General features: G+C 38.7%; 4 protein-coding genes and 1 long non-coding RNA gene across 7 annotated transcripts; 3 read left to right on the top strand and 2 right to left on the bottom strand.

Annotated features, from left to right (window-relative positions):
- Positions 1-7,402: 7,402 nt before the first annotated feature.
- On the top strand, positions 7,403-12,194 carry LOC116733248 (protein-glutamine gamma-glutamyltransferase 5-like). The gene is made up of 14 exons (XM_032584029.1): positions 7,403-7,682; positions 7,831-7,949; positions 8,370-8,498; positions 8,566-8,743; positions 8,826-8,961; positions 9,393-9,502; positions 9,580-9,695; positions 10,169-10,301; positions 10,453-10,465; positions 10,636-10,771; positions 10,849-11,023; positions 11,244-11,401; positions 11,699-11,832; positions 11,908-12,194. The coding sequence occupies exons 1-14, from the start codon at positions 7,415-7,417 to the stop codon at positions 12,053-12,055; spliced, it is 1,953 nt and encodes a 650-aa protein (XP_032439920.1). The 5' UTR covers positions 7,403-7,414; the 3' UTR covers positions 12,056-12,194.
- A 927-nt stretch (positions 12,195-13,121) lies between these two features.
- Positions 13,122-21,498, top strand: LOC116732403 (E3 ubiquitin/ISG15 ligase TRIM25-like). 3 transcript variants are annotated; one of them, XR_004341776.1, is made up of 2 exons: positions 13,122-13,276; positions 21,404-21,498. XR_004341776.1 is itself a non-coding variant. In XM_032582538.1 (2 exons), the coding sequence occupies exon 2, from the start codon at positions 15,047-15,049 to the stop codon at positions 16,769-16,771; it is 1,725 nt and encodes a 574-aa protein (XP_032438429.1). In that variant the 5' UTR covers positions 13,137-13,276; positions 15,029-15,046; the 3' UTR covers positions 16,772-16,940. The 3 variants fall into 3 exon arrangements, 2 of the variants coding, with proteins under 2 accessions (XP_032438429.1, XP_032438430.1); XM_032582538.1 differs by lacking the exon at positions 21,404-21,498 and adding an exon at positions 15,029-16,940 and having other exon boundaries at positions 13,137-13,276; XM_032582539.1 differs by lacking the exon at positions 21,404-21,498 and adding an exon at positions 15,029-16,940 and having other exon boundaries at positions 13,137-13,290.
- On the bottom strand, positions 17,312-37,867 carry LOC116732401 (FH2 domain-containing protein 1-like). Its single transcript, XM_032582531.1, has 14 exons — positions 37,553-37,867; positions 29,313-29,713; positions 28,472-28,636; positions 28,336-28,397; positions 27,310-27,412; positions 27,089-27,174; positions 25,633-25,733; positions 24,716-24,786; positions 23,006-23,113; positions 22,728-22,798; positions 22,070-22,187; positions 21,419-21,583; positions 20,802-20,894; positions 17,312-20,360 (listed from the first exon to the last, which is right to left on the bottom strand). The coding sequence occupies exons 2-14, from the start codon at positions 29,601-29,603 to the stop codon at positions 18,321-18,323; spliced, it is 3,474 nt and encodes a 1,157-aa protein (XP_032438422.1). The 5' UTR covers positions 29,604-29,713; positions 37,553-37,867; the 3' UTR covers positions 17,312-18,320.
- Positions 24,793-29,408, top strand: LOC116732418 (uncharacterized). The gene is made up of 3 exons (XR_004341780.1): positions 24,793-24,969; positions 25,645-25,784; positions 29,308-29,408. It is a non-coding gene; the product is annotated as an uncharacterized LOC116732418 (long non-coding RNA).
- Positions 37,868-40,596: 2,729 nt separating the features above from the next.
- LOC116732412 (arfaptin-1-like) lies at positions 40,597-49,948 on the bottom strand. The gene is made up of 8 exons (XM_032582554.1): positions 49,742-49,948; positions 47,719-47,837; positions 46,678-46,774; positions 46,085-46,203; positions 45,792-46,013; positions 44,745-44,902; positions 44,475-44,649; positions 40,597-43,418 (listed from the first exon to the last, which is right to left on the bottom strand). The coding sequence occupies exons 2-8, from the start codon at positions 47,824-47,826 to the stop codon at positions 43,263-43,265; spliced, it is 1,035 nt and encodes a 344-aa protein (XP_032438445.1). The 5' UTR covers positions 47,827-47,837; positions 49,742-49,948; the 3' UTR covers positions 40,597-43,262.
- Positions 49,949-50,538: the final 590 nt, after the last annotated feature.

Genomic DNA, 50,538 nt, shown 5'->3' with positions numbered 1-50,538 from the left:
AAAGAGATGAATAGAAATTAAAATGTGGTTTTTCTTCCTTTTAATGTTGAAAATGACTCCTGACTTCATTTTTAATATTTTAAACGTGAAAACAACTTTTAACCAAATTTAATTTTCTAATCAAGACAAATGAGAGTAGAAAGTGGAGCATTGTGGCTCAAGAGCCATTAACCGGAAGTGGACTATAGCGCAGGGCATTCTGGGTAAATGCAACCAAAACAAACAGCTAGCGCTTGGAAATGACTTGTAGCCTTCCACCAAAGACAAAAGTGAAATCCTTTTTGTTTTCAAAAGTGGATCCTACAACCACGAAAATCTGTCGCGCTTCCATTTTTGTTTACATTTAATAAAGAGGAAAGTTCCGCTCAGTGTCTTCTTCACAGGTTTTGTGTCATTTTCTTCTGTGGTTTTTGGTGCAGCGCCCCCCGAGGCGAGGAGGGGAACAGTTTTTTCAATTAGTTTGGTTGGTTGGTTTTACACATCAGCTGAAAATGTAACAAATGTAGCGGTTTTATTCTGTAATTAAACCGAGTCAGCTGTGAAAATACACACTGCAAAAAACACAAGTGTTATTTTTCTAGTTTCTACAGCAAATTTGAAATAAGACAAAACTAACTTACAATTAACATTTTAACAAGATAAAGGAACTTTTTGTAAGTCAATAATTCCTTAATATTGATGAAAACATTAAGGTATATTAATGTTTTCCCACGTTACTTCATTTATAACATGGTAAAATGTGAGGTTATAAGAAGTAGTAAATTTGATCAATATTGAAGAATTATTGACTGAAAATAATCTCCTATATCTTGATAAAAAGTTTCTTTTAAGTTCATTTCAAGTGTACTAAGATATTTGCAATAGAAACTAGATGAAAATACTTAAGATTTGTGTTGTTGTTTTTTTGCAGTGTTCACACCTGAAAGGCGAGTGGCATAAATACTCGAGAAACTAGAAGGATTCATGACTTACCTCTTTATGCTGATGATATAATTGTGTATTTTTGCGTGGTAAAAACATTATATGCTGATTTATTTCAACATAATCTACCAGGTTCTCTCTTTTAGTTTGTCTACCTCAATGCAACCAAACTCTCAAACCCCTTTGCCAAAATCCTCCCAGCTGACACAAGCGTTGATGTGCATCCGTTTAATGGTGAGGAAACTCCACATCACATCAGCTCAAAACCATTTGTTTGAATTTTGCTGTTGGTGAGTATTTGTTTCTTCACATGCAGGATGCAAGCCAAACCTCCAATGTCCATTTTGGAAAGAGCTGTGACTCTTTAGAAATCACACAGCGGTAGGAAACACACAAACCCCAACAGGTTTATCTCAAGCAGCTGAAATCCACTGAAACCAAGACGTAATTTTCTCCAACGTGTCGCCCAGGACGTTTCCAGAAAACTCACTGATTGTCCGTGAAGCGCTGAGAATGGACCTGCCTCGGCACCTCGTCCTCAGGAGAGTCCAGAAAAGGCTTCAAACCATCGGGTCAAACTACACCGACCTGAAAGATTTGGTCGCGGACCTGTTCGAACAAGATGGCCTCCCGTCGTCGCTGGACCAGGAGATCCCCATGGAGACCAACCAGCTGGAGGAGGCCATGATGATGAACAGCCCCGTGGTGAAGGACGCCCTCAGGCGCGGCATGCCCCCTCACCTCATCAAACCGCTCCTACGGGCCAAAATATTAAGATGTGGCGTCCCCTACTCTGACGTCCGTGAACTGCTCGCAGATATGCAAAAAAATTAGATTAAAACAACCAATTTATCAATAAAAGTGCTCACACTTTTACTGTGTTGTTGGTGTCCAGGTGATACAGTTGATTAACATTTTGAAAATAATGTACTTTTAGTGGTATTTGGAGGAAATCTGAACCTACTTTATTTTTGATTCCATCTTGAGACTGTATCAAACGAACCAAACCCTTTGAGCAACCAATTCCCCTCCTCGCCTGTGGTGGCGCTGCTGAAGGAGACAACATGAAAACCTCCACATACAACTGAAACAAACACGCTAGTTTAGCTCTAACGGGAGAAATGTCTTCTGGTCGGTTATCAAAAACAAAAGAGAAATCATACAACACTAAAATCTATTTCTGTTGACATTTCATGAAGATAGAAGTTGCACTCGGTGTCCTACTGTTGTTTATCAATAGTTCTTGGTGCAGCGCCACCACAGGTGAGGAGGGGAATAAGTTTTTCAAAGGGTTTAGTTTGTTTGACTTGCAGCAGCTGAAAATTCAACAAAAGTTGCATTTTGTTACATGCAGTCTGACCGTCTACCAGATTACTGTTCAATGCTTCAACTATAAACTGAGATTCACCAGCTGCTCCGGGCTCTGAGTAATTTATTTTACATTTACTTGAGTAAAAATACGTTGAAGAAAAGATCTTCTTACTTAAATACAATATTTGGCTAAATAAATAGGCTTCTGAAAGAAAGTGGAAAATCTTCCAATAAAATGTTACAATTATGAAATTGTAATTAATGTTTGGTTTAGTTTCAACTTGAATTATTTTTTAAATTGTTAACGATCTAATCAGTTCAATGGTATCCTAATATGTAACACTGTGTAATTAGACAAGATTATACACATTTTTAAAAAAAGATAAAACATCTAATCTTTTCACAAATAATCAGCCTGACAGGTCAAACTTTGTCATGCAGAAACATTTTGTCAAATCATCACCAAGTCACGTCTCCTGAGACTGAACAGCATCAGATTATCTGTGGGTTTAATCTGAAAACTGTCATGTTGTGTTTTGCTCACATTGTCAGTGAAATCTGGTAATCTGTCGCTCGTCATCCGAACACAAGATTCAGTCGATTTTGGAGGCTAAAACATTTCAGAGCGTCTCTAATGTCTCCAGTCTGGACTGGGACCAAATAACGGCTCCAGTATTTTTACCCACCTTGATTATTCATATAACATGTGAAGGTAAGCGACGTACCAGAGAATATCTCTGCAAGTTGTGTTGCTTCAGAAGTTAACATAAAGCCCAGCAGCCTATAAGGAAGAAAGTAATCATGTTGAAAATTGATACGACTTTGACTTTTTGAAAATATTACATGATAGCAACAGCTGCAAACTGTAACTTCATCGCTAAACGACACAGAGTCTACTTTTATTTTATTATTTGAAAACATAATGCTATAAAAACAATTCTTACACATTTGTTCACAAAACTGTAGCTTTTTGCAGTTGAACTTGTGGTGACAAACATATCAGTGCCTTTAAGATGCTGATTATGTTTTTTCTCACAGTTTTTCTGCTCTTCTCTTCCTGCGTTATTGTAGTTTGTTCATTTCCACTCACTTCTGAACTACAGGGAACAAAGAGACTCGTTTAAAGACTAGCAAACTACCAATTATATTGTAACATAAAATAAACGTAACAGTTTTGGGAGAAAGTTAAGAGTTAATTTGCCTTTAGAGATCAGATTGTTATCAGCTAATGACAGATCAGTGAAAGTCAGAATACTCTGATATCTTCATGTATTGTAAATATATCTGAACAGCAAATACTGCACATAATTCCCAGTTAGTGATCCATGTACCTGATGGCGCCTGCAGAGGAAGAAAACGTCTGATAAAACGTATACAGTCAACGTAAAGCAACAATCCATCAGTAATTTATCAAGTTCACTGAACCTGCAGCAGCTTCACCTGCTGTTTGAAATAGTTTTATATTGTTTTGGCTGCAGTTGGACCAGAGATGTTATCTCATGAGAAAGTGATCAGATTGTCTCTAAAGACGCAGGAGACGTAGACATGACAGGTTATAAGTTTAAAGATAAAAATAAAATAGATTTTTACATATGTGAAGCTTATGGTGAGAGAAAAGTATGAAATAAGCATCAGAATGAGCCGTTTTAGGGCCTCCGTCACTTTAAATCCAAATGAGCTGCTGCTGGCGACGCCCCCGACTCCGTGTTTACAGTCACAGGTGAAAATGGCTGCAAACAGATGAACAGTTGTACAGAGAACAGAAACACGGACAACCAAAACAAAATGTTCAAAACACCGACAGCTAAAACAAAAATCATAATTCAAACACCAAACCCACAACCAAACCTCAAATCAAGCAGTAAAATAACAGATTTATTCAGTTAATTTGTATTTATAATGTCAATCCACAGCAATGTTGTCAAGGCATTTTACAGAAAGTCACTGAGTTCAGTCACAGGTTCCAGTTGATCCTAGTTATCAATAAATCAGTTTATTATTGAAGCAGTTTAAAATGTTTCATTACAGAATTCACTCCTGCGACAGCAAATCGCTGACTTTACAGCAATCCCTCATAACGAGCATGCATGTAGCGACTGTGGAGAGGAAGAGCTCCCCTGTAACAGGAAGAAACCTGCAGCAGAACCAGAACCGGGTTTAGAACCAGCAGCCACGAGAGGACATGGAGCAGAGACACAACAGGTCAGCTGACCCAGGAGAACTTTCTATGCTCATGGAAGTGAAAAGCTTCAGAGGGAGAACGGTTAGGTGATGGCAGCATCATGCCAGCCAAGGCCCAAACCCACAGCAGGCCGCTGATGGACGACCTCAGTGACCCCTACCACCAGCCTCTGCAGGAAACCCTGGAAATGTTCCTGGGTGACGCTTCCTGACCCAAACCTCCATTTGGACTTGAAACTTTCTCAGCAGTCCTCCTTAAAAATACTGCAGGTATCTTTCTGTGATATTTACAAGTGTGAGTTTTTGAAACGTGACGATTTCACTCTGAGTTTTTAAAGGATTTGACCTGAAACCTGCTATTAAAACATTTATTTACTGAAAATAATGTTGCTGAAAACTTACTTCTAAGTTACTTTTGTCGTACTTCAAGTGTACGAAGATATTTGCTCTGGAAGCTACACAAAAATACTTGGTAAGATTTTGTTTTTGCAGTGCAGCTTTGCATTTTATTGTTACGTGAAATAAAGGTAAATCAGACTGAAGAGATCAAATTACTATCAACCAGCGACAGAACTTTGTCTGTTGTCATGAAAATATTTCAGAACCTGTCAGGTAAATTCTGCAGGTAATCCTCAATGGTTGCTCCACCTGCTGGTTCCTCCATCTGATTAAACCTGAATAGCAGCAGCTACGGTCTAGCAGCACATTTATCAGGTTCACTGAACTATGACCTGCAGCAGTTTTACCACATGTTTCAAATAGTTTTATATTTTTCTAGCTGCGATGAGCTGTTGGACCAGAGATGTTATCTAATGGAGGAAGTGATAAGAGCGCCTTTAAAGCTCAGACGGCTGCAGAACGTCTTCACTCTTCGCTTTCAGAGCCTGAAGAACCAACAGACAAGATGTGCAGCGTTGCTAATGGTGAGCTAAAACTACACAGAGAAATGTTCATTTTATTATTCTTAAAGTAAAACGTAACTCTGGTAGCTTGGTACTTGGTAGCTTATTTTTCTCTGTTGTGGTTTAACTCTTAAATATTTCAGATTTTAGTCAATTATTTACGTTGAATACAAAATTACGGAAGCCGAATAATGTCAAAATGGTCTTAAATAAAAGCAAGTGAAACATTTAAACAAAAATAACTAACTCTCTTAAAATTAACCTTTTTAAAAATATTTTTTTGTTTTCAGATCTATTCAAACTTTAAACATATTGTGATGTACATTTTTGTACATCACAATAGCCTCTAATCAAACTTTTTATTTCTCGACATACATTTTAAATGCAGGTTACTTTCCTGTCCCAGTTTAAAACTATTATTTAAAATAAATCTTTCTACTGTGCAGACTGTAAGATAAGTAAGTTTCTCCCTGACATAAAAACAGTTTTTTTTCTGCTGTTTTAACAAATTAAAAATGTGCATATCCTTTAATTCATCATTGAACTTTAATTTGGAGTGTTTTTTCTTGTGTTAAAGTCTTGTGGAATTAATCTATATAATGATCTCCACTTAATGAATAGATGGGATTTTTAAAATAATATTCTGATTTATTGAATGGGTCAGTTTTTCTTTTGAATATCACTACATCTCTTCCTTTTGTCAATTTAAAAGGATTTATTTTAATCTCAGATTTGAAACTGAAGGAGCGACTCTGTTTGCTTTCAACAAGATAAACCTGCTTTCTACGGAAGACAATTAGGGCCAAAATTAATTCTTACATTAATCTCAGAATTTATCCAGAATTTATATTATTCATCCATCAAGCACACTTTATCTGAATTAATTATAAAATCACCGGAGTTATTCTCCAGTCGCCCTTTTTTGTTTGCATCTGTTTAGTTTTGGTGCTGAAGTTTCATATTAAACATAAAACCACTAATTTATCCTTTCTGCTGAGTTTCTCCAGCAGTCAAGAGAGTGGACCTCCATTGCCACGCCAACAATGTTGCCCATAATACCCATGAAATCTCTACCAGCCAACTAATTGTGAGACGGGGGCAGCCTTTCAGCATCACACTGGAGCTGGACTTCGCTTTCAGCACATCGGACTCAGTCAAGCTCACTGTGGAAACAGGTGCCACACTTTTCACCTGGCCTTGAATCCGTTTCTGAAAAACATCCTAAAGGTGGAGAACTTGAAGGACTAGTAAACAGCATTTGCATCATCATTTCTGTCCTTCCTTATTGGCCCTTTGCATGTGACGTCACGCTATCTGGAACTCCAACCACTCCGCCATGACGGACGTCAAAACAACCAATGAGTTCTTTTAAAGCTAGTCTAAAAACAGACACCTTTAACCTAATATATTGCTTCTATTTAGTTGATTTCGCTTTAAAAATGGTCATAGGAAGCTGCGCGATCAGCTGCACAAACAGACAAGGATGCAAACCAAACTTGTCATTTTATTTTATAACTTTTAATAAGGAAAGAAGCGAGATGGATAGCAGCCGTCAAGCTAACGACTTTCAGTTCTCTGTGTAACCGCGGATTTACAGCGAACACGGTTTATAAGATAAGATTAATATTCATATCCTTTAGAAGTAAGTATGATTAGAAAAATATCAAATATCACATTACTAGAAGGTAGCGTCTAACCGTTGGTAACCATGGGAACACTGGCACACCGTCATGTAGCCTAGGATGTATAAAAAAAAACTGGTTTTCAGTGCTGCTCCGGTGTGAAGGAAACGCTGCTTATGACATATTAATATAAATCATGTGGTGTGAATTCAGGCAAAGTCGGTAATTTGATCAACACGTCAAGAGGAAGGAGATACGAGTCGGTTTCTAAGTTAACTATTTCCAACTTTTGTTAATACCACCGTCTATAAACCCCAACCAGGTCAGTTTCCTTCACAGACAAATCGACTCCGACAAGTAAAAGCCATTAATAAACTGGAAAAAACAACTTTGGAAAATAATTGTGACGTAGCTGCAAAGGGTCAATACAAATCAGGAATCTAATAAAATAGAAATCAATGTCACTTGTGTACTGAAATGATTCTCTCCAAAGGTCGTTTTCCATCACCAAGCAGAGGGACCAAGTGTACTTTTGGTACCAGAGTACTGATGTGTGGTGAGGGCACTAAAGCTCCCTGGACCTGCAGCATCGACGCCAAGTCCTCCCTGAAGTCGGGCTGTGTGACCCTTTCTGTGACCCCTCCAGCTGACGCTCCAGTGGGGAAATACTCTCTGTCCATAGAGCTGGGGAGGCCGTCGGCCGTGAAGGAAAGCCTGGTGGTGCTTTTCAACCCCTGGTGTCAGAGTGAGTACTGACCCAAGAGAAACTTTCCAAACAAACCCGCCAAAGACGGAGAGATGGGAGGAAACTGCCCGACAACATTCCCCAACGGGAAAAACCTTAAAGACCATGTTGGTTGATTCACTGACCAGATCTTTGTCTTGGTCTGCAGATGACTGGGTCCACCTGCCTGACGAAAAGGAGCGTAAAGAATATGTGATGAATGAACAGGGACACATCTACAGAGGGACGGCCTGCGACTTCAGTCCAATGTTCTGGGACTTTGGACAGGTGAGGTTTTACAAGAATCCATCCAACATGTTTATTGTACATTCAGTAGTAAGCAACAAACACATTTATTGGCCGTAGCTATACTTGCGAGTGGAGTTCCTCAAAGGTCTATCCTGGAGTCCATCTTGATTTAGGTACAGTTACAAAATCCATGTTTACCAAATTTCTGTATTTTTTTCACTACTTTTCTCTCTCTCTATTTTTTTCATTTATAAAATGAATTAAATCACTGCAAAGATTGCAGTTGTTGAACTGCTTAGAAAGCACCAAAGCTTGGTTGTTTTGGTTTATGTGGACGAGTTGAGTCAGATACATTAACTATAAAAGTCTAAGGTGCCAAAGCAGTGACCATCCAGCAATCTGGATTTTGATCTTTGGTCAATAAAGATGCTCATACATCCAGCATTCTGTTTCTTGCAGTTTGAGGAAGAAATGGTGGATATTTGCCTCAAATTGTTGGATGTCAACCCAAAACACAAGAGAGACCCTGAAGATGATGTTTCAGCTCGCTGCAACCCCATCTATGTTGGCCGGGTCATCAGTGCCATGGTGAGGAGAAACTTTCTCAAAAGGTTTGACTTAATTTAATAAGGATTAACATTTCTCCATCTGACAGATCAACTGCAATGATGACATGGGTGTTTTAGAAGGATGTTGGGATGGCGACTACCAGGATGGCGTTTGTCCAACCAGATGGACCAGCAGTGTCAGCATCCTGCAGCGCTGGTTTCAGAGCGGCTGCAAGGCGGTGAAGTACGGACAGTGCTGGGTGTTTGCTGGCGTGATGTGCACAGGTGACGAATCTTTATTTCATTTTCTACTCGTGTTGCCGTTGCGTGAAGCCAATTTAAATGCCTTCTGTTGTTCTGATTGCAGTGATGCGGTTCTTCGGCATACCGTGCCGCGTTGTGACAAATTTTGTGTCTGGTCATGACACAAACAACAGCCTCACGATTGACGAGTATTTTGATGAGTACGGATTAAAACAAATGGGAAATGCAGACAGTATCTGGTAAGACCAATACTCAACGTTGGATACCAAGCTTCCAAACGAACAATAAACTCAATTTTTAAACAACTATGACACAGTCCTTGGTTCCCTTACTCCTTTTTGTCAAACTACTGTTGGAAATCTTGGTCTTGCTTTTGTTTGAAATTGGACAATCAAGCGAGTTCAGCTGTGAAATCAAGTTTCTTTCATTTGTGTCTTTTAGCAAAGGTAAAGGTGCTTTTACACCTTTTTACCATTTTAAAATGCTTCTTAAAACCCATTTCCATTTGACATTCAGTTTTAGTCCTCTTATGGGACAAAATTATCAATATACCAGAGTTTTGGAGTTTTAGTCTTGAAGGAACAAATCCTATAAATCAGATCTACTCCAATAAATCACCATTAATCCTTATTAATTGTTAGGAGCTTTGACATTTCTTAATGCCGTGCAGGAACTTCCATGTGTGGGTGGAGGGTTGGATGAAGCGCCCAGACCTGGACCAAGGTGGCCGCTACGACGGCTGGCAGGTTTTTGATCCAACTCCTCAGGAAAGGAGTGAAGGTAAACGGTTTTTGTTCTTCCCCTCTAATGATGTTTGCTTTTCTGAAGGTTGCTAAAGTTGGATCTGTTTGCCTCAGGCATGTTCTGCTGCGGTCCAGCTCCGGTGAGCGCCATCCACGACGGCCACACCAACCTGAAATATGACATACCGTTTGTCTTCAGCGAGGTCAATGCTGACATCGTCAAGTGGAAGGTCAGAACGACTTCCTAATGTTTTAATATAAAGCCCAAAATCAATCAAGGTCAGAACTTATGGAGCTGAATTGGGGCCATAAAGTTTGATCAAAAGAAAATAAAAATTCCACTGATATTTGTGAGGTGTGTGTTTGTGGGTATTTTTTTCAGTTTTAAATATTTTTCAGTTTCAGAAGGCTTTTTTTCGGTTTCAGTATTTTTTTTTTGTTTCACTTTTTTAACAACTTTATGGCTCCAACTTAGCTCCATACATTTCTCACTTCCTCAGAGTTTTAAGTTTCAAATCTTTTTTTTCAGTTTCAATTCTTTTTTTAGTGTTTCAAATCTCTTTTTGTCCATTTCAAATTAGGCTCTTTTGTTAATTTTTTTTTTCAGTTTCAGATCTTTAATTTTTTAGTTTAAAAACATTTTTTTTCAGTTTCAAATCTCTTACTGTACCATCCGTAACATTTCGGATGTGTTTGATCTCAGATTAAAGCCGACGGCTCAAAGATAAAAATGAAATACCTCACTGACACGGCGAAGGTGGGCCAGAAAATCTCCACCAAGGCTGTTGGCAGCACAGCAATCAATGATCTGACAGACACCTACAAATTTAAAGAAGGTAAAGATGCTAACGCTAACTCCTCTTAAAAGCTGGGATTGATTTGATCAGTTTTAGTTATTTCATTTACTGATATTTGTTAGACTAAGCTAAACATGCACTACCTGCAGCATCTGGAGTCATTATGAGATGATTTCTCTGCCCTGTCAAGTGACTTGGAGACAGTATGAAAATTTGTTGATTAGAAAACATGTTTGAAAAATTATCTAGAGTTCTCGAGTCAAAATCACTTCAGTGGATCCCCACCTATTCACGGATGTTAGCTTAGGTTGATGGTAATGTTGGTCCCAAACTGACACAAAAACTGTTTGTTCAGCTGAAAACAATTCAAAAGTTTATCCTCACCAGGCTGCATAATGGAGAGAGTCGTGTTTGACGATGCTGTCAGACGGCTGAACGCACCAGGCCACGATGTTGGGCACGGCAGCTGTAAAGTCCTTGTGGTAAGAGAGGTGGAACTGTCATTGGAGGTAAGTTTGACTTGAAACACTTTTGTGTGAAAGTATATCACAGTGAAACGATCAGATATATTTTGTCTTATCGACAGAAAACCTGTTTAAGGAATTCACATGACATCAAACTGAACCTGAAGCTGAGCAACAGAGGTCGCGGTGTGAAATCGATGTCCATCTTTGTGAATGCCCAAGTCACAAACTACACTGCAACCAAAGTGACGAACGTCCTGCATGATTCCTATGTCCAAAAACTGATGGCTGGACAAGGTCTGTCCACGAATAGCCCAACTGATGGATATGATCTGAAATCTTAATATTTCAATCAGTTTCACCCAATTACTCTGAAAACTAACAGGAAATCTCATGTAGCATTTATAATTTTACGTAAAAACATTTTTAGCCTTCTGGAACAATCATCAGTGCCAATAACTGACATGTGTAGAAGAAGCATTATAACCTAAATGTCTACCTTTTGCCTTTCATGTAGCTGTGAATATTCCCATCCTGATCCCATACTCGGCCTACTGTAAATACGCCGTTACCCACGACAGCATGAAGGTGTCGGTCGACGCCACAGACGAAAACGGTGACATCTATGCGACCGACACTGACATCACCCTGGAAGATCCGCCCATCTCCATTAAGGTCGGCAAATTCCCTATCAGGAAAAAACATAGAGACAAAATAACACTTAGGTCAGGGGTGTCCAAAGTGGAGCCCGGGGGCCATTTGTGGCCCTCGAACTGATTCTTGTGTGGGCCCAAAAGTGCATTTTAAAAATGATACATATCAAGCAGACCGGGATGCGGGCCCTTGAGGACTGACTTTTCAGCCTCTGCTTTAAATGAAAGTGAACTGTACTGATCTGTAGTATGAATATACTGCAGTAAATCATAATTATAAAATAATAGTAATGAAAACGGCATGTGACGTTTGCTCCAGGTTCTGGGTGAAGCTCGTCTGCACCACCCGGTGACGGTTCAGGTGGAGTTTAAGAACCCGCTGAATGAGACGCTGAGGTTCTGCTCTTTGACCATCAACGGCTCCGGACTCTTCAGATCCGAGCTCTTCGAGAGGTAAACCAATTACTCCGGAGCTCATTTTATGTTTATGAAACGTTCTAACAGGATTTCTCTGTGTGTCTCCTGTAGCATCGGAGACCTGCCAGCCAACACGACTCTGACGCACCAAATCCAAACGACCCCCTACAGAGCTGGACTGAAGACGGTGGTGGCCGACTTTGACTGCAGCACCTTCAGAGACGTGAAGGACAGCTGCACCGTCTACGTCAAGCCTTGAGTCATTGCCTTGGAGTCTCTGATTCTGCAATCTGCGACATTAAAACTGGGCTTCAGGGCTTTTTGGGGACATTTAACCAAAAATATTTACTCATTTAATTATGGTTTTTTGGTTAATTAAATCTTAAATAATTTCCCTGCTGGGATGAATAAAGTAATTCTATTCTATTCTATTAATTATGCAAATTGCTTCATTTATTTTATTGGGTTAAACATTAGGTTGTGTTTGGATGGTGTTGCAAAAATGATGTAACACATTGTGTTGGGGAATACAGAATTCTGCTAGAAACTATAAACTCTCCTTAATCCAAAGACTTTTTGGTTTTCTTGTAATTTTGTGACAACAAAGAACTTTTCATTCCTTAAAAGGTATTTTGAATCCACAATGTTACGTTCTGTAAACTTTTTAATTCCTGCATCTCAGCTATTTCTCCTTTACTTTGTTTGTTGCCTTAAAAAACAAGAAAATTTAATTCCATGTGATCATATCTCCAATATTAAATGTCATATTTATCACTCAAGTATCACTCTGTTATGCAACAGCTTACTCTACATCTGAGTGTTTCAAAACACATTAGTATTGATTTGTAGAAAGAACACATTTACTGTTGTCGTTGTTTGCATCATTGTACAAAAAACTCCCATTAATGAAGTAGTAAACATTTGTAAAGCCATTAAAAATGTGAAAAATAATGTAAAACGAGCCTTATTTAAGTTATTTTATTTTCACATTTTAAAAGAGGATTTATGAAACAAATGTACAAAGACTGATTAAACACATTTTCTTAATATGTTTAGGTGGAAAGAGAAAATATAATTTCTTGCCTTTTATAAAATGGCTCTAAGAACACGTTAAGTTAAATCTATATTTGATTCCCAAACTACGGTTAATGTGTCTATTTGGTCACTGACGGGATGTATATTTTCTCAATTTAATATATTTCCTTATTTAATATATTTGTACAATAATTATCTATTGTTGGTGTAGTTCCTAAACTCAGTCCATAGGTGGCGGTAACGCGCCACTCGCTTGTTCTGAGACGGAAGAAGACCGATGACGTAGCGGATGTAGAATTTTGAAATATTTCGTCTATGCAGCTGCTGAGGCGGTGCTGAAGAGAAGCGGACAAGTTCTCCACATTTTCCGTTAATTTGGACAAACAAGAACCTGCTGAGGATCCGGTACCGCTCGGTTCACAGCCCAGTTCTTATCTTCTATCAGGTAAAACCGACAAGGTAGAAAATATAATCACTTATTACAACGAAAGCAGGATTTAATAAGTATGTGTTTGAGTTTTGCTGAACAAAACGAGACGGGTTTTGGATCACTGTTTTTAACCGTAATTTGTAACTTATGCCGTTTTATTACTGAAGACAAACATGTAAAAAAATGCAGGAATTACTGGGTTAAAAACCATGTTTTTCATGTTTCTATAGTAGCGTGTTAGCTTACCAGTCTTTAAGGTTTGTGATCCTTAACGTGCGCCGTTCCAGGTGAAAATGGATGGATGGCCTCACGGTGAGGTAACTGGTGGTGTGGTTCTTTCGTCTTTGTAAATTTAAATTGTTGGTTTCAAGCCTCTGTGGTCCTTCATCTTTTTGTACCATGGACACAGAAATGTTTTAAATAGTTTAATAGAGACATGAATCATTTTTATGTAGTGTTAACTTAAATCCACTAGGAGTACTAGGTTTTCGATTTCTCCCCAGACTTACTGAAACAGTGCCAAAAGAACCAACGACTCTGATGGCTCAAATTAGCATCCATTCTTCAATTGTACATGTGGTCGTTGACCGTCAGGCCAGAAGGTAGGAGTGTGAATAGTCCATGTTGGGGGTGGGTATCTATGATACCAACAGGAGATCAGATCTCCTGTAGGTAATGCTGGTAGGTAATGCTCTTCAGTCTAGTTTTGAAGCATACATGAAGTGTTTTTGGAGAGATGTGACCTTTTGCAGCTGATGTTGTTCTGCATTATCCAGTCTAAGTCGAAGTCTAAGTCTAAGGAACAATTGTGCAACTGTGAGATGCGTTGAGGCCATTACTAGGGTACTTATAAGGTAATGGCCTTATTTACAGAACAAAAGCAATCCTTCAGGTCATTTGGCCTATCTCTAGTGTCAAAGTGGAGTCAAAGTGGACTAACTCCAGCACTTCTAACTCCACACAAAATAAATATTCACGATTCTTTATAAACTTTACCCCTTAAGATGTTTAGTAATTTTTTTTACCCCTTTTTTTATGAGATTTATTCATGTAATTTAGTTGGGATGTAATCTTTGTCTGAAAGTGCCAAAATGAAGATATGGAACTCAAATCAGGACAAAAGTTAAAACAAACATTTGAATTACGTGCCAGGAGTTCAAGGGAGAAGATTTTCCGATATAAAACAGGTAATAATATTAATACAGGTATTATAAAAGGCTGATATAGATTTCTATCAAGCTTTGCAGGAAAGAGATCTGTTTATTATTTTTACTTTTTGTTTGCTGACATTTACAATTAAATTGCATTATAGTTACTATAAACCTGTAAAAAAAAGTCACCAAGTGAGCAAATACATATTGTTCCTAAAATGATATCAATCTGCAGGTACAGGTGAGGTTACTTCTGATTCTTTTGTCTGACCAAAGAGTATGAAAAGCTGGCATGAACTTTGGTCTCACATCCACTTATTGCTGGCTAAGTTGCAGCCAAATCTTTGTTAAACACAAAATGCATTTTTTATAAAATGCACCATCTCATGTTTGCAAAACAGTTCAGTAGCAAAAGTTTAGTTGAAACCCATAAATCAATGTGATCATTATTTAAAAAAACACTAAAATGGTGTAAAACTACTTTCCACTAAATACAAATGAAATATTTAGTTTATTTGTCTTGTTAGTTGAGCAACAAAAAAAGAAGTCTTGTATGAAATGAGCATTTTGCTGAAACAAAGAATCATTGTTAATTTCAGTAATTGTTTTTCCACAGATCTGAAGGTTACAGAAGATGTTTAAAGCTAAGCCACATTTTGATCGTCCTTCACTCGCAATGAAAGCTAAGAAGGCACCTAGCACGGCGAAGCTGCAGCAGGAGGCCATCTCCTGCTCAATCTGTCTGGATCCACTGATGAGTCCAGTAACTATCGCCTGTGGACACAGCTACTGTATGAGCTGCATAAATGTCCACTGGGATAGAGAAGATCGCTATAAAGTCTATAGCTGTCCTCAGTGCAGACAGAGCTTTACCCCAAGGCCCGTCCTGGTAAAAAGCACAGTGTTGGCTGATTTAGTGGAGCAACTGCAGCTGAAGGATATTGGACTCAACAAGACTATAGCTGATCACTGCTATGCTGGACCTGAAGATGTGGCCTGTGATGTCTGCACTGGGAGGAAGATGAAAGCTGTCAAGTCCTGTTTATCATGTCCAGCTTCCTACTGTGAGACTCACCTCCAACCTCACTATGATGCTCCACCATTAAAAAAGCACAAGCTGGTGAATCCTTCCAAGAACCTCCAGGAGAACATCTGCTATCGTCATGATGAGGTGATGAAGATCTTCTGTCGCACTGATCAGCAGAGTATCTGTTATCTCTGCACTATGGAGGAACATAAAGGCCATGAAACGGTCCCAGCTGCAGCAGAAAGAGCTAAGAAACAGAAGAAGCTCCAGGAGAGTCGACAACAAATCTATCAGAGAATCCAGGACCAAGAGAAAGATGTGAAGCTGCTTCAACAAGAGGTGGAGGCCATCAATGTCTCTGCTGATAAAGCAGTGGAGGACAGTGAGGAGATTTTCTGTGAGCTGATTGGTTTTCTCTGGAAAAGAAGCTCTGAGGTGAAGCAGCAGATCAGATCCCAGCAGGAAACTGAAGTGAGTCGAGTCAAAGATGTTCAGGAGAAGCTGGAGCAGGAGATCACTGAGCTGAAGAGGAAAGACGCTGAGCTGGAGCAGCTCTCACACACAGAGGATCACAACCAGTTTCTCCTCAACTACCCCTCACTGCCAGCACTCAGTGAGTCTACACACTCATCCAGCATCAACATCCATCCTCTGAGACACTTTGAGGACGTGACAGCAGCTGTTGCCGAGCTCAGAGATAAACTAAAGGACATCCTGACTGAGGACTGCGGGACCATCTCTTGCGTCATCTCTGATGTGGACGTTTTACTTGCTCGACCAGACGCAATGAGCCGAGCTGATTTCTTGAAGTTCTCAGTTTTTGTCTCTGAGGATCCAAATTCGATGTATAGAGACATGCTACTCCCCGTGTGGTATCACACAAAACGGTATCTGAAGCAGAACCAGAGTTTTACTAGTCATCCTGACAGGTTCACTTACTACTTTCAGGTTATGAGCGATAAGGGTCTGTTGGGTCGAAATTACTGGGAGGTTGATTGGAGAGGAAGTGGCGCTTGTGTTGCTGCAGCGTACAGAAGTGGTACAGTGGCCGAACACGCATTTGGGTTCAACGACAAATCCTGGGCATTAAACTGCACTCCAACCGGCTACACATTTTATCACAACAGCATTGAAACTCCAGTATCGGGTCCAGTTTCCTCCAGAGTTGGAGTGTACCTGGATCACAGAGCAGGCACTCTGGCTTTTTATAGTGTCTCCGGTACCATGACGCTCCTCTACAGAGTCCGGACCATGTTCACTCAGGCCATTTATCCTGGACTGAGGCTCCAAAGGTCCAAAGGAGACACTGCTTCATTTATTAAGCCACAGTAATATTCTGGTGTTGCTTTGTGGGTATTCTCTTTTTGGTTCATTTTAGGTGGGATCACCAGTTGTACTAGTAGTGCTGAAAACTTTGTGTTCAGTCTTTTTAGAAGATTCATAACCAACCTCATGTAAAGTTTAACACTGAAGGTTAAGCAATAAAGCTTATTCACTTGAACACTGTGTCTTCATTTAAACCAGAGGTGTCAAACTCCAGTCCTGGAGGGCCGCAGTCCTGCAACCTTTAGATGTGCCTCTGCTGCACCACCTGAATAGAATAATTAAGTCATTAGCAAGACTCTGGAGAACTGATCTACACAAGGAGGAGGTAATTAAGCCATTTCATTCCAGTGTTTTGTACCTGTGATTTAAACTGTTAGGTAAGGAATTATTTTTTTGTCAACATGTTGGTGAATCTGTTTGGATCAGTTATTTAGAAGCTTCAAGAATCAGCCAGAGTATGACTAATCTGGGCTTGACAGATGCAATCCAACATGTAAGGAATGTTTATTATTTAGTAGTCATTAAATACGTTATGACGATCATAAATGTGTCCAAAAAGTCAATTTAATATTGTTTCAGATGTGAACTAGGTGACTTCATTTGACAAGGGTGTTGGACCTCCTATAAACAGACAATAAACTGACAAGACCGTGGAGGTGCTGCCACCAGATGGCGCTGCACACAACTGAGCAGAAGGAAAGCAGTAACATTAATCCATTTGTCATCCAACATGCTTATCCCTAGTGGGGTTAAGCATGTCCACCTGGTTAAATGAACTTAATTTAAAGGCTGGATTCTGCTAAATGGTTTAGTGTAACATTATGCCCCTGAAATATCAGTTAAACCATGATAGATGCAAAAAAGCCAGCGAGCTAACCAAGGTTTCTCCTTCCTCTGTCCTTCCCCTTGCTAGATAGCAAGACTATATTAGCAGAAATCCTTCCACACCAAGAGCATTTTTTCCACCTGGACCAATTCAGACTCAGACTTTCACCAACGTACATGATGTATCACTTGAATGAAAACAGAAAGCTTCTTGTTTATTGAGATCAAATGAAACGGATATTAAAATGTAGGATCATATGAACATGTTTAAAAGGCAAACAGTCCCCCCTACTGACAAATGTTGGGACTGACTTTAATCAACATAATGAGACAATAGGATATTTTCCCCTTTACACTGTTTGGTGCCTATCAGCTTTAAAAGACAAGAAAGTCTAATTCTATAGTTAGTTTTAGTTCATAAATCTTCAACACTGAATGCCATGTTTACATAAATATCTCAGTTAGAAAACATCTTATTCTTCACCTCTGCATGTGTCGTTTGTGGGGTTTTAAAGCACATTATTAGTACTGATTGTACAAAGAACACATATTTAGTGTTTCCATAATTTTACCTCCAACATGTTGGAGTTAAAACGAAAAGGAAACAATTTCTGAACAATAAGGTAAATGTTTGTTTTAGGAAGAATCCTCTGTTTGTATCTGGACTCTACAGTTCACTTTGACCTCCAGAGGAACAACAAAAACCAAGAGTTTATGTTTCCATCTCTTGTTATCTCCAGCTCGGTCTGCTGGCCTTGCTCCAGTCTTTGGAATAGGTTGACTTGTCGCTGCCGCTGTCATTTCGCGTGTGGCCTTTAGGGGGCGCCAGAGAGCTGTGGAGAGGTGACGGAGCAGAGGATCTGGCGCTCTGAGACCTCTTCAGAGTGGAAGAGGAAGAGGTGTTCAGAAGATCTGTGGCTCTGGAGGAGGATGAGAAGGTCTTGGGGGAGGATTTAGGGGAACTGGTGTTGGGGGGATGAGACAGAGGAGGTTTGGTTCTTCTGAAAGAAGAAGATGCTGTGTTTCTGGTGAAACCCGGAAGCGCTGATGATGGGGTTCTGGATTTGTGTAGAGGCGTGACAGGAGCACTGACGCTGCCCCCTCCAACCTGATTGAGAGTTCGAAGCTTGGAGAGACACATTTTCTCCTCTGTTTGGGTTTTGGGTTTCTTTAGGGGTTTCCGGACGGATGGCCTGCCCTCGAGGTCCTGGTTCTGCTCTTTGGACTCCGGGGTCTTAGTGGAGCCTGACCGTTGGGACGCCGGAGCAGATCCGGGTTTCTCTCCTTGATGGGGGGAGGGGATGTTCAGACTAGTGGTTCTGGAGGAGCTGCGGGTGTTCACTGGAGGCTTTTCAGGTTTTTTATCTCTGGACGAAGAACCTGGGTTGGTCCTTGTCATTGGTACAATTCGCCTCATGTTCTGGTTCTCGGAGCTGGTGAGAGTGCGGATCGACCTGCCGCCTGTAGAGGTTGTGTTTGATGGTTTCACTCCAGTATTTCCAGTTCTGGAGTTCAGGGACTTCTTGGTGGAGTTTTTGGTTGAAGTTTCAGGTTTTGTTTTCCCACCAGTTGAAGAACTTTCTACTGTCCTTTGCCTCAAAATCTTCTTGTTTATGTTTGTATTATCAGATGTTTCCTCTGAGCCAGGTGCCACATCTGTCCTCTGATCAGTGGAGTTAATCATTTTAGCTTTTTCAGGTGCCTCTGCAGTCAGAGTGGGATCTGGATTGGGTGATGCAGGGATTATTGGATGTAATCCAGGGTTATTAGAGCGGGAGACAGGCACTGGTTGGCTGCTGATTGGGACGGTCTCTGTGGTTTGACCATCTGCCTGAGCTTCTGAACTAGTGGATGTTGCAGAGGAAGTTTGCTGCTTTTCTCCCTGAGTCTTCCCTCCCTGTTGATCCTTCTCTGTGTGTAGAGGTGTGTTTTCACTGCCTACTTCACACACACCTGTCACACACCAGACAATCACCTTTTCTTGTTCCTCAATGTTCTTCTCAATCTCCTGGGAGTTATTCTGAGGTTTGTCTGCTCCCTGTTCTTCTGGACCTGCGGTTAATGAGTCGCCACCGCCCATCCGGGTGGTGGTGGTACTGTCAAACACCTTTAGCTCAGGCACCAGGGTGCATCTCTCTAAAAGCACAGACATGTTTCCTTTAGCAGCAGTGGTGCTACAGACAGCACTCTGTCTTCTGGAAGTCTGATCAGCTGTTTCATTCCTCAAACGAGACTCAGTCGGACTGTTGGGGAGTTTTTCGTCACTGCTGACGATGGTTGAGTTATTCCCACTGTTGTTGAGCTCAGACTGTTGCTTTGAATCAGAGGTAGATTTGACTGGAGCTTCATCTTTATTTACATCTTTACGTGCTTCATCGATGTTTTCAGGGTTCCTTCTGGTGGGGGTCTCTGAGTGGGTTAAAACCTTCGTAGGAGAGAGTCCTGAAACCCCAGGCTCAAGTTTAGAGGAGGTTGATGGGAAATGTTTCTTTGTGTCCTCCTTTCCTCTCTGCCGAGGAACTCTGAGGTCGTTGGATTTCTCCAACATTGCGCTAAGTTCCCGCTCTGCAACGAGAGATGGTGAGCTGGATGGAGAGTTACGGTTTCGCTGGAAGTTCCCCGAACGTCCTCGAGTGACGTGCTTGGTATTCAGAGAGGAGCGAGACTGGGACTTTGGGTTCAGGAGGTCCAGTAGAAGTCCAACCTCATCCTTTGCTGCTGTTGACATGTCGGTTTCACTTCTGCAGCGCCACCCGAGGGCTCCGGTCACCTACAACACAATCGCACAAGAGAAATATATTACCTGGTCAGGAAGTCCTTGGGTTTCGTTTTGTGTCTCACTCCTCCTGAATGGCTGGCCCTGTTTACGTCTACGTCAGCAGCAGCCAAGACCTTTGTCCCATAACTTCAGGAATTAGTGGTCATTTAAAAACGTCTTCTCACTTCTCACAGAAGCCTATATACAACTGTACCACTGGGTGCTAAGCTAAAATGTCCACCAATTTGACCAACTGGACAATCAACGTTTTTCTTCTCTTTCCTGTTGTCAGATTTGTGTCCCATAAATCTAATGAGTCGTGACCTCATGTGCAAGTTAGGGATAATTTGTCAGTAAGACAATCCGGGAGTCAGTGAGACACAAAGTAAGTGCTAATCAGAGAACTGGGATTTTATTTATAATCTTAAATTGTCCAGAGTGGGATTCTGTTACCTCCTCTCCTCCGGACCATGAGTGTCTCTTCAGCTCCTCCTCGTGCATCCGCTGACGGCGAGCTGTTTCCTTCGCCTCTCTCTCCTTGTTCTCCTTTAAGATCCAGAAAAACACTTCTTACCAAACTGTTTCCTCAGTTCCCAAACTGACTCTTTAATTTCTGACAAACGCAAACTTAGAAAACAGGTTTTAAAACCAACTTCATTTGATCTTTTATTCCACATAAATGAGGAAATATTTTGTCCCTAACATTAACTGGTATAACTTAACTTCAACTTTACTCTTCAAATGATGCAATAAGATCAAAATGTCTGATCTATTTACCCAGAATGCCCTGCACTGTAGCCCACATTCTGCTTTTGAAGCGATCACTGATCTGTTTGGGGTTCACATATGCATTCAAACCAAACCAGAGTTCACTTCAACCAAACTGAGATCAAGGTTTTTAGGCGGTCCAGAGTTTGATTTTTTTTGTTGATTGCGCGCTCATACCTCCCCAAACGAACCGGACTTTCTACCCAAATGGACTGGAGTTTGATTAATGCGGACTAAACATGTCTGGTGTGAATGAACCCTTAAATTTCGTCCTATATGTTTTACAGAGTTTTTGAACAAACCTTGGCAGCGTTTGTGAACTTGGTGCAGAAGGTCTGGAAGATGCTGAAGCAGTCGTCCAGCCTGAATGAGTCTCTGTCCTCGCAGAAAAAGTCGATCAGCTCTCTGCCTTCCTTCTTCAGCTGCTGCTGGCCGCCGCGCAGCGAGCACAACGACGATGTGGCGCTCTGGGACGCAACGACACAAACCGTTACAGGCTGGTTCTACTTCAGGATGTTTAATGGTTCTAGTTTCATGAATTTTATTTATTTTTTATTATTTGGTAACACTTTATTTGAAGGAGTTACATGACACTTTTAATGGACTTTAACTGCAAGTTTTAATGCAAGTTTGAAATAAAAGTGCCGTTATTTGCTGAATATTGCAAAGCTGGCACTTTTAATGGACTTTTAATGCAAGTTTTAGTGCAACTTACACACACCCTTTAAAATAAAGTGTTATCAATTATCTTACTTTGACTAATCTATAATCCTGTCAGACATGAGTTTGCATTTTTATGGTGCTTATCAATTACTTACAACTATTAAATTGAATGTTTGTAATTGATTTTTTGTGATATATTTACAGCTAATTTTACCTGCATTTTGAGTCGTTGCGTAAAAATAAATGCAGAAATGAATCAGCCTGAAAAATGATGTGAAACTTGGTTTAACCTGAAGGAAACTGTCCAGCTGCTGCAGCAGCTCTGTGTCTTTCTGGATGCTCTCCTCTACTGAGCGCGTGCGAGACGTCAGCAGCTGCAGTTCAGCATCCAGCGTTTCCATGGAGATCCTAACAAAAGAGACACAATTGGTTTTTCCTATTTCAATGCAATTGTTTCAGTTTAATTTGAGGAATGTGATTTGGCTTTGTAGAAAAAGCTTTGCCAACCAAAGTCAGCAGGGGGCGCTGTCTTATAAGAAATTTATTCAGACATGCACTGAAAAAACACAAAATTAAGTATTTTGGTTTATGTTCTAGTGCAAATATCTTAGTTCGCTTAAAATAAAACAAAACAAAGTTACAGGTAACTTTTCAACAAGATATAGCAGCTTGTTTTAAATCAACAAGTCCCTAAAATATTAATGAAAAAGTTCCAGATCCTTTGGCAGATTATTTGTAACCTGGACAAGTTACAGGTCACTTGACAATAGAGCTAGTACATGTTCATCAATATTAAGGATTTACTGACTTAAAACAAGTTTCTATATCTGCAAGTGTACTAAGATATTTGCACTAGAAAACTGAATAAAAACAGTTAGTCAGATTTGTGTTTTTGCAGTGAGACCTGACCCTCAGCCGTATTTGAGAACCTTTGAAGCGCCGTCTCACCTGGATGCAGCCTGGATGTGACTCAGTTTCAGAGGAAACTCCAGCAGCTTTTGGTCTTTTTTCTGAGCTTCCTGAAGAAAAAATTAAAATCTCAACTTTACCTGAACTGCAGTCAGAAGGAAACAATATTCAATATTTAGAACAAAACAGCTGCAAATGTTGCAAAAACTCTGCAGTTTAGATTTTAAGATGAAGAGAAAATCGTAATGTTTGAGTTAAAAGAACATGATTGAAGCTGGTTTGTGGTAATCCACCATCTTCAGGTTGAGCTCACTGACCAGAGCCACGAAGTGCAGCAGGTTCATCCCCGGTTTGTTGGACTTGGTGTCTGCAAGCGACAGGAGGGAGGACAGCTTGAAGCCCACGGCGTTTCCTGCAGAACCTCCCTGCAGAACACAGCAGTTAGCAACAACTGGAGCAGCTTCCAGCCCAAACCTCACCACTGCACTGCCAAGGTTTCATCCAGACTAAAATTAATGATGTTCCAGCTAACACGGGTCTTTAGCCCTGATTTAAAACAGTTTTCTGGAAGTTTGTTCCAGATTTGTGGTGCACAGAAGCTGAAAGCTGCTTCTCCAAGTTTGGTTCTGGTTCTGGATGCAGAGCAGAACCAGAACCAGAAGACCTGAGAGGTCTGGAAGGTTGATACAGCAACAGATCTTTTCAGTGATTTATAAACTAAATAAAGTATTTTAAAGTCTGTTCTCTCATTGGAAGGACTTTAGAACTCAAACTGCAAAAACACAAAAGTATTTTTCTCGTGTTACAAGTGAAATAATCTGCCAACAGAACTAGAAGTTTTTCATCAATATTGAGAAATTATTGACTCCAATATGTTGCTGAAAAGTGACTTCGGTTATTTTTGTCTCATTTTAAGTGTACTGAATTATTTCCAGTGTTTTGGATCAGTTGCAGCTGCCTGATTGATCTTTATTTCGAAGTAATCAATGAGTTTCTGTAGATATTCCTGGTTCATTAGTTCTTTAGCTCTGGAAATGTTCTTCAGGTGATAGAAGGCCGACTTTGTAACTGTCTTTATGTGGCTCTGAAGGTTCAGGTATAGTGTTTTAGTCCACATTAAGGTATATTTGGTGTTAAACGATTAAAATAGGTATTTATTCGTGTTTTCAGCCAAATTTGATGCATTTGTGGATTTTAGCTATTCTCTGTTTTATACTTTTTCTAGTTTTCTCCTGATCTGTCGGCTGTTTCCACCATGTCACAGTTTTCAGACTTTAATCACTAAATATATAAAAAATACATTTAGCTTCACGATAATGCACTACTTTGAGTTAAACACATTCAGATTTGAAGTTTTATTGTGTCAAACTGGATGACGTACGAAGGGTTTGATGCTCTTTTTGTTTTCTATATTTTATGAATTTTTTCACACAGATTTTCCGGCTGTCAGTCCATGTCTCTTTTTTTGTCACTGTCTATTTCAGTCCGTTATTGTTTGTGGTTTGCTGCGGCTGCATTGTTATGGTAATTTGACGTCCCTCGTCTGTCAACTTCATATATCAACAGATTTCGTTTTAAAGCCTTGTAATAACAAATAAGAAGTGCATAAAATATATTTTTGGTCAAAAATATGAGCTATTCGCATGAGAGGAAGGCTGATGGTAAAGATTATAAGCATATTTAAATGTTTTAAAGGCAGAACATGAAAGGTTTCTGCTGCCTCTGTAATTTGCGCAGCATGTGAAGGCGAAGTTTCCAGTTTGACATTGTGAACAATAAGGGATAATGATACGGTTTGAGTCTAGCACTCCCTGATGATCCTTGAAATAAGTGAACATCTGTTCCTTGTAAAAAAAACAAAATCACGAGCTGCAGGGAGCTTTCTGATGTCGCAGTTTTCTGCACCAGAGATGAAAACTGAACAAAAACGAGTTTTAATCTGTTTTATATGACATTAGCCAGACAGAGTTAACAATTTGTAGCTGGTTTTCTAATTAATTATGAATTGTTTTTTATTCCCCACTCACAGCATTGAGGATGTTTCCGGCCTGCAGCACCAAGTGCAGAACAGCGTGGAGCTCCTTACAGCACATTAACTCTGGATGAGAGGAAAACGAAAGGAGGGAAGAAATGTGTCGTTAGAGAAGAGAGAGAGCGAGCCAACAGTGGCAGCACTTAGTTAGCAGCTCTGGCAGAGATTCACACACACACTGCTAAAAATAATCAACGTGTTAGGATGACGTATCGCTCTGCACATCTGCACAGAATCTGAAGAAATCAGGTGAGCTTCTTCAGCATCGCTCTGCTGTTTTATCTTTAGTAGAAACTGAGTCGTCTGCTGTCAAATATCTGTCTTCAGATTAACATTTTTTCTGGCATTCATTCATAAAAACACAAAAATCACTGCAGAACGTTTAGTGAAAGGAAAACATTCAAAGGGAAGTCTGAGGAATTACTTTAAAATATACCCTGCACTGCCACTTTGCAAATTATAGTCATGATTTATTAATCCGTCATTTTAATCCTTTAAAATCTTCATTTTCTGTAACAGATGATAAAAGTGGTCAGGATGATGAATGATGCTTAGATTAAAAGTTATTTCTTGCAACTGCAGCAAAAAGTGTTTCTGCAAATTATTAACTCTTTGACGTCTGAATTCAAGTAAAATCAGATCAGATTTTTTAGTTTTAGAAAAACTCTAAAAATATTCATAATTCTCCACTAGCTGTACAATTATACACAGTTTTTATGTGTTGGTCTGTCACATAAAATTCTTCTGAAAATAAATAACTGAAGTGAAAATGAAGGAATATGATGCCATTAGTGTTCAGGAAAGGTTGAATAAACTATAATGTTTGTTTTCTTTGGTTAAAAGTTAAACACAGAAGCAAATAAAACCAACAGTTTAAGTATTTCAGGTATTTCAGAGTAAAATGTTTGCTACCTTTGGTTGCAGAGCGAAGGATTTTAAAATCTCGCTTCATGGCGTCGCAGGAAGCAGGAAACTCCTCCTTTAACAGCATGGACTCGATGCGGACCGAGTAACTACACAGACATTTGAATATCAGAGACATGGATCCTTACAGATATTTAAAGGTAATATTTCCCATTATAATGTCAAATGTTTTACAGAGACTGACGGATTGATGGTGTCATAATAATGACAGAAACAGAAGAATGTGAGCTGGTTGTAACACCAGCATCAAAGGTTTCAGCAGCAGAAAATAAATCGTGTTTATCTGATTTTATTCTTATCTGTATGTGAATCTGCTTTCATTTTCACTTTACTGCTGATAAACCTGAATTTCTCCATTTCTATTCTATTGTACAGTGAATTTATATTAATTAACTAGAGGAACTTAGCAAGTCACGCTAAACATGCAGAATCTAAGTATTATGTTCAGGTTGTACAAAAACATTGTTTTCACAGATATTTTGATCACTTATTTAAGTTATTTGTTTTCCTTTTTCTGTAAATATGAATATATTGTTTATAATACGCATTCCTAAGGGAATTTGGTTGGTTTTCATAAGATCGGACACTGATATCAGCTGGTAATTGGTAAATATTTTAAAGATAAAAAAGGAGAAGGAGTTGGATTAAAAGGAGTTGGATTCTTACTCCCATTATGCCATAATTAGTTTTTGAGTATTTAGTTATTTACGTATTTATGCTGGTTTGTTTCTGTTTTTTTCATGTCAGAAAAAATGCTTAAATGCAAAATGCTATTTGAAAAATAACTGATATCTATAGACTTTATCAAGTTTTTTAATGCAATAAAGATTTAAGTTGCTGTTTTTTAATATTTCTATGTCTATTTCTTAGCAGCGTTTTGAAGTAATTCAGATTTTCTATTCAGTTTGTGTTTTTACACTGCAAAAACACAAACACTTCCCAAGTAATTTTGTTTTAGTTTCTAGAGTGAATATCTTAGTACACTTGAAATACGATCACAGTAACTTACAAATAACGTTTCAGCAAGGAGCTTGTTTTAAGTCAATAATTTCTTAAAATTGCAGAAAAAGTATTATTTTCACTTATAACAAGACATTTTCCCATGTTGCAAGTGAAATAATCTGCTATTTAGTACTTTTTCATCATTAAGGAATTGTTCACTTAAAACAAGTTTCTGTGTGTTGCTGAAAAGTTACTTATAAGTTTGTTTTGTTTTATTTTAATTGAACTAACATATTTGCAATAGGAACTAGACCAAAAATACTTAGTAACGTTTTGTGATTAGTGATTAGTTTGCTGACTGAAGCAGTTTGTTTGTTTTTTTGCTTTATTATTTAATCTGATTACTAGCAACAACTTAAAAAAACATCTTATTTAAATGTTTAGCTAAAATGTTTAGCTAGTTCTGAGTTTGTGAACTGTTTTGATAAAGTAGTGAGCTCACCTGGGCAGGTGAGTCAGCAGATAAATGAAGGAATCGGCCAATGAGAGCTTGGAGACGTCGCCTCGGTACGCCTTCAGCTTCTTCACCTTCAGAGGAACAAAAGCAGAGTTTTATCAAAACAAATATACGTTTATGAATAAGTAAAACTTATATTATAAAACTTATATTTCTCTCTGTAAGTGAGGATGTTTGTGCTTCAGACGTCAGATGAAATATTTCACCTCGTCTTTTTCTGGAAGCAGCTTCAGCAGCTCTCTCAGAGGCTCCGCCCCAAATGATTCACTGTTGCCATGGCGAATCTCATCCACCAGCGTCTGATTGGACCTGCAGGGGAAAATGCTTTATCTAATTAACAGCTAAATTACACTCCGAATGTGTTAAAATGACACTTTGGTCAGTGTTAATCAGTTGTAAAAAATAAAAATAAACCAAACTCAGATTTAAAACAAGTTCATCTGGAGTTAAATAGAAGAAATGAAGATGAATTAAAATTTTTGCACAGGTTAATATGACTATATCAGTGTAAAATAATTTATAGTCAGAGCGCCTCCCTCATATGTTCTGGTGTGTTTGTTTACAAGTTGTGTTAACAGGAGTTAGCCTATTAGCGATGCTATTCTAGCTATGATTAGCATCTCAATGCTAACATGTAGCAGCACAGATGTTATGTAATGTCAGCATCAACCAGGCCTGTAATGATAATGAATTTTGTTGGATGATAAACTGTCCCAGAAATTATTGCGATATACAATAATATTGTAATTTTGAGATCATTTTCAACTAAAATAATGATAATAATGTCATATTAATGTGAGTACAAGATAAAAAAACTTAAATTTCTAAAGAACATTTAACACTGGAACTTGAAAACATTTAAAATATCCAAAATAAATAAAGAAAAAAAACTGAAACAACAGTGACTAAAATGGATTATAAAGGCTCTGTGACCAAAATAAGTTTCAAGAAATATTAGTTTCTCAGCTTAGACAGGGAAAACAGGCAAAAGGGCCAGGAAGGACTTTTAATTAACTATTTGGTACCGGATGTCAAACAATGACGACATTGTATCGACTAATTAAGCTGGCGGCTTGTTTACTGTTGTCATAGCAACTGCCTACCAATATGGCTGTCAATTACAAAGTTCCTGGAACTTGAGAACTATGTATTACAGAACCTGACATCAACTTGATTATAATTTATAATTGAGTTTCTCCACTAATTAAAAATAAATATTTCCATTTATTTACCTTTTGAACTGTTTGAGGAAGATTGCGATGTTCAGCCCTCGCTTCGAGTCGAGGATGGAGACCTGGTGTAAACACAGAGATGGTCAGAGTCTGGGTCCAAAGTGTCAGGCATCAGAACCAGAACCAGGACCAGAACCTCGTCTTTGGCCTCCCTGAACGACACCCGGGTTTTTCCTCCTCTGGTTGGCGTGGAAACCGGCGGGCCGTCGCTCTGCGTGAAAAGCTCCTCGATTTTCTGGACATCAATCTGGAAATCCTGCTGGACTGGACCCTGAGTCCAGAGGTTGGCGTGACCTTTGACCTGAAGCAAAGATTCAACTGTTTGTTCTCAAGCATAAGTTCTCATCAACTTATTGTTTGCACTCATCTTTAACAGGCGGCGTGAACTGATGGCTAAAAAATGTCTGGTTATGTTATGTTATGTTAAAAAGTTTAGTATTTGAAAGTGGTGAGGATTTTAGATTATAAAGGGTTAGCGGTTAACAGCAGATAAACGGCTATCCTGTAACAGTAAGTTGTTTCTCTGCCATTAGCACATTTAGTAGCAAGTACATGAGGTTGATTGACAGCACCTTTTGGATCTGAATGGTTGTTTTTGTGTGTTTCTTCAGACAGAAATAGTAGCCCAGAGACAAGGAGATCGATCTTTTCAGAAATTATCTGTCTTATAACAAACTGTCACAACATGGTGACAGTTTTAACAAATAAGAAAAAACATTCTTTATAAAAGCTACATGCTGAAGCTTTAATGTAATCAGTTTAAAATGAAAAAGCTTTAATCAAACAGCTTCTTTGAATACAACTCATAGTGTCAAGATGTCTTTGCTATTCGGTTCATGTACAAAAAACAAAACTTATCTCATTATTTTAGGTTTGTAATACATAAATTGAACAACTTCATTTGTTTTTATGTGTTGCATAACATAATTTTGCGTAAATTTTGAAGTAAAGTCCACTGGTTGTGTTTTACAGTCTACCTGCTCCGCTGGAATCGTTTTCCAGAAGAAACTCCTCACCCTCTTCTTCTTCTTCATCCCACCTGGATTATCTGCAGGCAGCAGAGGAGGAGGAGGTGGCGGCGGCGGCGGAGGAAGAGGAGCAGGAGGAGGAGGAGGAGGAAGGTTTTCTACGAGTTGGGTTCCATTTTTACTGTTGTGTGAAAATCTGAGCGCGGACGGCGGAGACATGGCCTCAGCAACGGCTGCGTCCTCCTGGAAGGAAAACCCCTGGATGTCGTTGGCCGGGGAGACGCTGCCCATGACGTGCATCGCCACGTCTGATTGGACGGGAGCAGACTGAAGGGTCACCAGGATCACGGGTAACCATGGTAACAGTGGAGAAGAGTCATTCGAAACATCAGCGGGTGAAGATCAGCAGCCTGGAAAGAAAAGTTGAAGAGAAACAAAAATAAACACAAGTAGAAAACAATTTCAATGAACATTTGGATGTTGAAGACATCTGACGGTATTTGTGTTAGTACGGTCGCAATAATCAATAAATCAATTAATCACATGATAAATTAAAGCAAACACAATCATTTCAATTTGAATGATCTATAGTTATTATTTTGCTAGTAAAAGCTGGATGATAAAAGTTTTTAGTTTGGTGCTTAGGTCTTAAATAGCCCTTTTAAAATTTGGAAGCAAACGCCAGAGTGACGCTGCTACGTTTAGAAACTTTATTGCTGTTTGGATGAATCTACTAGAACAATTTTATCTCAATTTTATATTATTGATTTCTTTTTTAATCCTGTTAAACTGGTGACGAGTTTCTAGACATTTTTTCTGCAGATTTTCAGTCATTCTGGACTCAAATCCCCAGGATATTCAGTATTTTCCCATTTTAAATCAATAAATATAAAAAAATCACTATAAATTAAAAATGTAGAGGTCAGGATATGAATACAGAATCTACAAAAAGACGGACTTATAGATGGATGATTTTTTTTCCATATTAATGTCTGTTTGTAATCATGTAGTTAAATTTAACCAAATTAAACTTGTATTTTTTGCAGCTTTAATTATTTTCTTTTTAAATCTTGTTTTTCTACTGGTGAAAACTCCTTTTCTCCTCTGATTTGAGGTTTTTCTCATCAATCCTCCTGCTGCTCAAAGGTTAATGAAGACCCGATCTCAGCAGTGATGTAAAGTTTCCAGTATCAGCTGCCTCGTTCACTCCACCGAACGGCTGCAGTGTTGTGACAGGAAGCCCAAATATGGCTACCTTCCTGCAGGGTTTAATAATTTAATGCTCACTAAGGGAGGAAATCACCGTGTGAAGTTCTGGATTCACGTCAACAAATATTTCCACTTCCTGCTGATGAATTAAAGACGACAGCGACGTTACATAAGCTAATCTCACATCTCTGATTGCCTGAATCCTTCCATCAAATTTTCTGCTCAATCGTGCTAACAACCGGAACCACCCAGTGTGTGAGAACCAGCGACCCGACCCAGCTGCTGCTGCTTGCTCCTGCTGTTATTTTAACATCCACATTCCTTCCTGAACCTAACAAAGTGTTATTTTTGGACTTTGGTTACTTTTTTACTAATTCTCTGTCCTCTAATTGACCATTTTCACCACAGCTATGAGTCGCCTTTACCTGGAAATAAGAAAAAAATGTAAAGATAAGTTACTATCTGAAAACTTTTCCTAAAAAAAGAAAATGGTATCGTCACATGGGATAGTTTTCACAAAAGTTTTCATCCATATAAATCCACACAAACCCGACGCTGAAAGTTGTATTAAACATGCCAAACCCCTAGGGGGCAGTGTAGCTCAAAACTAAAACTAATCAGTAAATCAAAACCACTACTTCCTGTTGGGATTTAAACATGATGGCAGGACGTTCATTCATAGGTTAAACTACTTTTTTTTATTAGAAAATAAACGATAAGGAATCGTTTTAAAGCAAATATGTGGCCATATTGTATTGGCACACAGAGTTTGCTTTCCCAGATATCAGGATGCAACTAATTTTTCACTTCATATCATTTTCTTTTCAGAAAAGGGAAAATAAAGAAGCTTAAAATCAAAATGTTTTCAGACTATAAAGTTGTGCTGTTTCTTTTTTATAAAATGGCTCATTCTGTTTTTGGCAGCTCAACAGCGAAGCATCAGCCTCCATATTTTACATCCTTCCTCTGTCACAGCAACCGTCTCCATTTCTACCTTCAACCCTCACCAAGTTCACCTCCAGACGGCTCAACCTGAGCTTTTCCCTCTGATCGTTTCACTTCCATCACTATAAAATGTTATCAGTTAACCATCACTGATTGATATTCTGTATCATAATGCTGGTGGTCCAGAGTGCAGGAGATGCCAGGGATGCCATGTGTTGCCGGTCATTGACCCGCTGATTGCCGTGGAAACGGACCGCGTAGCAAACAATGACAGTTTGTTTATGTGGCGCACAACAAAAACAGGGTCACAGTTAGCATATGTGTGTGTGTGTGTGTGAAAGCTACGCTGACATCACAGCTGCCTCCGTCTTTTTCCTCACATCTTTCACCCGCCTGTCTTCAAAGGGAAGCAGAATAAAGGTTTACAGCTGGGCAGCGAAGACGCTGACCCGGGAAAATCATCAGTTTGGGCCTCAAATTTTGAAAATAAACAAGGTACACATTTTCAGAAACATCATTTTGATCATTTTCTGCAGCCTCACAACTACCATTACCATCCAGAGTTGCATTTATTTTAGTCAACATCCAAATAAACACAAAATATTGAAACGGTCAGGGTAAAAAATGCAAAAAAGCACAAAAGATATAAACAGAAAACCCCACAAAACATAAGAAAACCAAATATAACATAAAAATTCACAAGCCACCATTAGTGCATGTTACTGCAAAGAGACGCACACAAAAAACTGTTAAGAAAAAATCTTATGTAGTTAAATAAAAGATCTTTAGAATGTGGCAAGTTATTTTTAGTTGATTAATCAATTAATCGTCACAATAATCGATTGATTAATTACTAAAATAATCAGAGAGTCATGAAAATAAAAACAAAGCAGCTACTAAATGATTATGTGAGAAAAAGGAAAAAGTAGATAAATAAACCATCACAATATGATGCACAACTACAGAGACACACAAAATTATAAGAAATTAACTCAAGATCAAAGGAAGGAATAAAAAATTTACTGAAACAAAAAGACATGAAGCCAAATATTACGGACATAATATGGCGGCCAAAAGACGTAGAAAAAACAACAAAAGATCACAAGTGAAAAAACAATATCTATCCAAACTCCTCAGACTCCTGATCTAAATGTCAAAGATTCAAATTTCTGCAGCTCTGTTTCACAAACTGGTCACCACCCAGTGCTGGTGGCCTCAGCCCCAGAGGCATGCTGGGCCAGTGAAGCGCGCTCATTCAGAAAACAAAACCTCACTTCAACCGACCCAGTTATGATCCACGCATCCGTCCGTCGCTCGCTCCACATTCCTGCAGCAGCGACCTCGATGGCGAAGGAGGCAGGAAGGGTGAATGAGTGACCGACCCCTTCCTCCTCCTCCTCTTCGTCACATGAGCACCGACTGAGTGCACTCACAGCGTGTTAGTAAATAATATGCAGAGAGCTCGGGATAAAATTTAACTGGAGTTTAAAAGTCCAAACTCGTTTTGTGTCGGAGAATCTGACATATTTTGATCACGAGTCAAGTTTATTTTAAAGCAACAAGGCAGCTCAAAGTGATTTACTTTAAAAAAAACCCTTAATTTTCAACTTTACAAACTCAGAAATGTAATTGTTTTGTTTTTTTCTCAAGAATTTTTGGGATTAACCTCAAATTGATTTATTTTATCCGTCCATCCATCCATTTTCTAGCACGCATGTCCCTAGTGGGGTCAGGAGGGCTGCTGGTGCCTCTCCAGCTACGTTCCAGGCGCGAGGCGGGGTCACCCTGGACAGGTCACCGGTCTGTCGCAGTTGTTCTACTTTTTTCTGGAAAATTTTCAACTTTTTAAACTCAAAATTTTCTTAGGGTCTTACTAACAATTTCTGATAATAATCTCAAAATTTCTGATTTTTTTCCTGGCAAATTTTTGACCTTTTAAACTCAGAAATTTACCTGTTTTTTCTAGTAAATTTTTTAAAATTTTGAAGCTCAAAAATTCCATGTTTTATTCTACAAAATGTCTGAGATTTATCAAAAATTTTCTGAGTTTTTCTAGCCAATTTTCAACTTTTCAAGCTCAGAAATGTCTTTGTTATTCTAGAAACTCTGTTTTTATCTGCAGTGTCCCTAATATGCCATGTTAGAGGCTGGTAGAGGTTAAATCCTGTATTTGTTCATGCAGCTGCAATATTAGCTGAATAAAACGATAACAATGTGAGCTCTGAGTTTGGTCACCACTCCTCAGGGATGTGAACGTGTACGGCAAAACAAACACGGTTCGTAGAAACCTGTTTGAAAAACAAAACAAGGACAAATATTGACACTTCAGATTCATCTGACCTCTTCTGTGTGGCACAAAGGAGGACGAAGAAAAGCACACAAGTCATTATGTGATCCACCGTAACGCAGTCAGAGAGACAATCTGATCTGTGGGGTTATTCAAATACAAGCAGATCATCTGGAAATGACGTGAACACGAGGTTTCCCTGTGCTGCTGATAAATTAAAAGTGAAAAACTCAAACGGATCAGAGGCAAACAGCTTTATTCTATTATCTGGAGTCAAACATAATAATCTCTGTTCGGTTCTAACACTTCTCTGCAGGACGTTGCAGCTTATATGCATGAAAGAAAAGTTAATAATTGTTGTAAAATGTGTATGGAAAGTTACACGTTGTTCCAAAAACAGCTGGCCAAAGCCTTGGTGAACCTCAGCTCTGGATTAAAAAACAAAAATAACATAATAATACATGTTTCCAATGATAAATTGATGCAAAATGATTAAAAGGTTTTAAGACGGAACACATTTTTGGGAGGAATATGTTGTTATTGGTGGTTTTATTTCATCTTTAATGTATTCCTAACCTGCAGATGAATAGAAACAATTCAGATAAAAGACAAATCTTTTATGCAACTAATAAATGATAAATGAACCTTTTTACAAGATTTTACAAATGGGAACGTTCAGTTCTTCTGTAAATTAATCCTGTGAATGAACATTTTTCTTTCAGTGCGTACAATAAGTGCCAATAACTGCTTTTTGGTTTTGTTTTACTACATTTTCAAGCTTTGAACCGATAATTATTTTCGATTTTACATTTTTCTCAAAATTTTTAGTATGTTTGTAGGAAGGGAAGCAAAAAAAATCTTTTTTTTTTCAGACACTGAGTCATAACGAGCTTTAACATCTCTTTAAATTTTCTTTAGGTTTTTATGGCGGCTGCCTGTTGCTCAGCAGTCTGACAGATTACCGCTCCCACATTTTTTTGTGACAGATTTCCAAACGGGGAAACGGAGCGCTGCAGAAACGGTTCAGAGATGTGAAGGGACGGATTTAAAGCCCAGAAATTAATCACAATCTTCCTCGATTGGTGGGAATATTTAAATATAAACACTTAAATGCAGTGTAAACTAATGGTGCAGAAGACCTTTTTAGACATTGAATTCATAGCACAGATTTTTTTCTTTTTATCATGAGCAGATGTAAATAAGATTTATTTTTTCCAGAAACCTGCAAAAAATTCACTTGCATATTTTCTGGTCACCAGTTTTAATTACTTCTTTAACATTTTATGATACATGTGTTGTAGTTTCCTTGTTTTGTATTTATTGTTTGTATTAATTAACAACATTAGAGTAGTTAAGTCATTTTAACTTTGTTTGCCTTTGACTGTTTTTTAGCAGGACAAATTGAGCATTGCCAAATGAAAAATAGTCTTTTGGTTAATCCTGGTGCATTTACAGTATAGTTAACTAGTCACTATTGCAGAATCAGAGCAGTATTGAAGTCAAAACTATACAGCAAATATGAATATTTTGCATAAGATTAAAAAGCCTCTTGGTCTATAAATACGTTGAACCCAGAACTCAAAAAAGTTTTAATTTTTGCTTCACCTGGTTCTAATTCTGTAATAATATATAGAAAGTGAAATTTTTTTAAAATGTGGATAATAAATTACTATAATAATCAGTAGCTGCAGCCCTAAAAGAAATACAGGCAAGTATTTATACAGCTGTTGCTCATGACTATTCACAAATTATCTATAAATACTATAGAATCTACAATAAAACATGATTAGCCAGAAAAAAAACAAACTTAGCGTTAACAGAATCATCCAAGAAATACTTAATATATTTATCCACAACATTTAAACAAATAAAGCTTCTAAAGAAATGTTGAAGAGAATATGTAAAAAAATTAAGAATCCAACAATACAAACAGGAAACACAAAATCAAAAATTAACTCTGCACCTGCTGGCAATGAAATAAATCCCTTTCAGAGTAATCTAATTAATAAATACAATAATACCAATCATAAATCTATCTACTTATAAAGCAATATGTGAATAAATGACATTTTACCATCCAAAAACCAACTAAAGTACCAACAAATATCGTCTGAATGGGCCAAGAAGGTGAGAAGGCAAATAAACCTGTGATTTATTAAAACAACTTATCGCCAAAGTTTAACACCTAATTATCTAATTATTATTTTCATCAGCAGTGTGATTATTTCCACAAACAAACATCCACATTTTATTTATTGGTGAAGAAAGAGTCCAAACACAGAGAAAACCATCAAAAAACAACCCATAAATTAAGAATAACGCTCTCTCACTTCCTTAAAGAAGGAAAACATCAACATGGAGTTCTGCTGTAAGCAGCAAACTCTCTGACAAACATCCAAACTTCTCCACAGCAGCAGGTAAACTCCCTGAGGAGGAGGAGAAAGCATCTGCCTCGTTTCACGGCCAACCAGCACCAAAGGCACGTGTTTAAGAAGCTCTGGGTTGAACCTGGACCCCCCAACTGGACAGGAACCAGGCAAACATCCAAGCCGCCTGCTGAACGGCATCATGGGACTCTGATAATAGAAAAACAGCTAAACGAAAGCAAATCCCCGCTAAGTCGTTTTCTCTGCTCTGTTCTGCGACGGAGGGAAACAGGATGATTACTGCCAAGCAAAAGGAGCTGGCTGAGCATCCGCTGGTCTCTGGGGTTACCATGGCAACGGGGACAGACACCCTCAAACAGCATCGCATTTCTAAAATGTCACCCCCCCCACTCCCCTTCAGTGTTGTCGCCGCGGTCACAGGAGGGTCAGGGGGTCAAGCTGGAGCGCTGAGCCAGGCAAGGAGCTTACTGGGAGGACTGGGAGGAGAACTGGACACAAACTGGTGACCATGGGATGGCAGCAACACTTTCTACAAGAATGATTTGGTTTATCACTAGAGCAACAATCAATCAGTGATTAGTCTGGATGGACTGGATGGATGGATGGATGGATAGATAAAGACTTTTACTTTGAAAGTTTGCAACCTCCTTGGCCAAACGTTTATTGGTTTAAACAATTGGTGTTTAAGCTTTAAGCTTTAAAGCTTAAACAATTAGAACTCTGAAATTCAAACCACTTTTCAGACTAAATAGTTGTTTTTAAGTTTCAAAATTAGTTTCCTTCTTTCTTTTTTGGAACAACCTTTGAGGCCCCAATTTAGCTCCATACAAACTATTGTCAGAATCTAATTTATTTGTCATCAATGTCAAAGTTTTACAATTTTAGTGTTGTAACCAACCTGCTAATAATATAGCAAAAAGAAAACAGATTGCACTAACTTTTGTTGAACTCACATTAAAAATCCCAAACAAAACATAGTACAGCTACTATTTCAGCAACAAATAAACTGAATATTATGTCCAAGCTGGGCTTCGGCCCCAGAGGTTCAGGATCCTAAAGACGCCTCTGTCATTAAGCTGTAATAATGTAGAAGTCTATGTAGTGGCTCTATAATGACGTCATCACGATGACATGCAACACAAAACTGATAGGAAGTGACGATAAAGGGAAAATACAAAAAGAAGCTGATTATTATTATTTTTTATTAAAGTTAGACTAAAATACAAACTCGAAGGTGTTTAAAAACATAAAGTATATGTTTCATAAATTACGGTTACTGTTGTCAAATAAGCTAGCAATTCATCAAATATGAAGTTATACACCTGCACACTTCCTCAGTGTCACCAAACATCAGTGTTTTTAAATAACATATCAAATGTAAAGCGTTTAAAAACAGACGTTAAAACACAAAATAAACCTACCGGAATGAATGTCTCCCGGTTTTAATCCTTCAAACGAGCCAGAAACAGGGAAGAAACACCGATTCCCGGATCCACGGTCCGTGTTTTTCTGCCAAAGTCTCCAACGGTCTGAGTCCGACCTGCCAGCGCGTGCGGGGGAAAAGCTGACAGCGGCGGGAATCACGCATGCGCGCTGACTCAGGTGGAGGGAACCCCCGCGCTCTCTCTCTCCCCCGCTCTCTCTCTCTAGCTCTATCGGACCCGCCCACCCGTGGGTGTTCGGTCCAGATAAGCTTCGTTCCTAGAAGAAAACATATAAACAAAAAACAAATGTGTTTATAATCAACAGAAAGTGAAGAAAATTAAGTATTAAGATGTTAAACACAACAGTTAATGAAGAAAATGCAAATGTTGGTGTTTTAGGAACTAAATTAAGAAACTACATATTACTAAAGTAAAAGTCAAAAGTAGAGTGCAGTAAAAGTACTTCTAAAAGTATTTTTCACCACAGTATCCTCATAGTGATATGCATGTAGTGACAGCATAAAGGAAAACTTTCCTTTAAACAGGAAGAAACTCCCAACAGAACCAGAGCCTGGCTCAGTGTGAGCAGATTCACTGATTCAGGAGTACTTTCTACTTTTTTGAGCCATCTCAGCTCAGAACAACGTGGTATTAGCTATCTGTTTGTCTAAAAGCTTGGCACATTAATGTAAAACAAGTAATGGTTAAAAAACAACAAATACATTTTAAGCTTTAACAGTCTTGGCAGCTTCATAAACTCTTTCTCTTTGAGTCCATTTAGTCACTTTGAACAGAACTTTCTCTATAATGAGGCGCTCTTTGTAAAGCTCCATTCTCAGATTAAGCTGTTGAAGGAAATGAGCCTGCATGCAGAGCATTCACAGACTCAAACTGACAAACAGTAGAGCCTCTTGTTGTTGCCAGGTGGATAATCGTGTGTTTCTAAAGCAGCACAGGCTCAAACAGACCAAACCCTTACATAAATATCACTGCATTCATCTCCCGTATAAAGGAAGACAAACTCTACGGCACACTGATGTCATTTTATTGTTTAAACCCTGAATTAAATTAAAACAAACTGATATAATTCAAAGGCATTTTTTGTTTTGCTGTTTTTGATGAACATTTAAAAACCCATCAATATAAGCTGTTTTATTTTTAGATTCTGCTTTGCTGATTACAGTGATGACTCATAGGAATCCCCTTTTATCCAAGCCTTAAAACAATGAAAGAAAGATGACTGTGTGATTATTTGTGGTTTATAATTATAATTAGATGTTTTTTCATGGAAAACATGGAGCAGGAATTGAATAATAATGTAAGCTCGGCCTGCATCGTGTTTCGTGCGCCCCCTCGTGCCCGTTTCAATGCGCTAACTGTAAACTAGCTTAAAGCTAACTTCCGTTTCAATATGGCCGCGCCGAAGAATTTGTTTTTTTGTTACAAGACACACACGTAAGAATGCGTTTAAAATCAATGGTATATGTAGCTCATACACAACTAAACTCAAGAAACTTGAAGTGGTGTTAGCTTGTGGAAAGTAAAGCTTAAAACAATGTTCGTAAGAAGTACCGTAAACAATGGCTATGGGTGCCGCCATTTTGAAATCCAGTCTACGTTTACAGGAACCCCGTTTCCTCGCTGTGACGCCCCAAGGTGACCCAGATAGGACAGGTGGGTTTAGACAACGGATTGATGGACACATATTTAAACATATTTTCGTCACTTTTATTAAAATGTACTTATAAAGCCTACATTAGATTTTTAGAACCACTTGACTACCAACACCCTGTTTAAAGAACATAATGTTCACAAAATTGACATTAAACCTTAAATAGTTGCAAAAAAAAAAGATCTTGAAAGTTATTTTTGATTCGCAGATAAGAGTCACAAAACAAAATTATTTTCAGATCCACAAAACTGTGAAGCATTTTTCAGGTAAACCACACCTCTGCAAGTACATTTAATTTAAAGTCGGTCATTTTATCACCTAGTGAGTGGAAATCATGTTAAAGCAAAACATGATTCAAACTTCACATGTTTTAAAATATATTCACATCTTTAAAACGGATAAACTAATGCAGAAATTAAAAATGCCTGATCCAAAGCATTTCAAAGGTCCAAAATGTAAGGATTATTTTAGAAAGTAGTTTCCCCTTTTCCTGTAAACACCTTAAAGTTTTCTTCACAGAGAGTCTCTTGACTTTAAAAGTGAAAGAAAAAGAGGAGGAAGGTGAAATCAAAACTAAGGGAGAGTAGAAAGTACCTAAAAACCAATCAGTTGAACAAATCAATGTTAAAATAACAGAAAATCCAACAGAAAAGTGTTGTCAGTAATTTGTTGGTGTATTTTACAGGCTAAACACACAACTTTCTATCAATAATAGCCAAAAAAAAACGTAAACATTTTCCAGACTTTAACCTCTAACTCTGAATCTTTCTAGATAAGGGTTGTCATGATAATTTGTTTGATGCGAGTAGCTGAAACGCTGACACATCCTGACTCTAAAGGAGAAACCCCAGGAAACCACCAACCCTGCTATTGATGCAGGAAAACTGGGAAAAAAATCCAGGACTTTACCTGGATGAGAAAAATCCCAAACAGTAAACAGCCTGGTGGAAACAGCTGAGAAATATAAAAGTCAAAGAAACTGAGGAAATAATGCTGCATTAACTACTTACTATGTGTTTTAATAAGCAGATTTGAAGAAAAGGTAAAAAGTTTTCACCCTTTGCTCAAAGAATGTTGATTTATCTTGATTAATTTCCAGCAGATTCCAACATACTTTTGACTTAATCTTATGAAAATGTCATTTTACTTTATAATGAACTTTTATGAAGTTTAGGTCACAAAAAAGAAAAACAATCCCACTTCAATTCAAAATTAAATAATACCGAAACAAGAATATAAACTGATTAAGTCAAACATCAAAATAATAGTTTGGGAGTCAAAAAATAAAGATTTTATCACCTGAAAATATAACAGTTTAAATCTGGAAGGTTTCCTGTCGCATTCTAAAATTAAAACCTTAAAACAAATCTTTCCCATAAACGTGTCATTTATTCAAGGCTGCTGTTTGTTATATTGGCAGCTTAAACATAACTAAAGTCAGGACTTTATTGCACACAAGGATCCACAGTATTTGCATAGTTTGTCTTATTTTCGAGGTGAAGGACAGAAAAAAAGAAATACATTCATAGATTCAAGAGCAAACAGAACAGAAAAGTCATAAGAAACACTTAAAGCACATAAAGGTTTGACTTTAGTAAACAAAATAACTCATTAAATCTTTAACATAAATCAATAATCTTGTCATTCAAGAGACATTTTGGTCCATATTTGCTCCCAACTTAAAGATTTGGTGTTGAAGAATATCTCAGATAATCGCTCTGAAATCTTCTAATGAATCAAATACTTCACTTATTCCCTCCAACAATGACAGCCTGGAAATAAACTGGGATTTTACTTTGGAGTACAGATTAAACTGAACAAAGTGCAGAAAGCTGTAAAGAATCTGGAATGTTAGAATTTAAGAAAAAGCTGGAAACTGGATGAAGACCAAGCTGAGATGAAAACATTAAAACAGGGTCGGTCTTTGCAGAGTCTTGGTGGAGATTTTGTGGGGATTATAAGAAAATACTAAGGATTCATTATTAAGGAGATCTCTTGGTGCGAGGTAGCTGACCATTAGAGATACTCAGGAGCCTCAGAGGAGTTTGGTGGGTGTTTGTGAGAATGTTAAGGACATATTGGGGACATAATTATGTTTTATGGAGCGTTAGAGATCCACAAGACTTTTAACAAACCTTCCTTAGGGAGGTTTGATTTTCTTGAATTTGCGGCTTCATTTTGGATATGAAAGCACAGTTGCCTCGTTTCCATTGAGCGGTCTGGTACGGACTGGTTTGGTCGGCTATTTTATGGTCCAGAACATTCCAGTTTGACTCTCACTGGGCAGGTGCAATTAAACCCAAACGATTAACGTTTCGTCATACTAGTGTGACGACTATCTGTTGCCTTTGTCGCAATCAGCAACTTTTTCTTTGTCCTCCAATCAATGGACCCTGTTGTGTGACAAAAACAGCTTCCCCCAAACTGAACCCTTGACCTAATGACCTACAACTGAAGGAGGAGCAGAACGGTGCGGTTTGGGTCGGTTGTATCTGCCACAAACAAAGCAGCACAGTTTGGTGAGAACTGAAGGCATCGCAGCATCCACATTGTCTAAAGTTTTCCACGTTTGCAGCGATCCGGCCACGTTTCTCATAAATCATTGAGAACATAGAAGAGTCTCCATCCAGCGAAGGCGTCTTTAACTGCCGCTAAGGAAAGATAAAGTATAAACTTCCCCATATTTAGTTAGTTGGTGTTATATACAGTAGACTGTTACTAGAGAGAAAAATGTTACTGAATTGTCTTTAAAACGGCTCAACCTGCTGTTAACGCAAAGCTACAAAGACTTTAACATCATCAGCATACGGTGATCTTCTGTTTCCCTTTGTGGCTTGTGGAAAATAAGTTGTATTAGTTTATTATTAAACCTGATAAATAAGGACAAAATAAATCACAAAGTCTCATGGAATTAAAGTTGTGTTTGAAGAGTCACTAAATGAATAGAAAAATGTTTGGCCTAAGAATGAAACAACACTTGAAGGAAATAGCATTTTCATCCCACCATCTTTAAGGAAGTGAACAAACACAAATATTTAGTTCAAGATTAAACCATCATTGGAAGATTTCCAGCAACATTTAATTTCACTGATAGAAGAAGAAAGAAATTAAAGAATTGCAGATTTTTCTGTTATGCGACCAACAGAACAGCTAATTGGTTGTTAATCACATCAAATATAAAGCTAAAGTTTAACAAAGAAAAAGACATCATCATCAACATGAATACAAAATAAATTTCAGTCTTTGGTTCACCAAAACGAGTGCTACCGACACTCAGGTTCAAAATAAACCTCAGCATCTGAGATATGGCTTGATCCAAACTACTGGTCCCTTAAAGCTGGTAAAGGTGTTGAAGCTGAATCTGCTGCTGGGAACAAGACAGATCGTCGTTCCCTCAGCTGTCTGGAGTCAGAATGGAGGTTTGTTAATATTTTACTGAATCTTTATAAACTTTAAAACCTCATGCTTCTCATCTGAATTTGGGTTCAGCTCTTAAAAATGATTTTCCTGAGGTGGATAAAGTAAATGTATTAGAAAAGATGTTTTCCAGCTTGTAAAGTCAGACAGCTGCCTGAGTGTTTAGTTTTCTAATAAAGGAAATGCAAACAGAGGTATGAGGTTTTAGTGAGCTGAGGACTGAGATCCTTAATCCACTCGGAAGTTGTTTTCCAGACACGGCGTTCAGGCACCTTTTGTGACTTTCTGACTGCAGCGGCAGCAGATTTTCAGAGTTCAAAGAGAAGCTTAATGCCTCTCAAAGGATTTAACGGATTTACCAAACAACGCCTTGAATCCAGGCCATCGAGGAAACAAAGAGGGTTTGTTGGTTTTCTTTCAATTAAATATGTGATTCAAAAACAGAAAATTCAATTTTTGAACAATAATAATTTCAGAACAACTTCATATCAAACCCAAATGTCCCTTTCATCACCCAAAATAAATTACTGTCCTTCTAACTCCCAGCTTTTAGAGCATAAAGCGAACAGAAACCTTTCAAACGCATCTTAAAGTCACTCAAACTGATCCCGATGCTCGTCAGCTCTCCTCCAGCCAGGAGGGGGCGTCAGCGCTGGCGACGCTTAGGTGTTCAACGGCCTGCTGCATGTTTTTCTCCAGGAAACTGTGACATGACAAGCAGTGAGCAGCGACGGCGCTGTGGAGCAGCCACAGCTGGTTGTGGAGGACTTTCACCTGCAGGCAGAGAGCGAAGCCACGGTTAATCAGCTGCTGTTCTGTCTTTAAACGGATCCCGTTATGCAAAATTTGCACGTTTTTGTGCTTCCATTTGAGTCTCTACTGATTCTAAAAGCAGACAAGTATTAAAAAAAAAACATCCAATCATTTTTGGGAATAAGGTAATGTTTTTTAGTGTCTGAAAAATTAGCAGTTTCAACAACTTTCGGAATGTAACGTCATCTAGCAACCCAAGCCTGTTACCTAGCAACCTCCGGAATTTCGCTCGTCACCTAGCAACCCAAGCTGAGCTACAGCACGTTTGGGCAGCTGGTTTTATTGCTGTACAATGGCTGCTGGAAAAGACAAGTGTTTTGTTGTTAACTTACCATCCAGAAACCACTTCCTGCATTCTTGTTTGTTGTGCAGCAGGCTCTACTAATGCTTTTCAAAGTTGTAAAGTTTTATAATTGCGCATCTGTTTGTAGCCATTTTCACGTGTGAGTGTAAACGTTCAGTTGGGGGGGCGTGGCCAGCAGCAACTCATTTGGATTTAAAGTGACAGAGCACTGAAACAGCTCATTCTGCTCAACACAGGCAGAACTGAGCAGAATGAAATTTCATCTAAAAATTATATTGTGCAAAAAAAAAAAGTAACGAACAGAGAAAGATTGAGATTCTGTCTGAATGGGAAACTCTATGCTTTTTTTAAAAAGATGGGAACGTGTTCTTGAATATTTCAATGAAAAGACCAATAATGTGAACCCGAATGATGTAAGACTTTCAGTTTATATATAAATTGGTTACTTTTCTCATATAATTGCTGTAATTTATGTACATGCCTCCTGTTTTTGCTTTCTGTATCTGTGCTGCATAAGTTTTGTCCTGTTATTGTTCTTTTTCTTTTCTGTATAAATTTTTAAAATATCTAATAAACATAATATATAAAAAAAAAAGAAGCAACGAACTGATTTTATACAACCTGTTCAAGGAAACATAACGGGTCTCCTTTAAAGTTATGGGTTGTTGGTTGTGTAACTTGTATCATAAACAGAACCTTGCGCTCCGTCTCACCCTGTTCTCCTCCAGCAGCTTGACTTTGACGGACAGGTCGTCCCGGACTTTCTCGTACCGCTCCCTCTGGCCCTGGAAGGTTTTCTGGGCCTGCTCCAGCTTAGGCAGGGTGGTGGCGTCCCGTGGGCCCATGTTCAGCTCCTCCAGGTCCACTCGGTACGCATCATACTCGATCCTGGACACCAGAGGGGTAAACATGAAGACCTGTTACCAGAGTTTTCAACCCTGCAGCGCCCCCTGCAGCTCTGTGGAGTTATGCGCTCCACCCACCTGGCAGCCTCGTACTGCTTGGCGTTGATCATGGTGTCCTCGATGGTTTTGTTCACCAGGGTGTTCATGTCGAAGGTGAAGGCGGTGATGGCCGACTGCAGGGTCTCTGTGCTCTTCGACAGAAACCTCTGAGCCTCAGCGTTCATGTCAAACTCCACCTGCGGTCACGATAGGATGATACGACGTCTGATATGATACAAAATGAAACAAACAAGTCTGACATATTACAGGACATTCACACCAGGGTTGGACCAGGATATAACTGAACTCTAGTTTGTTTGTCTAGAAAGTTGGTTTGTTTGGGGAGGTATGAATTATCAAAAAAGTGAACTTTGATCTCAGTCTTTATTTGGTTGAAGTGAACTCCGGTGCGGTTTCAGTTTATCTGTGAACGCCAAGTGGACCAGAGACCGCTCTAAAAGCAGGAAGAAGACTACAACGCATGGTATTCTGGGTAAATACAACCAACCAAACACACGAGTCTAACGCTAGTGGGAGAAATGATTCGGTGTCTTTAACCAAAGTCAAAAGACAAAATCCTACAACTGCTAAAATTGGACTCTAGTCCATTTTTGTTTACGTTTCGTGAAGAAGGAAGTTTCACTCAGCAGCTGTGGTTACATCAAGGTTTTTGAAGGTTGCTGGAAATGGTAAAACTCGAAAAAATATTTTTTTGTTTGCTTGACGTGGTTTCCCCACCAATAAAGGTTGATTTTCCTTTTTACACATTTTAACAGTTGAACAGAAACATAGCAAGTGTTTTCTTCAGAGGTTTTTGAGTCCTTTCCTTCAGTAGTTCTTGGTGCAGCGCCCCCACAGGCGGGGAGGGGAACTTACTGACATCCAAACGTTTCAGTAAGTTTGGATTATTTCACTCGGTGCAGTGTGAAAGAGAACCACACCAGCTGAAAATGTAACAAATGATTCACTTTTGGTCCCAAATCAGGCCGATTCTACTGGACTATCGGGTGTGAAAACAGCCTAAGAGTAAAGCAGGCAGAAAACCAGCAGTTTGTTGTGGATCCAGTGGATTTCCTCAGGACTCACGTGGAGGTTCTTGGTTTTGAAGCTGAGCTCAGTGAAGGCGTTGGCCATCGTCTTCTGGGTGACGGAGAACTGGGTGAACTGATTGGCCAGCGTCTGAGCCAGCTTGGTCATGTGGTCGTAGCGCTGCCGGTCGTCTCTGAGCAGCTCCAGGCGCGGCTCCAGGTCCAGGTCCACCGTCCGGGAGCCGCGGCCCATCCGCTCGGCCAGAGCCTGCCGGGTGAACTGCGGCGGCAGAGACAGCGCCGTCAGATCCGGCAGCCGTGAGCGAGGCTGCTGGGTTAGGCTCCGCCCACCTTGTATTTGCTGATGCTCCACTTGCGGACTCGCTCCAGCTTCTCGCTGGCCAGGTTCTTGTTGCTGGCTTCGATGACCACAGGCCCACCGTTGGGTTTCTGGGGAGTGACCGTCGCCTCTGGAGACAAAGGAGAAATCAGTTTTCATTTTTATTTTTCTTACATATTTTTAAAATTCTTATGTCATGACAGTGCCTGTCACAGTAAATATTAAATCAAATAACCGGATGATAAATTAAAACAATTACTGAATCAATATTTGTATTTGCATATAGGCTGGCATTATACATTTTGCTGGACAATAAATTCTCCCAGAAGTTGCTGCAATAAACGATAATATTGATGTTTTGAGACCATTTTCCAGTAATATCATGGTAATAGTGTAATAATGAAAAAAACACATTATTAAAACTTTAAATTCTAATGAACATTTAGAACTGGAAGACATTTTTAATATCCAAAATAAATAAACAAAAACTACAAATAAAATAAATTATAAAGTCTCTGTAAACAAAACTGTCCAGTTGAAACCAAAGCACCAAACTTTTGTCATCCAGTTTTTGGCAGAAAAATAAAAAAACAATAACCTTTACCTTGGCTTTCGTCTGTTTCCACGGCGACCTCTGCTGCTGCCTTCGTCGAACTGTCAGTCGCATCTTCACTAGTGTGGTTGGAGTTACTGTTTGCTTCCTGCAGAGAGAGAAAACAATTTATTCACACATTAAACCATCACTTAGTCCTGCTACAAACACAAAGTTCAACACATTTTATGGGATTTTTATGGCAAAAACAACCAAAAGTGGAACATTATTTTGAAGTATTCAATCCAAGTGTATTTAATCAACATTAAACAATGTTACATGTTAAAAACAAAACAACGAGCCACTGCACTGAATTACTGAGTATTAGCAAGAAAAACATGAAAACTAATTCTGTAAAGGAAACATTAGATGTCAGAAAAATTAAACAACCATTTTCAGCTATAAATCCACATTTCTTCACCGTTCCAGTCATCACCAGTCGTCTCCAGGCTTCCCACTGTCTGTGTGACCTTTACAACCCGGGGGGCCGCCATCACTGTCATCCATATTAGATGAAGCTAAGCTACTCCAGTTAGCTGAATATTATTGCTGTTACTCAGAGTTTGTTAGAACTAAAATAATGAAGCTAAAATAAAACAAAAATATTTGAGATAAATGTTTTTTATCTCAAATTATTCTCTAAACTCTAATTTCAAACTGTTTCTGAATGCATCACGGCCCCAGCAGTAAGAAGTTCAAGGGTCACGAAGCTAACCAAACGAATTAGCCCGGATCAAAACCCATCAGGGCTGCCATATTGAATATTACTCCCTGCTGCCATCAGTTTGGGGTCAGAGAGGTCAGAGGTCACAGGAACAGCCACCTGACACAGATGTTGGTGCGTTAGATTCTGCAGCAGAAACACAGGAGGGTGAGGTCGGTCCTCACAACAGCAGGAAGACTCAGCGCTGCTGCGTCGCATTAAGGAGACGGAGGAACGCGTGATGACGCAGAACCAGCCCTGATGCGCCTCAGCAAAGGTCACATCAAACTCTGTTCCCTGGAAACGGACTTAAAAACGCTCCGTCTCATTAGTCCAAACGCTGGTCTCACCTTTAAGTCCACGTCGTCATGACGTCTCTCCTCTGGAGGCGTTTCTTCTTCTTCTGTGGTGTTGGACGCCGCAGCAACGTCTCCGTTCTCCTCCGAAGCCTCCATCATCTTCCTAAAGTCTAAAGAGAAAAAAATTCAGCTCAAAGTTTAAAACTTTTTATTAAAGACGTTTAATTAAAGGTCTGTTACTTTCTGCCTCCTCTGTAAAATACCTTGAATAAAATATCATCTGCTTAAAAACAAGATTTAGTTTAACAAATCAGAAACAATAAACCGACTTATGACATCAGAATTTCGGTCATTTTACTGCTTTAAGGCATCAGGAGTAACTTCAACCAACTTTAATTTCTAATCTGTAACTCATTTATTTACCAAATAAAGATTAGAGTATGTGACAATAAATGTGAATTAATTGAAGCACAAGTTTTGCACTGGTTTGTTTTTAGTTTATATTTTAATCAAGCCAATAAACTGACTCGTGACTCATTCAGGTGTAAATTATTTACCTAATTTCTGTTCCAATCCCATCAGTCTCACTAATTTATCTCAAACATCATATTATGTCTCCCTCTGGTGGTACAAAAGCACATTACATCCACATCTTTCTCCATAAAACCGTCTAATGGCTTTAAGCTGGTAAACGCTGTGAGTCAGCGGAGGCCGCAAAACCCTGCAGTTCTGATGCGTTAAAACCTGCTTTCATCAACAGGACGGATCTGAGGTAACGTCGGCACCGTGGGTGTCCAACATGTGGTGCGGGGGCCATTTGTGGCCCTCGGACTGACTTTCTGCTGACATTTTGTTACAAACTTTTATAAAAAGTCGATCCACGTTTATCCAGAGACTTTTACTGAAAATCCGACTTTGCTTCACTAAAATTAACTTTTATATAATTTGTTAAACTTGGCTAAATATAACAAGCGTTTTAAAAGAAAGTGATCCAAATCCTGCTTTTATAACAAAATAAATTTGTTCAACCAAACCTGAAAGAATATAAAAATAATGCCTTAATGCCTTTTTTTTTTAACACAGCAAACATTAAAAATCCTTTGTAAATTTGGGATCTATGCTGATTTTTCTTTTGTTTTGTTTTTTTCTACAAAAAGCAAAACAAAAATCAGACGACTTTATTTTAATTTTATGTTTTTGGCCCACAAATACTTGTAACTCAGTGATTTTGGCCCACGCCTGCATCTCCTGTCACTGCTAATAAACACTTTATATAGGCTGAGTACAAAGTGCACATATCTCATCTTTGATAACTCATAACGCTGACCTTTGACCTACACACTATCCCGATGGATCACATCTGCTGTTATTGAGCAACTGTGTGTTGAAACGTTAGGTTGCAGCATAAAACCATGACAGGAACAAACTGAGCCCTGCAGGTGTTTTATCTACTTCTGTTTATGATAAGGAAGATCTTTGCTACTTCCTCTCAGGGTTTTTGTTTATTTATTAAAATATGACACTTTAAAACCAGAACATGCAGAGCAACAGGTTACTAAATAATCAGCATTATGCAGAGGTCTTGAATCAACCCTTCCTTTCCTTATATTGTCCTTCAATCATCCAGACCTCCTTGTAACAATCTACAAAATAATCTCCAGTATTTTTAAGGTTTTTCGCTACTTTTTACAATAATTTAGCAACATTAAAGCTCCACAGAGACTCACAAAGATAATCTTTAGATAAATCTGCTAAATGTACATCATAAGACTCAGTAAAACAGGCAGAAATAAGATTTAAAGACATTAAAACTTTGCCAGCATATTTGAATGAAGCATGAAAACAGTTTGAGTGCAGTTTCCCTGATGGGTGTGTTCGTTTCAAAGATCCCCTGAACTTTACTTCACCACAAACTTTAATTCACAAATTCACAGAAAACTGAGCTTTAGCAGCGGTAGGTTGACCGTTATGACCGTTTAAAAAAAACCTCTTTGTGACATTAAAGCAAAACCACAAACAAACAGGCGACATCACACCTACGAGCTTTTCTCTTCTGTCTTTCTTTCTTTTTTACCTGTTAGAAAAAGCGACTCCTCCTGATTTTCTTCCTCTTGTCTTCAACTTTCTACGTGTCGGGTTAGTCCTACGTCTTTGTTAACTTTTTATTTTTGCAAAACTATGAAAGAGTTTATCTAAAAAGTTAGCGTTAAGACTAAAAGTGGCGAAAAAAAGCGTCCAACGCATCTCCCGGAAGTGTTTTCTGAAAGGATTGTTTGTTGGACGGAGCGTTCGGTTTATGCTCCTGGGTTCACCGGAGGGGCGGTGATGTTCGCAGGTCACAAGCGGTGCGTTTGGTTTCCGTCTTTTTTTTCTTTCTTCAAAACACTTCATTTTGTCTTTTGTTACAAAGACAAATTAAAAGACAAACTGACATCAGCACGAAATTAAACAATATTACACACAGAAACAGTAGCAAATGAAATTATTAAACAAAAATAAACTTTAAAGATGCAGCAACGTTATTTGTTCTTACCTTTAATGGAAATCTAAGACAACAGAAGTTTGCGAGGGATCTGGAGGATCTTGCCAAAAGTAAATGTATTTTAGTCCCTGACACAAATTGACTAAAGGTCATATTTTCATCCAGATCCTTAAGTATTGCTAGTTCTTTATTACAAGGATAATATTTTTGAAATTTGCTCCCTTATTTTACCTGAATGCAGCATTGAAAAGTGTAATGCATTTTAACAAACTATGCACAATAGGTGAGCAAAAAACAAACACATAATTTACGGAGAAAAAAACCAAAATGTCTGCTCCGTCGCCATGTTTGCTAAATAAAAAGCTTTTAAAAAGGAAAATATCTTAAAA

The sequence above is a fragment of the Xiphophorus hellerii genome, chromosome 14 (assembly GCF_003331165.1).
Source record: "Xiphophorus hellerii strain 12219 chromosome 14, Xiphophorus_hellerii-4.1, whole genome shotgun sequence".
Lineage (NCBI taxonomy): Eukaryota > Metazoa > Chordata > Actinopteri > Cyprinodontiformes > Poeciliidae > Xiphophorus > Xiphophorus hellerii.
The sequence above is the reverse complement of the archived record's forward strand: the minus strand, read 5'-3'. Positions and strand labels throughout refer to the sequence as shown.

Excerpts from the sequence above, each read along its gene's own strand:
- LOC116733248 (XM_032584029.1), top strand. The coding sequence starts at position 7,415 with ATGATTCTCTCCAAAGGTCGTTTTCCATCACCAAGCAGAGGGACCAAG. Across the intron at positions 8,499-8,565 it reads GCCGGGTCATCAGTGCCATG|ATCAACTGCAATGATGACAT; the intron begins GTGAGGAGAAAC and ends TCCATCTGACAG. Across the intron at positions 9,503-9,579 it reads TCCTCAGGAAAGGAGTGAAG|GCATGTTCTGCTGCGGTCCA; the intron begins GTAAACGGTTTT and ends TGTTTGCCTCAG.
- LOC116732403 (XM_032582538.1), top strand. The coding sequence starts at position 15,047 with ATGTTTAAAGCTAAGCCACATTTTGATCGTCCTTCACTCGCAATGAAA.
- LOC116732401 (XM_032582531.1), bottom strand. The coding sequence starts at position 29,603 with ATGCACGTCATGGGCAGCGTCTCCCCGGCCAACGACATCCAGGGGTTT. Across the intron at positions 28,637-29,312 it reads AAACGATTCCAGCGGAGCAG|GTCAAAGGTCACGCCAACCT; the intron begins GTAGACTGTAAA and ends TCTTTGCTTCAG. Across the intron at positions 25,734-27,088 it reads CTGCTGACTCACCTGCCCAG|TTACTCGGTCCGCATCGAGT; the intron begins GTGAGCTCACTA and ends ATGTCTGTGTAG.
- LOC116732412 (XM_032582554.1), bottom strand. The coding sequence starts at position 47,826 with ATGATGGAGGCTTCGGAGGAGAACGGAGACGTTGCTGCGGCGTCCAAC. Across the intron at positions 46,775-47,718 it reads ATGACGACGTGGACTTAAAG|GAAGCAAACAGTAACTCCAA; the intron begins GTGAGACCAGCG and ends CTCTCTCTGCAG. Across the intron at positions 43,419-44,474 it reads AGCTGCTGGAGGAGAACAGG|GTGAAAGTCCTCCACAACCA; the intron begins GTGAGACGGAGC and ends CTCTGCCTGCAG.